The 72089-nt window shown below is 45.4% G+C and overlaps 1 protein-coding gene across 1 annotated transcript; it reads left to right on the plus strand.

Annotated features, from left to right (window-relative positions):
- Positions 1–3236: 3236 nt before the first annotated feature.
- Positions 3237–51531, plus strand: LOC119171585 (uncharacterized). The gene is made up of 3 exons (XM_037422362.2): positions 3237–3600; positions 28635–28999; positions 50339–51531. Exons 1-3 carry the CDS (start codon positions 3237–3239, stop codon positions 50525–50527), a joined length of 918 nt encoding a protein of 305 aa, XP_037278259.2. The 3' UTR covers positions 50528–51531.
- The last annotated feature ends 20558 nt before the right edge of the window (positions 51532–72089 follow it).

The following is a 72089-nucleotide window of genomic DNA, read 5'->3' on the forward strand; positions in this document are numbered from 1 at the left end:
CAAGGGCCCGCGGTGCGCTATTCTAAAACTCCCTAATAGCGCCAGAGTTCCCTCTTGCGTACTTATAGAAAACGCTATATGTCGTTCGTGGGCAAGGCGTCATTGTTGTATTCTGGCTCCTTTTCAAGGACATGACGTCATCCTGAATGTGTGTCGTCGAAAACATCATTTTCCAGATCATTGCCTCATAAGTCAGTTGTCTCCGGTAACAAAATAATTAACTAGCAAGGAAATGAAAGAACGAGAGAGAGCACGTAATCAGCTCAACTAAATGCCAGTCGTTATACACAAACGGGAAAAACGAACCAGTTTTGCAAACGCAAATAGAACGCGCGGTGGGACGCAACATTAAGCTTTTCTTACAGTGCTTTGCACTCGTATATCAGCGATATTTAGTAGTGTTACCGACGTGGGACGACGCCAATATTTAGATGCGGAGCACACTTAGCGCGACGTTCACGTGAGGGCGAGTTTATCAGATGTGACAGTGCATGGCATTGGTGGGGAAAGAATTTTCCGAGTTGATCGAGTGAGAGACTGAACGGCGATTCACCATTGTCAAACGAAACAAGAGAATAGCAAATAAAAAATACACCGTGTTTAACGGTGCCACGAGATGAGCTAAGAACGGTGTGGAATCATCCGAACGACCTCAAAATGTGCGCTGCTTCTCGCGTAGATACGAATACACGCACGCTTCATTTGCATGCCCTGCGCATTCTTTTCTTCGCTCGGGGTGCTTCCTGCTCCTAAACACTGGACAGCAGCACGGTGCTATTTTATTCGTGTTATATGATACCCGTTTGTTTTCTTGATAACGAGCCCATACATGAGGGTACCCCGGTAAACAAAACCGAAAACATGCAGTATAGTATTATTGCTCAGTTTAGACGGTTATCCTATTGTGAGTTCTCCATGTAGGCTTTTTTCATCGCATCCTGCTATCACAGCGGCGGGAGGGGGGGGGGGGGGGGCTCAGAGTCGAGGCACATCGGTCACGCGAGCATTTTAAAAACGTGGTTGTCGGGCCCCAGCTAACGGCAAACAAACAAATAGCACGTGAAATGTAACTGCTATACCCGAAAGCACCTTTTTTTTTGTCAAGCGGGTGGGGGAAGTGGATCAGTCATGTAAGCTAAACAAAACAAACAAACAAGAATTTAAGGCACACACAATTTTCGCGAGGAGTGCGATAGCGTGCTTTTTAAAGCGTTTGTGGCTTTGCGCACCATCTACTCCGTCACACTTTTTCTTTCTCCCCTTTAAAAAAAAATGTTTAAAAATAGCCGTGGCAAATATGAATTACAGAACGCGCTCACAACAAGAGTGCGTCGTTTGGAGGCGGCATTTAGGCGGGAATCGGAGCATCCAACCAGAACGGCTCGCGCCGCGCGATGAAAACTGGCCCGAGACGGTGGTAAATGAGCTTCCCCTCTTTGTGTCGGGTTCGAATACTATCGGGACTACGTGGCGTGGACAGGGCACCGCCTCCTTTCAGCCGCTGCTCATTGATGACGAATTGATACTTAATCAATAATGCATTCAAAGCGCGTGTGCTGTTCAGGCGCGACGTGCTCGGTGGACTTTGTTGATAAAACTGCCCCCCCCCCCCTCTCCCCTCTGCCCCGTCTCATCTTTATGTCGCGCTTTCCCCCAAGGCGCACCGTGAGACCTCGATTTTCGTTCCTTTTTTTTGCTCGTCCTAAAACACGGGGTAGAAAATGTTATAACCAAAATGAAATGGTCGAGCACATTGTGTGAGGGCTTGTTGTTTGTTGGGGTGTTAATGCGGGGACCTTAGTATGCACACAATCCGTGCACACCCAAGTCGTGAAGAGGAATTCCAGAACTATCCTGCAGTGCCTTCGCCTACACTTGCGAGAATAGTAAGGGGGCCGCAGTGTTTGTTGTGTGAGAAAAAGAATGGGACATTCAAGGCACCCAGAGTCCTATCACACGTTCTGGCTGCCTCTTTTCTGGTCTAAAGGTTTGGTATAACAGGTTCACTAATGTCATCGTTTAGATCGAATAACACGCGCTTGATGCGCCCGGAGTATATATATCGCTATCTTGAAAACTTCGAAAGCCCCCCACCCCCCAAACACGCACACACACACGAGTACATCCAGGCATGCCAATGTCATCATCTTGTGACACTTACGACTATTGATCTGTACGCTTCCGCGGAATCTATAGGCATTTTGGTTGCTTAAAAAAATATATATGCTCTGCCTCTTTTCAGATTTCGCGCGCATTTGGAACGATGAAAGGCTCTTCCAAAACGCGATAAATGTGGGCGGAGAGCTGTCTATAGACCGCATACATTTATCGCGGTAGTCTTTCTTACCATTTTATTTTTAAAGTGAAAAAAGAAATCTGCGTTTTCTACTTGCGTCCTTGAAATGAAGGCTTCGACTCTAGGAGAATAAACTGGCGCTGGGCGCCGCCTTTGACGACTTCGAAGGCCCTCCTTTACGCCATGCTTTCGAAGCCGAATCAAGTGAAAACATAAAGGAACCGATTTCTCCGGTGCAGCGGCATGGACTATTGAATAAAACGTTCTCCCGAACGGGAGATATGGAGCACCGGTACTCATTTCGCCTTTCTGAATGGCAAAATGACTCCCTAGTCAACGCCCCCTTCAGAGGAGGGAGTGACGGATGCTGTCCGCGAACGGGATTGGCTGGTTCTCCGGGTTTTCGACTCGTAGCCAGTTTGCGTGCCATGAGAGGCTTCCTCCTAGAAAGTTCCAGTTAAAAAAAAATATTAGTAAAGCATTCAGTAGTTGTCATTCTAAAAGCTACAGAACGAATAGAATCGGGAAAAGTACACTTTCCTCGAAGTCCTTAAATATATGCTCTCGAGTGGCGTGTTGGCTTGAGTACACATCAGTCGAGGACTGTGTAACTTGCCACGTCGGACAACGTATTGAGTAACGAAGTCTGAAGAGTGCTTGAATACCATGCCATCTAAGGACTGGTGACGAATGGGGACAAATACACTTCAGCACTTGTCAGTCTTCTTAGGGCTTGTCTGATCCTAAAATTTAACCAAAAAGTTCGCGAGGCTAGAAAACTGGCGGGTGCACTAAGTAGACACATGCTGACCAAGCATGGCTCGCGGCCGTTGCTACACTCGGTCGAACTCGACTGGTTGGACATTCGTAGCCAGCTCTCTTGCGGAGGACTCAAATATCCACGTCCGATGTGCTCCGGAGAGTCTTGAGTGACGCGATCATGTTCTCAAAGGAAGACCGGATGTACGCCTCTCCGCGGATGAACCTGATGACGCCCAGCAAGACGCCCTTCCTCATCCGCGACATACTGGGCTCGAATTCCACCGCGCCGACAACGATGGACCACAGTTCGTTTTTCGACGGCACGACGTCTACGACAGCGGGTAGCACGGACGCGGCAGCCACAGCCGCGGGAATCGCGGCTTTGGTGGCTCTGCGCGGCGCAGCAGCTGGACCTAGCTGGACGCCGGCCGCCGGACCTGCTGAGCCGCAGAGTGAGCCACCGCCTGGCTGCTGCGGAGGCTTCCTTCTGGGTTGTGTCACGGTTCCCTGCCTGGGCTGCACGACGTCTCCGTGGAACGCAGGTAACGAAAGGCCGAAGCACTGGACGTTCTCAGATGACCGTATCGCGCGGCCGTGAAAACCATCCGCGGGTCGTGGAAGTTATATGCGTAAACCAAGGGCGTGAAATGTCTGTTGTTCGGAGGCCGACATCACATATATTCTGGCACCTGATACTCCTGTGTCTATCTTGCGCTATAGTACGGCACCTCATATGTGAGATTGTACGACAGACAGACAATGAACTTTATTTTAGTCCTGCCGAAAATGTTTAAAGAAAAAAAAGAAAATATCACCAACGATTAGGATAATGCCTAATGAAAATTCAGAGCGCTGCGTCATGTTAGGGTAAGGTCTACAGCGTCTGAAGCTTTCGCTTTTCGCAAAGTATTGGCTACGCCATAAATAGTTTTCGTTCGTCTTCTACTGTGGTGCACACACACTGTAGAAGATTGGCCATAAATTGAGAGGTCCAATTCCAACTCATTTAAATTGTACGTAAAAGTCATTCTAACTGGGTTCTCAGACCTATAGTAAATCATCTACAGGTAAAAAAGGAATTATGGATAGGTTCCAGCTCGCCACAGAATGCACACAATGAAGAAGGCGCCTGATCACACCTGTAGAAATTCAGTTTCGAAACCCGACAGCACAGCCTCGTAATTGACAGTTCTAGTTTACGTGTTCACAAGATGATATCCGCCAGGGACATAATAAATGCTGATATTCAGTAGAATTTGTCACTGCTGTGATCGCAAAGCCTTCCACCATGTTACGCCTGTGAAGTCGTGCACCCACAGCGGCTGGTAGATAAGCGGATGGTGGAAAACACGGTAAAGTTCGTCCATTTATCATAACTTTTGTGAAGCCGGACAGCATCCACTACGCCATTATTCGTCTTTACGCTGATAAGTGAGCTATACCGCTACACGTCTGTAGCTTGGTTGATGCTGCATGTGGCTGATGAGAATGAATAATTAATCTTTTCTGAGCACTGCAGTGGATGGGAAGCATTAAACCACACACTATACTTGCGACGCGGTAGACTCTTTGGCGTGATTCTCGCGGATAGTGAAGTGTGACGCCACACATAGTTATGTCCGCAGAGATATTTCTTTTCCTTTCGCCTTGGCCTCTGTTCTTGGTTGGCAACGCTCGTTTTCAGTCGCCAAATTCCCAAATTGATTGCATCCAGAACCACTCATGCGAGATGAAACGGAATACACAAAGTGGTAATAGGAAGGTAGTATATGTTACTAGATAGAAAATTAACAATGAAACAGAAAATAATAAGACAGCTCACGTCTGGATAACCTGCGGTTGGGTGCTTTTGGGCTCGATATTTCTTGTTCTCAAGTAAATGCATAAGAGAGAGAGAGAGAGAGAGAGAGAGAGTACACCATAGCAACGATGAACTACACAAATAGCCGTAGCAAAACCCAGCACAATGACAGGAAAATGCAGGTGAGATAACAAGGCCTTAAATACGGTAGAAATAGACAGCCGCACGAGGAAATGACACAATGAACGTCGTGAGGACTATTCGAATCGTGCACCGTAAGTGCCGCAGGTGCGGGAGGACGGGTTATTACGTACTAAATTTGAGTCTGACGACCTTCCGAAAGGACCACGCAAGGTCGCGGCGCAGCAATTTCGTTTCAAGAGTCACGCAGACCTACCATGATGAGTACTTTCTTTTACGAGCCTTCAAAACTTTGCGTGAGCGTGTGCTGTCAGAAGGAACGAGAAAAATGATCTTGTATAGCAACGCACGATGGCGCACTTGATATACGCCACTCTATACCTTGAATAGTGAAGATAGATGATGTGGCTGCTTCTCCGCATGCTCAGGTTGCGCACCTTGTGTCCAACAATGTTTTATTTTGGGTCGCAGCTAAAATCAGCTCACACGGGAAAATTTTCGAGGCGAGACCTATTAAATTCTTGGTGACGCACGTGTATAGGTTCATATAGGTTCATATATAGGTCAACCAATGGCTCTCTCGTACTCTAAGCGCCTGTCGATTAACAAAACCTGTTAACGTGTTTGTTTTCCTGGTATGTTAGTCGTGTCACAGAATACTAAAATCTGTCATGAAATTCGTAGTCACGGAATACTAAAATCTGTCGAAGTTAGCGCACTTTTACGTGTAACGCGCAACTGCAACGACCAACAGAGGGACACACACAAACATAAAAAAGCGTACGACAGGACAAGACAACATAGCTCACGCTATCCTATAGTGTCCTCTCTTCTGCTTCTAGCTTGGTTTACTTTTGTTCTGTCATGCGCTAAACACCCCAAACGTCACGGTATTCAGTTGCGCCCAGCCTGCTCGAACTCTTTCAGTCCGGCATGTCAACGTCAAAAGGGCCAGCTACAGGTGTAAGAAGTGTTCAGTGGGCGTAAAAACTGAAATTACGTTTGCAAAACGGCTTGCAGCTCAAGAAGACCGTTGCGTCACGCCTTCTCGACCTTAACAAAGGCCCCTTGCGTATCCCAAAGCTGAATACGCGAGCCTACTCGCCCGTCTCTCTGGGAGGCTATACGCACAGAGGATGACGTAAAGACCGTGCCCATGGGTTGCTATGGCCGCGAATAGCCGGCTACTGTGATTCCCAAATGTAGTGTGGGAAATGTTCGCGCTTAAAGAGAGCTCGCACGAAACGACGCAACCGCGCCTGGAAGCACACCTTCGTGCTTCTCGCGGTTATTGTTCTACTTAATGTTACTTACCAGACAATCAGAGGTCGCATGGAACAGCCTCTCTGTCCGCTGGGACTTCCTGTTGCATTTTAGAACAAAGAAACCAGCGATGTCGCAGTGCTAAGGTGAGCATGCGTACACAAAGATGTATGAACGTGTTCTCGGCCTCCGTGTTTTCTGAAGCTGTGACAATACAGACGCTGTTATCGAGTTCGGACTGAAGAAGAGAGAGACCATACGAATAATCACTGGGGGCTGCAGCCTCCAAGTCGAGACCACGGTTTGGTGGCAACACTTTTGCGCGAAGATGCAAGCATGAAGTGTTCGAACAATTATCCAGATGTGTCACGAGTATTTCGTGTCGCTTATAATTATATATATGCTTATTTGTGTTCAGGGGTGCACGAAGTAAGATTGTTGAGAGCGAGTTAAATACGAAAGGAATGACGCCAGAAACGAATCGAAGCGAATATTTTTCTAATACTCAATGAACTTTTTAGGATGTGATAAGAAACAAGAGTCACGTCTTAGAACTCTTAACTTTAATATTGAAACCACAATGAAGAACCAGGAACAAACGAGAAAATTCTTCACATGAACAGAACTTGTCAGTGAATCTGAATGATCGCCATGTAATTGGCAACGCGCTGCTCTCTGAGTGGCGATAGTTGCGGTGCTAGTGAACCTATCACGTTGTACGCCTGTAGTATTTACAGCATATTTGTATTAGCTTTTCTGTATATTTTGGCTGATGAAGTTGACATCTCAAAATACTAAAAGAATATTTTAATTTTCAAGTAGCACCTGTGAATTGCAATCGTTCTTTTTATCGAACAGTGCATGTGTGCCTATAGGTATTAGAAACTTCGGAATATTTGGGTGCCTCTTAGTTATGTTCACGCTTCATATAAAGCGCGCATGCTCATTTGCTACACCATAAAGATGCTCGCCAGAAAAGATTCTTTAAGCTGTAAATAGTGTATGTAAATAAAATTTCAGCACTTATGGTCTGAACGAAACAGCGAACAATTTGTTTACATCTAGATGCCACCTGTAGATACGTAGCCTAATGCTCGAAGCACCCCGCAGCACTTTTTCAAGTGATCAACTAAGGACTTCCTTAAAGGAGTTTATTGCTTCATAAGTCGACTGCTACGAACATTTTTTGGAAAACGTTTAGCACGAGGGGAGTTAAGGAATCTGTCGCACGCTTTACGCTTTCTCTTTCTCTTGATGCCAGCGAGCACGCCGAAGGCTATCTTAAGAGATGACAAGTGGACGAAGAGGGAAGGAAGGAAAAGAAACTCATCAGTGGCTTAGCTCGGCTATGCTATAGGATATACGTAGCGTGAGCTATGGATGGACAGACGGACAGATGGACGGACTATCGAGCGAGCTGACACGAGCCAAGCGCCGGCCAGCCCAGTGGAGACACGTCACTCCAGGAGCTTCTGGGCCTCCTGCGGCGCTCCAGCTGTGCGCCCTGTGACGTCACTACTCCTCGGGCATGCGCAGCACGGCTCTCGAAAAGCCACACGAAACTGCTGAATTCTGAGCAGTGTAGCTCACGCTACAAAACATTTATTGTACGAAAAGAGGTTTGCGGTGCGGAGCCAGCTTGTTTCGCAAGTCTTATCCAGCAGTGCTGCATGGCTGCCCTCAGCTCAGGGCTCCACAGGCAGTTGCCGCCCTGCGTGGCCTGTCAATCATGATCTGGCTATTGGTGAACAGCCACACTCCACACTCGCTTGATCGATGGAAGGCTGGCTAGGGTTGGCCAGAATCTACGTCTATTCGTCAGCGGGCGTCATGGTATCAAGCACCTTTATTGCCATAGCAATTATATGGACACCACTCTCGGCTGATTCCTGCTGTTGCCGTCGCCGGCACCAACGCCGTCATGGACTTGATGCTCGCATCAAGGCTAGGACCAAGTTCATGAAGTTGCTGGTCCTGTCGTGCCTGTGCACTCGGTTCCCATCGAAATGCGCACCACCACCATTATCACTTTAGACGTATAAACTCAACTCGCTGCACCAGATGAGTTGTGGTGACGCTTGCGCCAATAAAACATCGCACGGCTTCGTCATCGCAACTGTACATCTCACCAGGAACCTTGCGGACTGACGTCATAAACTTCTTGCTGCACACCTTCCTTGTGGATTGCCTCCAGGATCTGCCGGTGATAGTAAAAACTTCAACGTTAATGTACTTCGACGTGAAAACCAGTGGCTTGTCGCGTTTCTCAATGCCGAACATGGACTTCGCCTCCTGTCAGACGTCATGCAGTCAACTATTCGCAACAACACCAGTTGAGATACTGTGGTAGATATATTACTGTGAATTCAAGCACAATCGACCATGCATGGTAACTACATTTCGTATGGTTCTTTAATCTTCTACCCTTACTTCGCGTACAGCCCAATGTGTTGCTATCGCATTCATTGCTTCAGTCTTGGGCCGAAACTGTGACTTTTTTTCTCTGTCTTTTTCTTCTTCTTCGAACGTACGGCATACTTTGAGTGTGTTCGCGAGCACACTGTTGCAATCCTATACAAAGCGTAAATCTAGCTCTATAACGTACCGGCTTAAAGCCGGTACGCACCGATGATCTCACCAGAGAAGGATTGGCCACCCTGGTGCAGTATCTGGCCACCCCCTCCCGTAGGCATTCGTCAATTAACTCACGGCCCTCAGTCCCCACCAGCTGCGGAGCAACTGACCACGGCGGCGGTCAGATCTGCAAAGCAGCAGAGGGTGCTAGGAATCTCTGGATACGGACAGGCCACCATTGGAACTTGAACTTAGCAACTTTTAACGTTAGAACGTTATCTAGTGAGGGAAGTCTAGCTGTATTATTCGAGGAGCTAGAAGGCATTAAATGGGATATAATAGGGCTGAGTGAGGTTAGGAGGACAGATGAGGCCTATACTGTGCTACAGAATGGGCATGTCATTTGCTATCGGGGCTTGGCAGACAGAAGAGAACTGGGAGTAGGGTTCCTAATTCACAGAAACATAGCTGGCAACATAGAGGATTACTATAGCATTAATGAAAGGGTGGTAGGCATTGTAATTAAACTGAATAAAAGATACAAAATGAAGGTAGTACAGGCTTACGCGCCTACATCCAGCCATGATGACGCTTCAGTTGAAAGCTTCTATGAAGACGTGGAATCGGCAATGAGTAAGGTGAAAACACAGTATACTATAGTAATGGGCGACTTTAATGCAAAGGTAGGGAAGAAGCAGGCTGGAGACCAGGCAGTAGGAGATTATGGCATCGGCACTAGAAACGCCAGAGGAGAGCTACTAGTAGAATTCGCAGAACGCAATAATCTGCGTATTTTGAATACCTTCTACCGAAAACGAGAAAACCGCAAGTGGACATGGAGGAGCCCTGATGGCGTAAATAAGAACGAAATAGACTTTATAATGACTGCACACCCAGGAGTCGTGCAGGATGTGGAAGTGGTTGGCAAGGTAAGATGCAGTGACCATAGAATGGTACGGGCTCGAATCCGCCTAGACTTGAAGAAGGAACGACAGAAACTGATACGCAAGAAGCAAATCAATGAGCTAGCACTGAGAGGGAAAGTACAGGAATTCAGAGTGTCACTGCAGAACAGGTACTCTGCTCTTAGCGAGGAAACCAACCTTAGCGTAGATACAATGAATGATAATCTGACGAGTATCATCACGGAGTGTGCAGTGGAAGTTGGAGGCAGGGTAGCTAGACAGGACACCGGCAAGCTTTCCCAGGAAACGAAGAACCTAATTAAGAAGCGTCAAATCATGAAAGTGTCAAGTACAACAGACAAAATAGAACTGGCAGAGCTTTCGAAGCTGATTAATAGACGTAAAGTATGCGATGTAAGAAGGTATAACATGGAGAGAATTGAGCACGCTCTGAAAAACGGAGGAAGCGTCAAAGCAGTGAAGAGGAAACTTGGGATAGGCAAAAGGCGGATGTATGCACTAAGGGACAAAGAAGGCAAATTAACTACCAATATGGATAGGATAGTTAAAATAGCGGAGGAGTTTTACAGAGATCTGTACAGTAGCCGAGACAACCACGACCTTAATACTATAAGAACTAGCAGTAACCCAGACGACACCCCACCGGTAATGATAGAAGAAGTCAGAAAAGCTTTGGAGAGCATGCACAGCGGCAAAGCTGCTGGTGAGGATCAAGTAACATCAGATCTGCTGAAAGATGGAGGACAGATTGTGTTAGAAAAACTAGCCACTCTATTTACGAGGTGTCTCCTGACGGGAAAAGTGCCAGAGTCTTGGAAGAACGCTAAAATCATCTTAATACATAAGAAAGGAGATGACAAGGACTTGAAGAATTACAGGCCGATCAGCTTGCTCTCTGTAGTATACAAGCTATTTACAAAGGTAATTGCTAGCAGAGTAAAGAAAACATTAGAATTCAATCAACCAAAGGAACAAGCAGGATTTAGAACAGGCTACTCAACAATTGACCACATTCATACTATCAATCAGGTAATAGAGAAATGCTCAGAGTATAACCAACCACTATACATAGCCTTCATAGATTACGAGAAGGCGTTTGATTCAGTAGAAATATCAGCCGTCATGCAGACACTGCGGAATCAGGGCGTAGATGAAATATATATAAACATTCTGGAAGAAATCTACAGGGGATCAACTGCTACCATAGTGCTTCATAAAAAAAGCAACAGAATACCAATAAAGAAGGGTGTAAGGCAGGGGGACACAATCTCCCCAATGCTATTCACTGCGTGCTTACAGGACGTTTTCAGAAGCCTAGAATGGGAACAGTTAGGGATAAGAGTTAATGGAGAGTACCTCAGTAACCTGCGCTTCGCCGATGACATTGCATTGCTGAGTAACTCAGGGGACGAATTGCAACTCATGATTACGGAGTTAGACAAGGAGAGCAGAAAGGTGGGTCTTAAAATTAATCTGCAGAAAACGAAAGTAATGTACAACAACCTCGGAAAGGAGCAGCGCTTTGCGATAGGTAATAGTGCACTTGAAGTTGTAAAAGACTATGTCTACTTAGGGCAGGTAATAACCGCAGAGCCTAACCACGAGATTGAAGTAACTAGAAGAATAAGAATAGGGTGGAGCACATTCGGCAGGCACTCTCAAATTATGACAAGTAGATTGCCACTGTCCCTCAAGAGGAAGGTATATAACAGCTGTATCTTGCCGGTACTTAGCTACGGAGCAGAAACCTGGAGACTCACAAAGAGGGTTCAACTTAAATTGAGGACGACGCAGCGAGCAATGGAAAGAAAAATGGTAGGTGTAACCTTAAGAGACAAGAAGAGAGCAGAGTGGATTAGGGGACAAACGGGAGTTAAGGATATCATAGCTGCAATAAAGAAGAGGAAATGGACATGGGCCGGGCATGTAGCACGTAGACAGGATAACCGCTGGTCATTAAGGGTCACCAACTGGATTCCCAGAGAAGGGAAGCGGGGTAGGGGGAGACAGAAGGTTAGGTGGGCAGGTGAGATTAAGAAGTTTGCGGGTATAAATTGGCAACAGCAAGCACAGGACCGGGTTAACTGGCGGAACATGGGAGAGGCCTTTGTCCTGCAGTGGATGTAGACAGGCTGATGATGATGATGATGATGAAAATACAGCGTCGGCACGCCAAGGCATCCTGCGACGGCTACGGCAACTGTGCAGCCTACAATACCCAAATAAGCCAATGGCCGGTCACTTTGTCTTTATAACGCGGCCATTTTGGATTATGCATCATTTGTTAAAAGCAGAGTGATTTCTAGCTGGATTTGAAAATTCACGGTGAACTCCAGGCCGCGCTATATAGTGATTGGCTAACATATTCTCAAGAGCATCGACACTACCAATCAGCAGCTTTTTCTGACCACGCTCTAGGAGGGTTTCCAGGCTTCATTATGCAGAGTGGAATATCCACGGAAGCACAACAAAATAACGACACCACAAGGACGCTGCTTATTTCGTACGTACTCATTCGTCAGAAATTCGAAGTCGTTAATAAGAAGACACAAAAAAGATAATTTCACCTGTTCTTTACACCAAGGAAACGAAATAGCGCACAGGGAAGGGTCTTTTGTGCCTCGTCGGCAGCGGACTGTGTCGGCGCCGGTCTAACGACTTACGTGCACGTGAGAGTCTTGCCTCAGGATTTCACGTAACCAGTGCTACGGTCAACGCAAAGAGTTTCGTACCACCAACGCAATAAGTATTAGTCCAACCGCAGAAAATGGCGGCACTGAAATAAAAGGCAGATGGCGGGCCTGATACGCGGGGAACACCATTGAAGCACAGCGCTGGAAGACCGAAGTTCATTATTTTTTTCCACGTAATTTACGACATCTCTCATCCGAGAAAAGCCATGTTAATTGCGGTAGACATAGAGGACGGTCAATACATTGTCGGAGTTTCGATTGCGACCTCGCACGACATCATTGTTGCTGCACATGATGGCAAGGCGAAATCACCGTTCGAGGCCTATTCAGGGTGTTGAAGATAACTTGCGCCTAATATTACACAAAGAAACACATGTTATACTCGAGTAAAATTAGTCCAGTAAAGTGTTCTAAGCCACACGCAGCTCGTCAGAACACTTCTTACAGCCCACCAAGATGGATAATTAACAAGTATTGTTTAATGAACTTATAATCCGTATCTTTACCGAAAAATCTTCAGTGGAAGGGTTGTAGCATTTGTTCGTACACTTTTGAAGATTTTCTATATACGTTAAGATAATGGCTAATTATAGAAGCTCCGTAATTAACGATATTGTTCAATTACCATTTAAATTAATAAATCTAATGAAAAACATTCACTACGAAAACTCTCACGCCAGTTCACAAACGTTGCATAATCTTACCTATGCTATCAGAATGCTGCCTTATTTAGTTTTTTTTGCAGGTTTTCTTCCGAATGAAAAAAAAATAGAAATTTCTCTGCGGAAGGTAACTGAAGCATCCTGTTGACACTCTGTATATACACTACAAGATTGATTAATATCTGGGGTTGAACGTCCCAAAACCACCATATGATTACGAGAGACGCCGTAGTGGAGGGCTTCAGAAATTTCGACCACCAGGGGTTCTTTAACGTGCGCCCAAATCTGAGCACACGGGCCTACAACATTTCCACCTACATCGTAAATGCAGCCGCCCCAGCCGGGATTCGATCCCGCGACCTGCGGGTCAGCAGCCGAGAATCTTAGCCACTAGACCACTGTGGCGGGGCCAATACAAGATAGGACGCAAAAGATGACTGCATTATTGGTTCCATTTTGTCTATGTTCGCAGCGTGCTATTTTTAGTGCCATCAGTTTCTTTTGCAATTTGTAAAAAACTTCGCAATTACGGCCGCTAGCTATGTAAAGCTTGTCATGAAGGAAAAGTGCTGCGAACATGATTTCGCGCTTCCTTCTTAAAAGCTTTTTTTTTTTCACTGCCTCCGGAAATTCAAATTATGCAGCTTACGAGACTTCACGTTTTCAAGACCTTCAAGGCTTCTTGTCAAGTAGTTGCAGAAGCGACGAAAGGCTAGTGCTTCGAAGCGCTCTAACTTACGTGTGTGCCTAAAAATTAAAAAAAAGCTAACTATCGGCGCAACGCACCAAAACGCGGAGTGTAGTTCCAAGTATATGATGAATGCGTGCTTGGGCGATAATCAGAAATTAACCAGTGTTTCCACGCAATGAACCACTGTAGTCAGCTCTCGCTTACAGGGAGGTGGTCTTTCGGAAGGTATACTTCATCCATTTACAAGCAGACTAACTCCATTGCGAAACAAACTTACCTGAATTACTGCGTTAACCGGCGCTGCGACAGTACACGTGTCGACCAAGCAGTGCTTGGCAACGTATTGTCGACAAGACGACATACTAGCCAAGTGTTGGGTGAGGAGCTTTTCGCCAAAACGCTGTCGGAGAACATTCCCGGAAGCTCTTCCACGTTGTTATATTTAACTCTAAACATAAGTGTAATCCTAAATGCATGTTGCGGCTGTTTCGTAGTTCACCGCCCGAACAAACACCACGTCCGCCTCGGTGAAATTATGATTACGGTGCTTGGCTGCTGACTAGAAGGTCCTGAGTTCGATCCCGGCAAAATGTAGAGGCAAATAGTCAAAGGCCCGTGTACTGTGCGATGTGAGTGCACGTTGAAGGAGACAAGATGGTCAAATTTTCCTGAGCACCTTCACAACGGCGCACATCATTATCTTATCGTGCTTTTCAGACCTATAAGACACTATGTATTATTATCATTTTATTAACGAATAGCACCTGGCATATATGCTTTGCCTCATTTTCGGGATATGAAATTCATTACATTACAATGGGTTACAGAAGTGGAAGATAATTTTTAGGCAGCTGTATGAGTTCTATAATTTTTCAGGCTGAATTAAGTTGCTAATACTGGCCCCACAAGTATACTGCTTTAGCTTGAACATAGAATGCCTCACTGATTAACTGGAAGGGATGATCTGGCCTGAGTACATTTAGACTTAATTTGCACATTTTATTGCAGTGTGCAACATTTGCATAAGTTTTATTTGGCATTATGTGTTTTTAACTCCCATTAATATGTTTTGTTACAGACGAATTTACACTCTAATTTTTTACAAATTGAGTAGGACCTTTTCACCGAACAAACTGATTGCCACAGAAATAAACAAAAATTTAAGAATTTCCTGTCTTTATGAATAGTAACAGTAATACGGACAAGAATAAACTAATCAAAAGAATTATGAAGTACGAAAACTGATTACGAAAAGTACGAAAATTATGAAGTACGAAAGTATGAGTACGAAAATTATGAAGTACGAATTATGAAGTACCAACGCCGATTTTCGCTCGAACACTGATTAGACACCGGTATAGGTTTCGCTTTAAAAGGTACATCTGACGTACAACGAAGCCCGAGTGAAATGTTTCAGATGTAATTACCGTCTGTATATTTGGCAGCACATCTATCTTATTAAAAAAAACAAAGCGCATATACATGTAAACACATGTAAACATTTTTCGAACGCTTGTAATCGAGGGTGTGAGCTAGTATATATGAGAATGCCAACTTGCACTTTGATTACATTTTCAGTGAAGTACGGTGCTAAAGCGATGCGCCTCGCTTGAGGCACTTCACTGGCCACCAATAAAAAAAATACCTATTTCCCTGACGTCCGGGTGGCAACGGAGGGAATTCCGCGAGTGTGCCCTTGACCACCGCCATTAGTTGCCCCTCGCTCGCCTGGGGTGCTCTTCCCGGACACAGTTCAATGGCGCGGCGAGGACTATCCCCAGGGTAACCGTGAAGCACTGTTCGTTTCCCATATACATAGTATTCAGATGCGAGATGTGAAAGAAACGCTGCATTTTCCTATCGTAGGCAACGAGGATGCCTGCGGCAGAGATGAAGCCGCGAAGGAATCGAACAAAAAGGAAATCACACTGGCCACGTAAGCCTCCAGCAGTCGCGGGGATACCCTCTCTTGCCTGCAGGCACAGCGCGACTATTGTAGTTTGCATATACGAACTACTTCAGGAACAAAACTGGACTGTCCGACTCAGCATTTTGCGCCCAATGTATCGTCGTTGAAGACATCAATCATGTACTCTGTGAGTGTACGAAATACGAATCAGAGAGACAGTCGCTGAATATGACCTTAAAAATACAACAGGACACAAACTTAGAGTTGAAAAATATTTTAGGCCCATGGCAGAACACCTCCAGTGCGTTAGACTACAAAAGAGAAAGAGAGAGATAAAGAGAGAGAGAGAGAGAGATAAAGATGCAAGGAAAGGCAGGGAGGTTAACCAGGCGCACGTCCGGTTTGCTACCCTGCACTGGGGAAGGGATAAAGGGGAGAAAAGAGGTTGCAGAAAGATGAGAAGGTACACACAATCACGAGCACACTCGGGGAGCACACACAGTCTACAGGCGGTCGCTCAGGTTTGTTGACTTAAGGTAAAGTAGCAGTGCTTTAGTTGCTTTCCGCGCAACTGAGGCCGATGCCCAAGGTCCTAGTATCTTCTGCACACAAAATGGTCCGGGGTCAAGTCGATTCAAAACCATCCGTAGCTGGCATCGCTGTGTGTCGTAGCAAGCGCAGCTGCACAGGACGTGTTCGATGGTCTCTTCAGCTCCGCAGTAGTCGCATGTAGGAGTGTCTGCCATACCAATGCGAAAGGAGTACACCTTTGTGAATGCAACACCCAACCAAAGGCGGCATAACAGTGTCGCATCGGAACGGGAAAGTTGTGATGGTAGCTTTAGCTTGAGCGAAGGATCCAGTTCATAAAATTGACACCTTTGGAAGCTGGTAGACGACCAGAACGTGCGTGTGAGATCTCGAGCCAGCAGGTAAAGTTGTCTTGCTGCATCATTCCTTGATAGAGGAATCGGGACTACATGGGTTTCTTCATGGGCTGAGCGGGCTGCATCATCGGCTAATTGATTTCCGGTAATACCGATATGTCCAGGCAGCCATTGATATATAATATCATGCCCTCGTGCTAAAGCTTCATGATGGCAATGTCTTATTTCTTGTACCAGTTGGTCATGGCTCCACCAACGCATGGCAGACTGCAAACTCTGAAGCGCTGCATTCGAATCACAGAATATGACCCATTTTCCTGGACGTTCTTGAACGAGATATTGCAAAGCAGCCCTTATAGCAGCAAGCTCTGATGCCGTAGAGGTAGTCATATGCGACAACTTAAACTTGATTGTCATTTCTGCAGCCGGAATTACAGCGGCACCTGATGAGCTGCTGGATGAGACGGACCCATCAGTGTATATCCGCGTTCGGTCTAAGTACAACTCATGTAATAATAGCAGTGTTGCTTGCTTCAATGCTACTCTGGAGTGACTGCTTTTCTTTTTGATTCCCGGAATTTCTAGACGTACTTGCGGCTGGTCGAGGCACCACAGAGGGCATGCCGTTCTCGCAGCTGGCGTATATCCTGATGGAATGCTGTTTAGGTGCTTGGCTATGACGTCTGAAAACGTAGCACGTGGTCTTCCAGAAGGTAGAAGGGCCAAGTGGTGGTCGGAGACACGGCTATCATGTCGAATGTGCGCTCTGAGGCAGTCCACAACTATATATGTCCTGACCGGATGGTCTTTGGCAAGCATGATTGTGGCATAAGTAGAAGCGCACCGGAGCAGTCCTAGGCAGATACGCAGTGCCTGACCCTGCAAACTCTCCAATGAATGAGTATTCGATTTGCAAGTGTTAGTCAGTACCGGCAAGCGGTAGCGCAATAGACCCAGAAATAGGGCCCTGTACAGCTGTAGCATGGAGGCCACAGAAGTTCCCCATGCTTTACCGCACAAGAATTTCATGATATGCACAATAGATAGCAGTCTCTTCTTCAAGTACGCACAATGTTGGCTCCACGAAAGACTTCTGTCGATTATTATGCCCAGGAAACGATGCGTCCGTGCATATTTGACACCCTGCCCATTGATGTAAACAGGGTATGGCGTCATTGGTTTGCGTGTAAACGCCATCAACGCGCACTTCACAGTTCATATATTTAGGCCTTGTTTCTGAAGGTAGGCTGTTGTGAGGGTTGCTGCCCGCTGTATTCGTGCACGCACCTGAGGGCGAGTAACTGCAGCACTCCAGAGGCAAATATCATCGGCGTATATGGATAGGCACACCGACTTTGGCAGAACCTTCACCAGACCAATGAGGGCCACATTGAACAATGTGGGGCTTAAAACACCTCCCTGAGGTACTCCGCAGTAGGTGTAATGTTGGGCAGTTGTACCCTCATATGTTTGTACAAAGAAACCCCTGCCAGTTATATAATCTCTTATCCATTGAAACATTCGTCCACCAATGCCCATTGCTGCGAGAGAAGTGAGGATGGCATCGTCAGCTACATTATCATATGCACCCTTCACGTCAAGAAAGAGTGCCACTGATATGCGCTTGCGACTTTTTTCTTGTTGAACAAATGTCGATAAGTCAAGGACACAGTCAATGGAGGAGCGCCCCGACGAAAGCCTGCCATGCAAGAAGGGTATTTGGTGTATCGTTCCAAGTACCACTCGAGACGAAATAGAACCATTCTTTCCATCACTTTTCCGAGGCAGCTTGCGAGGGCAATAGGGCGATACGCTGTCAAGTCCAACGGTGATTTTCCCGATTTCAAAAGTGGTATTAATCGACTTATTTTCCATTCTCGGGGAACAATGCCGCTGATCCAGGAGTTGTTGAAGCATGTTAAAAGTTCTTTTCTAGCTTTTTGTCCAAGGTGTCCCAACGCACTAAGTAATACCATCAGGACCTGGCGATGACATGCGCTTAGAAGCGACTAACGCACCTTCCAGTTCTTCCATGGTGAACTGAATGTCCATTTCTGGTAATCACGTCTCAGGAACGATCACGGCGTCGATGCTCTCGTTCATAATATTCCCGGCAACTCTCGTGCAAAATTCTTCAGCCACCTCGAGTTCTGTTTTTCCATGATGGAGTGCCAAAGCTCTAAAAGGGTGCCGTTGTTGTGGAGAGGAGCGAAGACCACGAACTGTTCTCCAGATATATGACAGCGGTTTATGAGGGTCTAGAGATTCACAGAATGCTTTCCAGCGTTCGCTCTCCAGTTTGTAAATGCGTCGTTGAATCTTTTTCTGGAGCCGCCTTGCTTCCCTCAGATCGTAAATTGATCTTGTGCGTCTGTATCGTCGTTCAGCATGCCTTCGTATAGCTCGTAATTTTTCCAGTTCGATGTCAAACTGTGTTACTTTAGACGAAAATGGTAATTCACATTTGGACGCTTGCATAGCTTCCACTATGGTATTTTCCAGGCTGCAGGCGAGGCCTTCTTGGCAAGCGTTCTCAACACGCGATGCAAACATCGACCAGTCAATGCCAATTGCAACACCGGAAGAGAAATTCTTTATGATACCATCGATCGTCACGTAGGTGGGTATGTGATCACTCCCATGAGTCTCAATATCGCAAAACCACTTAACTTTGTGAGAGAAGCACCGTAACACCAATGTCAGGTCAAGGCAACTGCCATACGTGAGACCCCGCAGATATGTGGGAGTACCATCGTTCCTGATGGAAAGGTCGTAATCGGAAGCGAATGTAACAATGTTCCGGCCCCTGGCATTCATCCTAGTGCTCCCCCAAAGCATGTGATGTGCGTTGAAGTCACCGGTGATGATCCAAGGCCCATCGGTTCTCATTAGGATGTCTTTTAATCTGTCGCAGTCAAATCGCGATGACGGAGATATATATCCACCAATAAGCGTGAACGAAACTGCATTCTTCTTCACACGAAGACACACGTACTGATTGTCGTCATTTGAACTTATTGGGTGCGAAAGATAAGTCAAGTCTGTGCGAATGTAAACAATTACTTTGCTTCGTTCTTCGCAAGCGGCTGAACAAAAAGCTTCATAACCGGACAATCTATAAGGCGTTGATACGTTTGGTTCACATATGACAAGTATAGGGAATTGATTGGCCCGAACAAATTGGCGAAAGTCCGAGATACGGGACTTCATGCCTCTGGCATTCCACTGAAAAGTCGACGCACTTTTAACTTCAGTGCGGAAGATGAGATTTTGTTGAGCCATTGTGCTTATACGAAGTTAGCAAGAACTGGATTCAGTGCATCCAGTATTTGCAGTGCACTCTTAGCAGACGGAGATTGTATGCTGCTCAGTAGCGTGCGAATCGTGGCAATTAATGATTGCACAATCGCAGCCCCTTGCCTGTCTTGGTTGGAAAGATCTCGAACCGGGACGATTGCAGTCACTTGCCTGTCTTGGTTGGAAAGATCTCGAACCGGGAGCGCGGACTGGCCGTCCTGAAGCTCCTTCGGTTCGCTTGATGCTGCTTCCCTTTGAAGTGCAGGGCACTCTGTCGCAGTTAGGGTATGCTCACTGGCTTTGTCCTTTACAGCCTTTCCCACGGCATGTGGTCTGGGAGGCAAAGGAGGTGGTGCTGATGAGGGATCACGCAAACGTGTCGAGGAGGTAGCAGGCGTCCTTGAAGACCGACGTCGACGTGAACGACGCCTTCTGACTTTAGCTGCGGCTTCTCGATGAGATGAGTGATCGCGCACCATCTCCTTCAAGATGACAATTTTCTTCTGAATCCGCGGGCAGTCCTTCGATGTGGCTTCATGGGATCCATTGCAATTAGAGCATTTCTTGACAGTTGCGACGCACTTATCCGCTTCTTGGTGCTCGGCGCAGCGGTGGCATACCACCGAATTCTCGCAGACGCTGCTCACATGTCCAAGTTTCATGCATTTACGGCACTGGAGAGGCTTCGGAATGAAAGGCCGCACAGCATGTCTGAAGTACCCCACCTTCACATGAGAGGGGAGTGATGTTCTCTTAAACGCAATCTTCACACAGCGAAACTTGCCTAACCGGGTGACATCAACAATTGGAGTATCAGTTGTTGACTTGACACGAAGTTGTAAGTCCTTATTGGAAATAGCGACATCAATGTCGTAGATCACGCCGGTTACTACATCACATCCCAAGGGAACATGAGAGCGCACCTGGTTGCCGTCCAAGTCAGAGAGATAAAGATGCAAGGAAAGGCAGGGAGGTTAACCAGACGCACATCCGGTTTGCTACCCTGCACTGGGGAAGGGATAAAGGGGAGAAAAAAGGCGCTACTGACATTCTTACGGGCCACAGCAATGAACGAAACGTTGTAAATAGTGCAGTGAGTGACTTTATGTGATATGTGACCGTTATGCGTGTATGTAACTGCATGTGTTGTGTGCTTATCATTGTATATATCATTGTCACCACCCGGCAACTGAAGTAGCCTGTCAGGTGAAAAACCAGGCAAGCCTCTCCAGCTTCACATTAAAATAATTCTCTCTCTATTGGTGAAGGAAGACGCATTAGAACAAGCCCGACACGCACGTTCACATCGACTCTGAAGGCGATTCCCCCGTTTTATGAAAAGTGTGACACAACTGCATCGACCGACTTGTTTGAACTCTTCCGATTACATTTTGCACTTCCCCCCCCCCCCCCCCACGATTTTCCTCGTGTTTCCGAGGATAGTCGCATCACTAGGTTCTCAGGATAAGTGCCCAATAGGAATGATTGCAGTGTAGAAAACAATTTATGGATGAATAACACTCAGCTGGTCATAAATTTCCCACTAGGCCTCCTTTATGTCTTCTCAATCACTTCTATGCTTCTGTCTTGTTAATGATTTACTTCATAGATCTAATTAATTATTCTCTTGTATTTTAACCTTTTAATTAAGAGAGCATCTTTATTGCATCTACACGTAACCTTCTGCCAAGGTTCAAGCTAAGTGTTACAAGTGCTGTTCCACTTCTACGCAGCAGCGATGCCTGTAGCCTGTCTCTTTAGCATTAAAAGGCAAACAAAAAACTGCAAGCTGGAATGCCTGAATGTGTTTTCGTCTTCTTTATTTGCTTACTTCATGTCCTTAATTACTAAGTGTCCCGTAAGTATTCAGCTTTTCTAAAGACACTTTTCGGTGCATCGCCTACGTGAGAAAGTTCAAATGCCGCTTCGTATTAAGCCCCACCACGGTGGTCTCTATAAGGTGCTCGGCCGCTGACCCGCAGGTTACGGAATCGAATACCGGATGCGGCGGCTCCATTTTTGACGGAGGCGAAAAGGCTCTAGGCCCATTTGCTCAGATATGGGTGCACATTAAAAAACCCAAGTGGTCGAAATTTCCGGAGCCCTCCCCTACGGCGTCTCTCATAATCATGTGGTGGTTTTGGGGCGCTAAAACCCATATATCAATCAATCAATCAATCAATCAATCAATCAATCAATCAATCAATCAATCAATCAATCAATCAATCAATCAATCAATCAATCAACCAATCAATCAATCAATGAACCAATCAACCAATCAAGCAATCAATCAATTAATCAATCAATCGCTTTGCAATACCTGTTTTATACGTAGGCTCTATTAACACTATTCTATACGCTCATCGTGCAAGAAAGTGTAAGTATTAAAGTGGAGGCAAGTGCCCCAAATACATTATCGAATTCTATTTTTAAGTGTTTAGAGTTCATTAGTATTCATTTATTTTTTTTTATTGTCACCGTTTATTGCACCTTGACATTTGTGCAGTATATGCTGATCGTATACATGGCGCGCCCCACTGTCAAAGCTAAGCGTGTATGCAGAAATTGAGTGAGCTCTGGCGTTGAGGGATGCCTCAAGTTGCAACCTGCATTACTTTTTTTTCCTTTTTAATAACGAATCTCTCTTAAAGTGTGAGGTAAAACTTCAGGTGTCTGGAAAAAGAAAAAAAAAACTCGACGCCGTCGCTTATCACTGTTATCAGTCAGCCTGCCCACGGAGACAGTCCGCGTAGCCACCGCGCCGAGTATGCCCGCCGCACGAGTCAAGTACTAACGACGAAAGGCCTGCTGCTTCTACCGGGGGTGCCACAGCCAGCTTTACACGTTAGTTCGGGCGGTGGAGTTTTGCGCACTCTTGCACGGTATGTGAGAAGCTGCGGTGCGACTATAGTTTGTCTACAACAAGAAAAGGCCTAGCAACAGCCAAGCTGGCCACGTTAAGCGTGCACAAGAGCAACCAACTTTGCTGTTTCTTAATTTTCACCGTGGCTAGTGCAAACTTCTCCCTTTTTAAACCATGTTCATGGGTCTTATTCACATTCCGAAACTAGGCGTTGCGCCTGTTTGCTTGTTTTAGACCCTTGCATATATGCTTCGATAGTTGGAACACACTCCGCATCATTCATCACTGTACCCACATGATCGATCCTGATAAGATGACGAGGTGGAGCGCAGTGCAAGAATTCGAAACACATTGCCACACTGCGCTTAGCCACTTGGGTCACATTTCTTGCACGCAAATGGTAATCTATATAGCAAGTGCCCAGCCTTTAATTTATAGGCCCTACTTCGCACTTAGTAGAGTTTTCTTGCGATCAGAAAGGGGCAGTTCGGCCAATTAAGCTAACACGGCCAACTATCACGTGGTTTGCTTGCGGACAGCAATAATTCATTTACAAAGATTGCCCCCTACTCAAGAGCCTGGATTTCACAGGGTCGCCAAAAGAAAGGAACTCACGGAAAAAAAAAGAGAGCCGTTTTTCCTCCGTTAAGCTCCCCTGCGCATGCACGCTTGTTCTTAAGCTTTTCTTGCATATACTTCAAGTTTAAATTGTGCGTGTAATTGTCTAATTCGTGCCAGAATAAGCGGATGGGTGGGAGATCCGGCCGCACTGCAGCCGGCCGTGTCACCACTCAGGGATTTCCTGGGAGGGGAATAAATTTCGGCCCACCTCATCTGCGAAAGGACAACGGCAAGGAAGCTGGCACAGCCCAGCTGTTGTGCCATTGCTCAACTAGGAGTGGAAATCACAGAGGACATGCGAGCAACACGGGAGTGGAAAAGCAGCGAGAAAGACGCAGCTGCGCGCTCACAACTTGCACGTATTGTTATTGGGTGGACACCACTCACCAGACACATATTTCATGCTCACATTTGTGAAATAATTTTTAAGAAAGCTGCTTTGGCCGGCGCACCACCTTGCCCTTGGAAAGTAGGTCAACTCCATACTCGACAAATAAACGACGTTGTCATGCGCTGACACTAAGCTATACCGCAACGGGTATGATCTCGATATATTCAAATGAAGATGCGAAAGAACCTCATCACGGTGGGCAGAGCTCTTATCACCAAAGCCGGTACTCTGGGATCGTCATTTCTAAGAATCCCAAGTGTCTAATAAATGGTTACGGTGGGTGCGAAAAATGTAGGGCTGGAAACTGAACGTGTTACTTAAAGGACCTTGTGGCTTAGTTTGTGAGCTCAAGAATTTTCACTGCTGCCTCTGTTCCTAGAACGGATTTTTGAAATAGAGCTCTTCTTTGTGCAAATATAAATCCGGAAGACAATAAAAAAGAGCCAAATTACACTAAAGATTAACCTGTTCTTACTCCTAATACTGAAGTTGGTGGTGAAACACTTTGACTGGCTATAAAAAAAAGGCCTTGCATTACTAATGAGAGCTTACGGAACCTTACACCACAGAATAATGCGACACAATTCACACATTATACGAATGCAACGCGTTTACGTTGTGAAAAGGAGCATACACGAAGTGTATACGCCTGTATATAGTTATGACACACCGAGGGAAAGACGGTTTATTGAAAGATTTATATTTATGTGCATTTAAACGCTTAACAGCCAAATGCAAACCACCAGCCAATACAGAAACATTATATTACATCAGCTGAGCGTGCTTCTGCGTGATTTTAGAAACGCTACGAATTGACAAAACACGCATGCATCTCCAATTCTAACGGCACGGCCAGTGGACGTCCTATCGAGCAACGCGGCTGAAATTACATCGCGTCACAAGCAGAGACGAACGTATTGAGCGTCACGTATCGTGACGTCGTTGAGTTCAGAAGAAGAGGAATGAGAAGGCTATCCTACAAGAGGAGAACCGCGCAGTGTCAACCGCCTATACCAGGAAGACACCAAACAAGCAGACCTGCACGTAGGTGTATCATCGCCAGCTGACCGGTCCTTTTCCGGCCACGGCCTTCGCATGACGTGTCCGCGCGATCGCCCTCGAAAAGAAAGCTCTATACCGGGGACTGCTTCACGGTGAACTCTTTCGGGCTCTGTGCACGTGCTTTCGCCTGGGTCCCGGGAAACAAGGACCTCGCGTTAGCTTTACACGGGGGATCCCCTTTACGCGATTGCTGCCGAAAGTGCATAAAGCGGCGTACCTGGCTGCCTCCCGTCGTCAGGCGCTTTCATAATGCCTTTATCGCCCGCTTCCTGAACGGCGCGCGAAACACGTAGCTGACCGTGACCGCAAGCCACGTTCCGAGATACAATCATCGCCCAACGGCCACGCTTCTTCGAGCCAAGCCGGACGTCCCCTTCGTCTAGAGCAGCCAAGCGACCGTCTCTGTTCTTGGCTCCTCGAATGCACACGTCGTGGCCGCTTCCCTGAGTACTTCTTTCTTCTTAAAACCCTGCGGCGTTAGATACGTATTCCCATGGTCTCTGCCACAGAGGGTCACTCGGGAGTGGTTCCTGTGGAATGGTTTCGGTCTGCATAAGCCGTCGAACCACTCGGCGTATTTAAGAAGGGAAAGGCCAGAGTACGGTATGCAGCCAGGTTCAAGAACCACGGGCGCCACTGGTATAGATCGATGACCGCCGTGAGAAAAAGAGGTGGAGGCCAAAGCCCTGAGGTCAAAGTGGAGGTCGTGCCGGCCGCCGAAAAGGTAGCCACCACTATTGCGCCTCTGCGTCGCGACATCGATATGTTGAGGAGAGAGGCATTACAGAAAACAATTGGCCTCATATTCCTAGAAGTGTTCCATGGTTGATTATTTATTTCATTAACATTGTTTTAGTTGTTTTTAACGTGATATCGTTAAAGAGCTCGTTCCGCAGGAATTACGGTGTCGACGCAGTTGGTTGTGAGTGAAAGATTGTTTTGTCCATAAACGCAAACTTGAGAAAGATGCAAACAAAAAAATCTTCGATTCCAGCGAGAATTGAACCCAGACCATCTGTACACAAAGCAGGTGTTCTAGAGCCACGCTTTATTGTTTGAAACTGCTTCAAGAACACGCGCAATATGAATGTCATGTAGGAGAAAGAGCCTCCACAACGCATGTAATGCTGCATGACAAAAGCGTGGAATCGCGTCAGGTGACAACAAATGTGAATCGCGCACCGAGTGGGTGTTTTAAAGGGCCGCCCGTTACAAAACGCTCAGTCATATTTGATCATCATCAGGGACAAAACCATCAACAAAGTGAGCGTATGCGAATGTTGCCTTATACGAACAGATACTGTTAGTTTCGCTGATTCGCAAAAGGAATAATTGTGGTGCGGTGGAACTGTACTTGCAAAATGTATTCCAGAACAGGTTGAAATGGCCAATTCTAGGTGTACAGTCGTTCATTTCTTTACGGCGTGATTGCGGCATGCACCGAGAAGCGAAGCGAGCTTAGCAGTTGAGAAGGTGGTGCACTAGGCTCGATTACGATATCACGTTCGACTCTTCAAGGTGAAGTTCAAGCATCCTCCAACTTTTTTTTTTGTCAACTGCAGCCTATTTATTATGCCTATTCTCGCTGTCACTATAGGAGCGTTCGATGTTAGTAAGAAAACCCTGGCGCATTTAAATGCCTATCATAGACGCCACGTAGAAATGCAACTTTAAAAGATGGCAGAAGTTCAGAGAAACGTGGAAGCTTAAACAGATGGAAAACCCGTGAACACGCTATGTCACCGCAGCCAGCGTTTCGACCAGCAGACTTGTTTTCTCCAAGGCTGCAGCTGTTGTTCTAAAGGACTGCCACAGTTTACGAAGTTTCAATCACCATAAGAGCGAAGTCAGATAATTGTAAATGCAATGACGAAGAAACCACAAGTATAGCGCTGCTTCTTGGCCCTTGGAACTGGAGAACACGAAAGTATCACCGATAGCTTGGGGAGTTGGCCGATAAGGGTTCGTGATTATGAAACGGCGGAACCAAGGGGATGATTAACACAGACGATGAAGAACCAGCGCCTGTCTTCGTGTATTTTTCATCGTCTGTGTTTATCGTCTCTTCGTTGTGCCGTTTCATAACCATGAAGGAAAACGGAAACAAAGGTTTCAGCTTCGCTACGCTGTAGGATCGCTCAACGCTGATCCAAATAATCTTGTGCTTTGTGCGGGTGCGCTAGTAGCTACGACTGCAGGAAGGAGGCGGCGCTGGACGGTTCGACAACGAATGCATCAAGTTTGACGTAAAGTTTTACAATGAAGCCAGGTACATTTTTAGTTTAAAGTCGGCTTACATAAATATCTGTGAAACACACGAGATTATATAGAAATAATTCACATCGTTACGCACAATAACACAAAAGTTCTCTCGTGAAGTGTGGAACACTACAACTCTGAAACGCACAGTCCAAGCAGTGCGCATATTTGTAACTGTTCTGTTTTTTCCTTCACTATATTTTACTTCTCCACTGCTTCGCGCGAAGCTACGCTACCGCTTCAATGTACAGATAAGGCCGCTCAACAGAGAGGATAACCGAACAACAAGGAAGTTAATACCTACGTTTCATATTCTTTGTCTATTATGCATATCATTTTTTTCACTGGTGGAGGCGCGCAGTGAAATTTCCATACGGTGAAACTCCGCAGCAGTTCTCCGACACTTCCGTATCAACAAACCCACACGCTTTGCCAAGTGCATTGTTTGTTACTTTATTTTTATTATTTTAAGATAAAGTTTTGCCCACACAAACGTGTCTGTCTGTCCACTTCCCCACCACGACGAGAGCTTTCGTTGGTGCGCGGAAATCGCCTTCAACTGCAAGAGCCAGGGCTTACGCGCAACTTAAAAGACATGTTCACGGGTAAGCACAGGTGCCAGAGACAACGTGGAAGATGAACGCGCCTTCGTAGGCGCATGTCGGCGCAGAGTACACAGAAAACTTCCTACCTTCTGATTTCTCAGTCTCATTTCACCCTAATCACACCTGCTGTGGTAGCTCAGCCGCGTGTAACGCTGCTAAACTCAAGTTTGGCTTTCGACCACGGTGGCCGTATTTCAATGGAGGTGAAAAGCAAGAACACCCGTGGTCCTAATACTTACTTATGTGCATGCTATAGAGAACACCAGGGAGAAGAAATCAATCTGAAGTCCATCCTGTGACGTGACTCATAATTGTAAAGGCGTTTTTGGCAGTCAGGCCCCAGCAATTATTATTATTATTATTATTATTATTATTATTATTATTATTATTATTATTATTATTATTATTATTATTATTATTATTATTATTATTATTATTATTATTATTATTATTATTACCTACAGTGCCGCATAGTCAACTGCACTCAGCCTGGCTAACCCTCTGCCTTTCTCTTACGTTTCCCTGTCTATGTATGCGAGCGTTTCGACAAACAATTGTTTAAATCCTGCCAATAATATGGACTCGCTGTCTTACGAGGATCAAGCTAATAGGAAGTTGTAAGAGATCTGAGAACATAGCAGCCTGTAGAGGCGGGTTGGCGGAGTGGTCCTCATTGAATCACGGACGATCGAGTATGGCTATATCGCGTTCACCCTCGCGAGTCTTTAATGTACATTTGTCCACTGGATACGGAAGTGTTGCCTATAGCCGTGGCACATAAGTTCTCGTGCAACCTTTTGTTCGTGTCAAGCAAGCTCTACTATATCACTGTATAGCAGAGCTTGCCACTATGTCACACTGCTTGTCACTATGTATATGTATACCTTATTACACATATAACGTTTAACCCTGTTTTTTTTTTTTTTTTCAGCCGCTTACCCAGACCTCACCAGCGCGTACTTGCAAGCCGGAGGCGGTGCCACTTCATGGCCTTCGCCTGCGTTTCCAATCAGTCCGGCCGTGGAAGCCCTGGCCGGTTCTGGTTTTCCCGCGCAGCAGCAGCCACTGAGCCCTTCGACGAGCGATGCGCTGCAGGCTGCAGGCCGCGAGCTGCGCAAGGCGCGTCGCAACCGGACCGTGTTCACCGAGGGCCAGCTGATGGGCCTCGAGCGGCGCTTCGACTCGCAGAAGTACCTGTCCACTCCCGACCGTGCCGACCTGGCGCGAGTGCTGGGACTGACGCAACTGCAGGTCAAGACCTGGTACCAGAACAGGCGCATGAAGTGGAAGAAACAGGTACGCGCGCTGCCTTTGCCGTTCCGTGAATGCTTGCTCACATCTGCGGTAATTTCGGTGGTCATTTTTCCCGGACGCTATAGAACAATGGAATTCTTTACCCCAACATGTTATTAGTAGTACCGATGTGCAAACTTTTGACAGAGAAATTGATGCTTATTTTGGTAATGGTTGAAGTACTGCCCATTCTGTTTTCCTGTGTTTATTGCTTAGTGGTGTTCTGTTTGTACTCATATTGTACTCCCTCCCTGTTATGACCCTCAAGCGAGGGTTGACAGTATTATTAAATAAAAATAAAAAAATAGATAATATCGTGCGACCAAGTTAACCGCAAAGCAACTTCATGCCAATTGCACAGAGTTTTTATGTAGACACTATAGAGGGAAATCTGACACTCCATGAGCTGCAACGCACAGCGCTTCAACCAACCTCAACCTGATGAGTGTAGACACAAATTTGTCTAATCTTCGTACTTTCGGCTCCGTTTGGCTTCGCATGGCTTGGAGCTGCTTTGTCGCAAGACGACAAACGGAAATGTTCAGCAGTTGCACTTTACCACCTTAACCTTTAAAACCTACCAATTCAAATCAGGTCACAAAGTTCACAATGGTCCGTTGTTTTCATTCAACGCAAAACCAAAACTCAACAATAAACAAAGCCTCAAGTGCGCTCGAAGCCCACAAGCACGATGATTAGGTAAATTCATATACTAACCATGATTCCCATGGCCACTGAACGATCGCACGCCAGAGTACCATTTAGTTAACTTTAGGAAGCTTTATAGCTAATTGCCCCATTCGTTCTCAAACCTAGTACTTTGGCTCAGCCGAGCGAATGCAGTAGCAAAGCTCTGAAACAATCAAACGCGCACGAACAGGACGTCGGCTTATTTCGAGGGACAGATGGAAGCAAACGTGAATTCTGTGTGGCGACGGGTATCAGTCGAACGAAGGTGTGAATATTGGAATTTGTGTCGCGCTTTGGTAGATAGTCACAAATGGTCACGCAACCAGACCGGATTGAATTGCAGCTGTGAGTGAGCCTTAAGAGCCGTACGTTATATACTTCAACAGTTATAATCCGGAAGGACGGCGGATCGGGCTATTCGGTACGTCAGGATGATTGCCATGTAGCGAACTCAAGTTATGGACAAAGAGACTCTAGGACTATAGCGCTAACTTTCAACTTCCAGCTGCCTACAGGCGGATTCACTATAGTCCACAGCGTGTGGCCAACAGCAAAGAAAAACAGTCAATCAACAAGCGAAAAATGATTAGTGTATCATCTGTCTTGTTTGCCTCTTTCCGCCAGATGCACCTTAAATGCGACCACTTTAGTCAGTCCGCCGCGGTGGAGCAGCTATGCTTATAGTGCTCGGTTGCAGACCTGAAGGTTGAGGGTTCGATACAGGCCACAGCGGTCACATTTAGATGAAAGTGAAATGATTGATGGCCGTGTACTTTGCAATGCCAGTGCACCTTAATAAACATCAGATGGTCGAAATTTCCAGAGCCGTCCACTATGGCGTCTCTCATAAGCATATCGTGGTTTTAGGACGTAAAACCCGAGATATTATTATTATTAATACTTCTTAATTCACAATCATTTCAGTTAATTATGGCGTCAATATATGCATCGGGGAAGATAGTGCTCTACCCCTCTCGTTGGCTATCAGCGTTTTGATAATTTCAAAAATATTTTATTAATAATGTTCGCAGGAATAGTATTCTTGTGGCTTTCTTTTGACATTGCATACGCGGGGCGGATGGGATAGCTTCTTAATTCACAATCATTTCAGTTAATTATGGCGTCAATAGATGCATTGGGGAAGATAGTGCCCTACTCCTCTCGTTGGCTATCAGCGTTTTGACCATTACAACAATATTTTATTAATAATGTTCGCAGGAATAGTAATCTTGTAGCTTTCTTTTGACATTGCTTACGTGGGCGGATGGGATAGTGTCGTTTCGAGAGCAGGCGAATGATCGGGATTGCCGCACAGGCTCGACGTGGGGTGACTGGGTTTTTCCCGAAGCCTGCGATACGGTTGGCCGACGGAAGCCGGACGCGTTTGCAGGGATGTCGATTGGAATGCTCGGAGGAAGTGACCTGAAAGGCAGCAGCAACGGGGGGCTTTTCCTTCGCCATCAGAATCCATGTCAGCGGGGTTCAGTAACTCCTAACCAGTGTAGTTCATATGTTCTACCGGCATCTCATTCTTTCCATATTCGGCATTGTTCGCCGGTAAAATGGCTGAACATAGCTACAAAAGAAAGACAAAATGAACAAAAAAATGACGACCTTAAGCCTTGCTTTTAAGAGTTAAACACGAAAGCGATATCCTATCCCTTGTGTGAACCGAGTTCAAGATGGCTTGTGTCGGTGAAACTTTCGCGTATGACTGCATTCTGCGTAATGGGTAGCGTGTTTTAAACCAAGGGCAGTCGTGCACGTGAAGTCTTTTCGAGCTTGCTATGCACTCACTACGTGGCCCTAACGGAAAAGGCGCAGTAACGTTTTTTTGTTTTTTTGTAGTGGGCGACCGCTTTAAACCATGAAGTCATGATAATAACATGTTGAATTGAATTGAATTGAAACTGACACGAGCAGGAGCAGAAACTAAATGCTATACAGCTGAGAAGAATGCCTTTGCTTGTAAATACAGTTCGGAACGCAGGCCACTGAGCATCTTCATACCTAACCGATATATTGCACAAAAATGCAAAAAACAACAACATTAGAATGTTCTTATTACGCAGTGTGAATTAAACAGAAAAAAAAACTCATCGCAACGAAAAAAAAACAATTCAACAGAAACTTCATTGTTACACAACGTGAAAATGCATCATGAGACGCCCATGTTGTGACGCCCGATCGCAATGTATGCTTCTACCACGAATTATAACTGCGATAGTGCATGTTGCATTATGAAGCATGTATGCAGGACACGTGCATTCGTAAAGCATGCAAGTTACTTTCACTGCACTTCCAAGCAGAGGAACTTATCTTCACTGTATTTCCAAGCACACGCGTGTCTCTGCATGTGGCCGCTCGAACACCTGCTTGCCACCCAAACGGTCCGGGTTCAATCCTTACTCAGGCCCAGAATTGTTTACTGTTTAATTTATTTGCACTTTTCTTGTTTTTTTTGGTCACGCACACGATAATTCTTCGCTCACAACCAACAATGGCGGCGCCGGCACTGGAATTTCTGCGAAACTAGCTCTTTAGCGATATCGCGTTAATATCATACGTGGCAGGCGCTGACTTCGAATCGAAGGCTTTAGCCTGCCTTTTTGCATAGCGCGTAAATAAAAAAAAGACAAAGGAAACTTACAGGGCGAACTGCTTTGTCTGTCTTAGTTTTTGCACTACGCTACGAGCCAGTTTACGATAAACCTACGAGCCCATATTGGTACCCTTGTCGAAGGTTATAGGTTCGATCCCAACGTAAATATCTCTACAGTTACGTCACCAGTACTAAACAACGCTTAAAACATGCCAGTAATGTCCCCTATACATTCCTTAGCTTCACTATTTGTTGGTTTCAAAAGGTTGTGTCTAACAAAAGAAAAGAGCCGTCAATCAGTCCTCCCTCTTTCGTTCATTTATCAAGACAGCTTATACACGTAGTATATAGCTCTATAAACCCAGTAAAGTCCCATGGTAAGTAATAGGCTTTAAAGAAAACTTTTTTTCGTGCTTTAGGACGCATGTGGTCCTTCCGCGGCAGCTGTAGTAGTCCCACAGTTGCTGTAGAAGGCCCACAGCTGTAGTTTTGGTGCCCACAAACACCTGCGGCCAAACCTAGAAAGTAATTCGCTTGTTACTAATGTCTGTATTTAGCTGCCAACTTTTTTAGGGGCGAAGCTCCTTATGGCGTGGCTTGGGCGTCCCTCGTATGTAACCACCAGTGGCACATACCCGAAATAGGTATAACACTTGACCTCCAAGGTGGTGCCAGTGAGAGATTTCTTCTGTGCGTTGTTTAACAATAAAAAATAGTGCTCAATGTACATGCCAATGGCTGATAATGGGGAATGAGAGACAGGAGCATTCGGCTTTTAGTCAACGCGCACGCTGCGATCCCCATTAGCAGCCATTGGCATGTACATTGAGCACTATCGGACAAGAAAGGGATGCTACATTATACTCGCTGGGTGTAACCTCCTTAGCTTTAGAAAGGTTTAGCGAGCGTTGAGCCGCAGTGCCATGAATACAATGAACTTGTATACACCATGAATGAACTCAAGGTGGTTAAAAATGAGAAGTACATACGAAGCGCAAGCCGTAAGAAAGTAAAAGCCGAATTATCCTGTCTCTCATTTCTCATTAGCAGCCATTGGCATGTAAATTGAGCCCTATCTGACAGGGAAAGGTTGCTACGTTATACTCGCTGGGCGTAACCTCCTTGGTTTTCGAAAGGTTTAGCGAGCGTTTGGTCGCAGTGCCATGAATACAGTGAACTAGAATATACCATGAACTCGAGGTGGTTAAAGGTGGGAAGTGGACCCAAAGCGCAGGCCGTAAGAAAGTGTGCGTGTGCCACCTCTCGTTTAGTCCTTGGAATGTCCGCTGGATGGCGGTGCTTCTATATGGGGAATATATGATAAAAAGATGCGAGATGGTGGGACTTGGAGTGTTGAATAGATGAACGAACGGACACACAAACAGATGCATTGATGGACGCATGAACGGACGCAGGGGCGGATGCATGAAAGAACGCAGGGACGGGCGCACAAACAGACGCATGGACGGTCACACAGACGGACGCATGGACGGACGAATGCTTCGCCCCACTCTCCATCATTCACTCCGTGGATATGCTGCCATTTTTTTAATAGCACGTCTGGATCCATAGTCTGCTCACGGGCGCATTTTTCATTTTATCTCTTTCTCTCCTTTTCTGTCCTCCTCCCAGTTCATATTTTGCTACCCCTGTGCAGGGTATGAAACAGGTTACTGCATGGTACAATGTTAAATTCTCTGAGTGTCCTTTTCTTCTATAATAAACATAGTTTTATAAAGCAAGATTTTTTTTCAATTTATTTTTGGTGAGCGGAGAGGACATTATTAGCAAGCGCGAATAAAGATAATATGTACCCTTGTTCCGAAAGCAGCGTATAGGCTACATATGTTTTGGTCATCAACTGTTTTCACCATATTTCAAAATAAGCAATATGTGCTCATCAAATCGTACAGTTTTTGATTAACTCCATTCTCGGATGCTTACTTGTACAACTTCAATTGTGTCATAAACGAAGCATTGAAGGGAACACCAGTATAGGGTTCGCGCGCAGTGACATAAAAAAAATTAACATCAGAGTTTATCTTAAGCATTCGCTATCAAGTCAATATATATAGCACACGCTTTGTGCCCCCCTTCCTCCTAAGTGACAGGGGGGGGGGGGGCGCCTCCGCCTCTCCTGTGCGCACGCCTATCATGATGACGTTACAAATTTCGGCGATATGTGAAGTGATCATGACGTCGCAATACAATCTTAGATTAATCCTGGGACCATGCAGTGACTTGCTTACATCTGGTACAATTCATGCCGTTGGTTGATTTGTATGTGGGGTTTAACGTCCCAAAACCACCATATGAATATGAGAGACGCCGTAGTGGAGGGCTCCGGAAATTTCGACCACCTGGAGTTCTTTAACGTGCGCCCTCATCTGAGCACACGGGCCTTCAACATTTCCGCCTCCATTGAGAATGCAGCCGCCGCAGCCGGGATTCGAGCCCGCGACCTGCGGGTCAGCAGCCGAGTACCTTAGCCACTAGACCACCGCGGCGGGGCACGATTCATGTCGTAGTATTGTATCATGCCATCCAAGTTTTCACACTATTCGTCACCTTTCCTGATGAGGGGGTTAAATGGGGGTTAAATGTTTATAAATCTCATTGCATCTGCATAACTTCCTTACCATCCAACAGTCTGACCTTTTTGTGGAGTGATACTTGTCAAGGAAACATTAGTGGCTTGAAAAGCGGCGGAGGCCACTCTTCATTGTAATTCAGCATGAACAAACAGGTGCAAGAAATCACGCGTGCTGAAGTTTCCAGGACATCGTGAGGGCCTGAACTGCGCACCTATAGGACAAAGCCTCTGCATACGCCGACAAGCGCAAGTTCAATAAAATCCGGCTTGCTTCCGCTTGCAAGGCGCGCATCGGCGAATATAACAAAAAACGTAAAGACGACAAAATAAGAAAAAAAAAGACATAGCCGTTCCGAGGGTCGAAGGAGAAAAACATGCCTGTAGTTATCGCCGCGATTGTGACCATAAAAATAAGCCACAGATAAAGCAAGAAAGCACACCCATTTTATGCTTCTCCGAACCATTTCACCCGGATTTAATTCAGTTCTGGTTCGACATTTTCAGTACATGTGTGTGAGTGTGTGTGGCTGGGGGGAGTGGCGCCAACATTCACGCATGACTTAAATGTAGTCCTTACGCCAGTTTGTTTAGTCTATGCTAAGGAATCAAGAGGTCGAGAAATTATTCAGAGTTTTGTGTTTACTTTGTCTACATAGTTTTGGTATTTGCGCAACGCAAAATAAACTCTATTCATTTATACAAAGTATGAATGTCACTGTTTTGGTTCTTGCTGCATGGCTTGAATACTGATGAGGTGACAGCGTCTACCCTCCTTTCTCACTACACTCGTTTGACCGGGGCTGTTCCCCCATAAAGATACCCCAGAAAATAACCCGAGGTGGGTGATAGAGGGAGAGATAAGTGAAAGATAAGGTGCGGCAATATAGTCATGTATCTCGGAGTTACGTATAAAAACTCTGAAGGAAAGTGGCATTGATGAACCGGAACCCTCGAACAGAGAGAAGGCGGAGCAGATGAAAAACGGTGAATATAGCGGACCAAGATTATTGACCGCGCGCACCTTATGACGCAAACAAGAATCATCTATTCGCAAACATGAGAACCTAATCAATGGTACGATACGCTGCTCTCTCCTATTCGTTACTAATGCTCAATGAAATCATGAAATCGCTTCTCGCACGTGTGGTCGTGTGGTTTATGCAGTTTTGCTATTTGTGATGAGGATGCAAATCAAGCTCAGCAATAATAACCATCTGAGTATGTTTATTAAGTGTAAAACAGGTTTTTATGAGTGTTACCAGTTAAGTGCGGTCTATCTGCCTTTATCCGTGTCAAACCTTAACATGTAACATGTTGAAAATAAACCATATTATATTATAATATATTATTTTATATTATGTTATATACTATATTATATCAAGTGAGGAGCACGTAAGGGAGCCGTCATTTTGTATGCTGTAGTATTCTGTCGCCTTCGCTAGGTGTAGCGCTCCGTGCGCAGTATGTTGAGTGCTCGCTCGCCCACTCCAAGTCTTTCTCTCCTTGAGGATGATCACTTATTCCTCTTGTTCTTCGAGTGCCTCGACCATGATCGACGTATCATTAGCACTAAAAGAAAAACAACAACTAGCGCACTTGGCGTAACGCAGGCAGAGCCATGTATAAAAAAACAGGGGAAGAGGAAGCAAGCGCCTAATAGAGAAAGAGAGAAAGGGAGCACTAATGAAAGAAGATGCACAGAGGAAGTAAGAGAAAAAAAATTAAAGAAAAAAGAAAACGAAAAGAAACAAAAAAGGCTCCCCAACTCCACAACTTTCCTCTGGCTTGAAACGACCAGGGCGAAGCTGCCTTAATTTTTCATTAATCTATCATCATGACCGTCTCCTGTTCAGTTATGTAGGCTTGCATAACGGCCTTGTCCTTCTGGTTAACCTACACTGCATTTCTCTGTGACGCGAATAAAAGACGAAAACCACATATATATATTTTCTAATCTTTATTGAGAACATTTAAAACGCGAATCACTAGGTAGACTAGAGTATGCCTGTGTTGAGAACTATTTACCAATTCACATTGTAAATGCAGTAAAAGTAATAAGTTCAGAAAATAGTTTTAAAGAGGAACGACCTAACCACGCTAGCTACTCCGCTTTAGTCGGAGAACGAGAAAACGGCGCTTCGTATCAAATAATCTCCGCAAGTCGGTTTTCCTTGTTTTCGGAGTCTTGCGAGCTTTCCTCGAATCGAACACGTGCGTCTAATTTATGCTTTTTTTTCTTCTTTTTCTAACATACAGCGCTAAGCTGCTTCAAGACCAACGTAACACGGAAGTCCTTGACCCTTCGTAGTACGTGCTGCGTAATTGCAACCATACAGAGTTCGTAATATTTGACTCTTTCATGGCGACCCCTTGCAAATAACACTGACAATCTGACAATCGGTACTGCAGTTCAAGCCTGCGGGGAACAGCACACAGGGTACACCGTCACCGCTTACGCAGATTTTTATAACAGGATTCATGACAGCGCAAAAGAGTTACTGGCGGCTCCCAGGAACCCCTTGTCGGAATTATGTTATTTATTTACATTCAGTAGCCTAGACTGAGACCATTGTGGTGGTGCTCGTGATATTTCTGATGCCTTTTAGCTTCAATGATAAAATAGAAAAAAAAATGATGGTATATTTTTCTTTTTTTATCGTATACCCAGTTACTCGTATGTACAATAACGCCAATCAACGTTTTCATTATTGATACACTTTCCGACTGTGCGTAATTTCAACTTCTCCAATAAGACTGATAAATACACCGCACATTTCTTTCTACATCAGATAATCAACCTCTGTCTAAGCAAGGAATTCTACAATATCGACAAGGTGCAACTTCACAGAAGAAGGCCCTGAAAGCGCTACTACACTTTTTTGCGATCGACCGGCCTTACTGAACGGTTGCAGCTAGGACGCCCTTCCTGTGTGTGTTTTCGTTTTCACATAAGTGCGCGTGCGTGTTTTTTTTTTCTCTCTATCTACCCCCTCTTTCTTGCCCCTATTTCCCCGCCACCAGCGCTGGGTAGCAAACCTATCTGGTTTGCTACCAGATATGCCAATGCGAGAGGTTAACCAGATATGCCAATATCTGGTTAACCTCTCGGCCTTTCCTCTCTCTCTCTCTACAATTTACAACGCGTGCAAACGAACACCCGCTGCTTCTGTCAAACGACTGGCGTAGATTTATAATGCACACCTAAATTTCGCGGTGAATCAGCTCGTAATAACAATACTGTGTTCGCTCTAGTAGACAGCCTCTCATGAACCTACGGTTTCATCGCTACGTATAAACCACAGAGGGCTGTTATTATATTTTCTTCTTTCTGAACAATTTTACGACGTGTCGAAAATTTCGCCCATCCAAAGGCGCCAACGTGTTTACTTGGCAGCCGCCAGTAAACGCAAGGTGCTATACAGGAATCCCCAGAGATTTGCGTCTACGTTACAACTACATGCCTTGACGTTGCACGCAAGCTGACAAAAAAAGAAAAAAGCGAGGAATATGAAGGGAATAGTGCCTCTTTATTTCTTTTTCGGCGTCTGTTCTCGCGTGTGTGCTCATCGCCTTTCTTTTTTTTTAATATAATTTCCACTCCTTATCCACGCACGGGCGCTAAGCCGAAACCACGTTTAAAAACACCCTTTACATTTGCCTCTACGCCGCTTCCTTCTTCGTGTCGTCCTCGTCCCCCGACGCTGTGGGCGGCCGGAGCGACCTGTGGAGGCTGTGCTTTTCAAAAGACGGTTTGAGCTGTGCCTCGCGCACAGCGTATGCAGAGCCTGTCTCGATCGTTGCGTTGGCCGCTATCACTGGCGACGCTCGGCTTTCCGAGAAACCGAGCGTTCGTGTAGGAGAGAAAAAACAGGCTGTTATTCGCGTGTACGCCCACATTGCGCGGTGGTAGTGTCCCGATGTTGACGACAAATTATGGGCAGTTCACCGCCAGGCCGTTGAAGGAATGCGACTTTACTCTTGCGCAGAAGAAGAAGAAGAAGAAAAAGACGCGAATAGCAAAAGCCATAAATCCAGCCTGTAGGGAGTCGGCTCGATCCGTGCTTCCAAACTTAATGATAACAAGGAGGCTGCGCTGTACGGCCTAACAGTCAGAGGGTTTTTTACAACTCTATGCACGTACGAGAAAAAAAAATACAACGAGTGAATGATTTATGTGAGGTGGATTAAAGTGAAAGAAGTGCACTCAGTCGCGTGGAATGGAATGAAAAAACGTTTACTACGGAGAAAAAAAAATGAAATAAGGCTTAGAAGCAGGTAGGTGGGTGGGGCCCCTAGTCCAGGCCTCCAGTGGCCTCAGGACTATAATTTTCCAGAAGCATGCACGCTCGAGGAGGCTTCCAAAGAACAAACAAAATAGCTACGCTAGCATGCACCACCTCACTGCAAGCATACGATGAATGCAGGCCATCAAGAAACCTCTATAGTATCACGAGTGAAATAAAAGACCAATCGTTAAAATAATGACAACGTAAATCGCTTTTTGTTTCTGCTATACCCAGTGTTTATTTTTATCAAGAAGTGGAACCGAGCCTTTGCCACTGAGAGGTGTTCGCATTTCTATGCCAACACTGCATTCACGACTTGTTAAATGTTCTTTTAGCTGCGACCACTTCTGCCCGAAAACGCCGTTTCATTTCATGGTCATGACGGCCCCCATTAGATGGGGGCAAAGTGCAGTAACCCTGTACTGGAGCTTATGCGCACATTAAAGAACACCAAATAGTCAAAATACATCTGGTCACCTCCACTATGGCATGCATGCATTCTCATGAGCCTATTGAGGTTTCGATCGGCACGTAAAACACCGGTGTTTCTCGAAACCTGCATCGAATCTCTGACAGGTATGATGCATATGTTAGTTATCAAAAAGAAATTCATTCACATGTCAACGTTAAGTGACGTTTTCTTCAAACACTTCCCCCTCCCTCCGCACCGACTTTTTTCACTGTCCCAGCCCATGTCGAACTAAATTTCTAGAATGTGACCCGTTAGTTGATATTAGAGCTGAGGCCCCTGCTTTGTAGTATAAGACGAAATTGGTAAATAAATAAATAAATAAATAAATAAATAAAAATTGGTTCCAAATCTGCATGTTACACCGCAAATGTCGTCGAAAGACGATAGTCTTCGCCTGGAGAGAGTGAACAAAACGTTTACTTGATGTTCTGCGCAAGAAAATCGGTGAAGGGTTTTCTGGAGACGCTGCGTTAGAGTGCCTCGAGCGTGTAGCGGAGGCGAACGAGTGCATCGAGGCACGTTAGACACAAGCGCCATCTGACAGCTATCTTCGAAAACGAAGGCGTGCAGTCCGCGGAGAAAGTTGCGCGCCAGTCTCGGAGGTGATAAGGCGTAGAACGCAAAGCGCCGGGCAGGTACCACCACCATGACGTCGTAGCAAAGCGTTGGAAACACCTTTTTGAGCATCACGTTGCACTGTCAGCGCAGCGCGATTAAACCACAGAACACATATACACTACCATTTGATTAAACGCTACATTCCTCAGAGTTACTTGTGTGTGCCTCCTCTAGTATAAAGGCAGACATAGAAAACATCGAAGCGTTTTGTGGCACCTCAGATATGCGCAATAATTGCTTTTTAATTGACAATCCCACAGCTATGAACGCTAAACCTTGAGCAATATTGGTGGGCGCTGCGGATGGGGTTGGCCGTTTGGTGCCGTTTGAAGTATCGTTATGGCGGACAAACAGACAAATGTACAAGCAGACCAAAAATATTTCCGTCGAAGGTCTCCAAGAAAGATTATCGTGTTTAATAAATAAAAAGCTTCTTAGCCGAAGACGCTCAAGATAACCTGTAAAAAACGTTTCCTACGGAATAACCAACGACATCAACACTAGACCTGAAACGACACGCGATTCGGCGACGAATAAGCCTCTGCAAGCGGCTGACCCAATTCGACAAAGAATTTCTGAAAACGTAATGGAAAGGCGACCTACATTGTTATAGGGAATCGGGAGTTGCATGTCTGTACGAATTACCGCATACACTCCTGGGTATACCTCCTCGGTTACTTGCGGAAAACACATTCGTTTTACTCTGATGTGTCGTATCTAAGCATGGTCCAACTGGCGGCATTAAAAAAAAAACACCTGCGCACGCGAGCTCACATCGAAACACGTAAATCTACAGCACTTGATTTGGGATGAATCCATGATTTCGCACATGACATAGGATCGAAGCTCACTCCATAATGAGCTATTTCTTCATTGTGTATATGTTATGTGACTATAGAACCCCCTTTTCTCTATTTTATTTACGTACTTACTGTGAGCCTTGTAATAACTCCAGAAAAAAAATGCACCTTGCATAAGTAGAAATAAATAAATAAATAAATAAATAAATAAATAAATAAATAAATAAATAAATAAATAAATAAATAAATAAATATTGTGGATGGCCTTCTCGTTTCTCATGCAAACCCTTTTAGGTTCAAAGCGCGTGTGATGATGTTGTCATGTCTGTGCCCGATGCAAAATAAATGAAACTCGGACCTCACTTCTGCGTGTCCAGACGGGCTATCCCGTCGCATAAATAAATACCCGCAGACGTGACATGAATGCATCCCCAAGTTCGCGCACCAAAGGAAAAAAAAAAGACGAGTGTTTATTAAAAAACGCGATGAACGCAGTGCCGTCATCGTCACGGGACTGTACATGGCGTAACGAGCGCTTTTCCAGCAATCATCACTCAGCGCACGTATTGTTCAGTCCGCTCCTATCGGCGAACCGTGCTATTTATTACCGGCACATTCTTATTGCAAAGCTCCGAGTGATGGCGCCTTACGCGCACTCAAACCAAACCCATGTAGTGCGGTTCGTAAACACAAGGGTTACGCCTCCCTTCTTGTTTGTTTTGTCCCTGCGTTTTCTCTCTTCGAACGAGCTGGATTGACGAATTATTAGAAGGCTTCATTTTCTTTACCCGCTGTGGATGTAAAACTTGCTTAATGTTTCGACGATTTAGGGTCGCTTTACATATCCCATACATATTATTGTCACTATACCTCAAGAGGAAGGTATATAACAGCTGCATCTTGCCGGTACTTAGCTACGGAGCAGAAACCTGGAGACTTACAAAGAGGGTTCAGCTTAAATTGAGGACGACGCAGCGAGCAATGGAATAGCTGAAATCAAGAAGAAGAAATGGACATGGGCCGGGCATGTAGCACGTAGACAGGATAAGCGCTGGTCATTAAGGGTAACTAACTGGATTCCCAGAGAAGGCAAGCGGGTTAAGGGGATACAGAAGGTTAGGTGGGCAGATGAGATTAAGAAGTTTGAGGGTATAAATTGGCAGCAGCAAGCACAGGACCGGGTTAACTGGCGGAACATGGGAGGGGCCTTTGTCCTGCAGTGGACGTAGTCAGTCTGATGATGATGATGATGATGATGATGATGATGATACATATCCCACAAGAAAAGAAAAATACGCCTGGCTCCTTTTGGTGAGCCATGACCTGCAAGGCGCCCCGCCGCGGTGGTCTAGTGGCTAAGGCACTCGGCTGCTGACCCGCAGGGCGCGGGTTCGAATCCCGGCTGCGGCGGCTGCATTTCCGATGGAGGCGGAAATGTTGTAGGCCCGTGTGCTCAGATTTGGGTGCACGTTAAAGAACCCCAGGTGGTCTAAATTTCCGGAGCCCTCCACTACGGCGTCTCTCATAATCATAGAGTGGTTTTGGGACGTTAAACCCCACATATCAATCAATCAATCAATGACCTGCAAGGCTGCAACTTATATAGGAAGGACTATATTTAAGGGGAGCATGTTAACTGTCTTGTGGGTTACAATACTCCAAGAAGAGAGTATCCTGATCCCCAGAGAGAGTTAACGTGTATCTTTAAAGATATTCCTATTCTTGACCAGTCATGACTAACCAAGAAAAGTCACACATACTTTTTTTTTTGAGTGTGTGCTACGGGGCATTGTACAGTGAAAGGAGCACGGCTACGTTCGATCGCGTTGTGAGTACGAAATTGTCTTTGGAGCAGACGTTATAGAGTTTCAACTTCGGCAGCATTCCAGAATTGCACAGTTTACAGAGAGGTACCACCTCCTTAAAGAAAAGGAAAAAAGTCAAATTGAAGATGAAGAGGCAGAAATCTTGGAACGGCCATTTACACAAGCTATATATGACAATGAAGCAGTGTCACCACCTTAATACAACAACTGTGTTTATGGCCGCCATTAGGTGCGCCTACAGCGGACGAGTGTTCTGTCATCACAGTATCTTAGCGCAGATGAGAGTGCGTTTGTCATTGCACCGTAGTACCTAATTCTTTGACACGTATATATGGTTCCGCGTGCATCCGTGCATCCTTTTGTGGCTTAACTTTTCTTTGAATGGCTGAAACATTTCTACTTCTACACGGATAATTGTCATTTCACAATTCTCTACAGGTGCCTCAAGACTTGCTAAATTCAGCAAGGACTGATTTCTGGGCTTGTTGGCACTACATACCTTAAGTGTTAAGCGCAGACTTATCAAGACTGGACACTTAGAAGAAGGACATCATAGGTGCTAACTTTCAACATGCTTTATTTAAACCGGACGTTCATACATTGAAAAATTCAATACTCAGGCAAGCGCAGGTGCAGCTGAATCAAGGGAAACTAGTTCTTTGTTTGTCCAAGGTAATGGCGAGGCACTAAAGAAATCTCGATCAAGCCTATGAATAGTTGCTCATTCAATGATTTATCGAGGAGGTTCGTCAAAGTGCCCACCAACCATAAATCCCCCCCCCCCAATAAACGCTATACTTTGGAGCTCACTCAGACTAACTAAATAAACATATCTACGCGCTCGGACACACTCAGACTCAGACTCCCCAAAACGCCCTTTAACAGGACTCGCTCGCACTCAGACTCATCAAAACATTACTCACTCAAACTCAATCCAGACTCAGAATCGCAGCTCGATCTGAGTCTAAGTGAGTGCAAGTGAATCGACTCACGATGGAATTTACCGACGCATGCGGCTTCGCGTGCTACAATGTGCCCATTGCTACGTTTCCTTACATTGTTTCAATGTTGCCTGGGCCTGTCTATAAGTCATCGCCCCGTTTGTCTGAAGTAACGTTTACAACACGATAGGGGGATCACGGTCAACAAGATGTGGGAGCAGGCTAAGGGTGTTTATTAATAGTAAAGATTCAACGCAATTAATAAATAAACCCACAAATATAGTACCTGACGCACGCGACCTGTCTAAGCACGAAAGCGATCGAACAAACCAAATCCAAAAAAAAAGCAGCAAACAACGCCGCAACACAACGGTGAGGTGAATTTATGTAAGCTAGTTAATTTTTGTAAGTTCGATAAATGATTTGGTCACGCAGCTTCCATTGGCGATGGCCGCCGCTTCAATTATGATCCTATTACTTCAATTATAGGGTGCGTGGGGAGCATGCACTGTTGCTTTGACGAATAAAGGCACGCATTTGCATTCTTAGAAGTGCGCAGCTGGGTAATCACTGCCTTTTACTGCGAACGCTGGGCATGTATAGGCGAAATGAAAAACTGTTCACCACGAGCAACGATAACGGTCTCTATTGGCTGCGCCATCAATTACGTCCTTCTTTATGTCGCACCCAAGCGCTCGTCACAGGAAGCGCCGTTAGTGACGCCATTCTCTGCGTCGTACCCAAGCACGCGTGCCATTGGCTGCTCCGTCGGTGACGTGTTTCATCCCTTCGCAGCCGTGCCGCCGAGCGTATACGAGCAGCTATTTCAACTCAAAACTTCCACTTAAGAAGGGCACGGATCGTACAAACGCCCGAACAGCTGACACCTTTCCAAGAACAACGTTGGCAGCTGATCCGAGAGAGAATTCATGTTCGCCAGGCTGATGCAGCAGTCCAGGCGCGATAACAAGCCCTGGCGGCGAAGCGTAAGCAGCAAATGCGCAGCGAGGATCCGACAGCCTTCCGAGCAGAATGCAAGCGACAACGAATAGCCGAATAAGCGGCGTTACGGGCAGATCAGCGTCGACGTGGCAATGGCGGGATCGCGTTCGCGGGGCCGACGCTCGCTTTCAGTAGGGGTTTCTTGAGCGGAACTTTGAAATTTGAAATTAAAATTGAAATTTCATTCCACAACAAAGACATGTTACGAGAAGGGCAAGTAAAAGCTGTGAGAACAGCTTGAGTAGCCCTGACTCCCTAGTACACAAGGTAGCACAGAACACGAGATAGCACAGAAGTCGTGCGGCTAAGAACAACCAAAATAAAAGTGTTGGCTTCGGCTGCGACGTCTGCAACCGCCTCTGGCCCTACGTTTAAACTTCACCGGTTAGCCATCAGAACAGAGGACTTAGATCGTGATTTTTTCCCACTTTTTTTATTGTGCCCAATAAATCGCATAATCAAGCACCCGCCTATCTGCCCGACGTAACTTTGAATACAAGACAATAGTACGTTGTATAGGACACCCCTCGCACATTCAATTTTTTTCTGCTCTTAATTACACAACTGTTCAAGGTGCTTCCTACAGGACTGGTTCTGGCACATAACTGCGATAACTTATTGGGTGCCCCCCAAAGAGAAATAAAACAAAAACAAAACAAAAGTAACTGCTTGAACTGTTGCTTTTTAAACAAGCGTGTTGAAATCGTTTGATATACCACGTAAACGACCACTCATCGCAGGGTTCGAGACGTGTCCTGCGGTGAATGCGCACAGGACACGGAAGGCTTGCCCCTCAACGATACATTCCTCGGAACCGAAGCAGGCTGCGATAGGAATTCATTGTTAGCAGTAACGACAAATGAGCAGGCCGTAATTATGTAAAAAACGAACCATGCTCGCCAACAGTAATCATGCTTGAAGGATCCTCAATAAGATTGCATAATGACGTCAGACTAAGCAGAAACATGGTTCAGAACTACAGCGCACTTCTGCAACTGCCCATTTCTCACAGCCCAATTATCGGTATAGTGCGCACAGCGGCGCGTCCGGCTGCGAACGTGTTTGTCTATTCATTCGTAACTTCCCTTCATTTTTTTTTCGTCGGCGTACTCTTCGACAGGAAAGCGCCTGAGAATTTCGCAATCAAACGCAGTCGGTGGTGGTCTGATCAAACGGCCTATTTGTTTCTGACACATCCCGAAAGACCAATGTTGATAGAGCGACATTAGATGTGGATCTAATGACAGCCCCTATACACTTGAATTTGCCGACGCCTTTCGCCAATCACGCGAGAGGAACGTTTCTTATTAACTAGAGAGTAACAGTCCAACAAATGTATAAGCAGCGATTACGTCAATCTTTCGCGAGAAAAGCAACCAGAAATAAAAAAGTATATGCAAGAAGCCTAGTAGGTGAAGTACAAGAAAATAATCCTTAATACAACCGAACTACCAATCGCCTATCTAAACGAGAGTGCAACCGCAAATGATAGTTGTCATAGCACGTCATGTGTCAATGAAGAAAATGTCTGTGCGTGATTAGCGCTAAGAAAGCGAAAGACGCTGCGTAACGTATACGGACGGGTACTTATCTTGATCTAAAATTTAGTCCGGGCTACTAATTCTGATAAATGGACTCCTGCACAGTAGGAGTACACTTTTAGCTACAGAACGACCGCAAACTGCGAGTTTCAACATCATACCATCCGTCGAATATGTTTGCATGGCTTTCAGGGTAACAGTAAACATTGTACCATTTATTTCTAACAGCACTTCATTGCAGCACATTTCCCGCACGTTTTTCGTCGGTAACATAACATAAAAATGTGCTCCCGTCAGCTCCCTCACTCGGTTCTGCGTAGCTTTCTTCCTGGCTACAATTACATTGCAGCGTCTGTAAAAACACAAATTTTCTGAGAACTCTGACGTACAGCAGTAAGAAAATACCGCGCGGTTTGTTGGTTGGCTTACGAGGCTTAATTTCCAAATTCGAAACCATCGAAATGTGAGAGTGTGCACGGACATGCGCCCACTTGTTTACACACACACACACACACACACACACACACACACGCACGCGCGCACGCACGCACACGCATACACACACACACGCACACACACACATACACACACACACACACACACACCCGCTCGCCCACTTACTCTCTCCCTTCCTCATGCACGTACAGACACACGCACGGAGTATAGTATTCGCGTGGTGGGGTGTTGAGCCTGCCAACGAAATCCCCCCGCCGCATCCCTGGCCATGTCAGCGTACACACACATTTTTGTCAGTTTAGTTTAACTGAGCTCGCACAGGAATACGACTGCACACTGAGGAACCGTGACAGAGTTCTGTGTGCAAATAGTGTCGCTTTATCGAAATTCATTTGTTGAAAGTGCCACCTTTTGTGCTTCTCTGATGTGTGCGATCGTATCGCACTCTTCTCCCAACAACATCCTTATATATCAACGCACTGAGTTTGGTGTCCTAATGTCGTAGTTTATTAAGGCCAAGCTACAGGGAAAATGTGGCTTAAAGCCCCCACACAAACATGCACGTCAGCATGCCTCTAACGACGAGGTTTATACATTGTTAGTAATACGCTTTACTTATTTTTTCAAGTCATTTTAATTTGAAGAGTGCTCCGTTTCCCCGCGAGAGAATGTCAGCTCGCCGTTCATGAATGTTGCGTAATGAATCTTCTGATGGTAGTACGCCAATTGGCCACGTGAGTTCACCATTGCAAAACGAGGAAGATGGCACTATTCCAAGTGTCATGATTCACGAAGGCGCTCCTTTCGTCACGCCAAGAGAAGAACGGCGTAAAATAATGAAAGACTACAGTCAACAGAACTAATATAGTACAAAAGCGTAAAGGTAAGCACTTGGCAACATGAAGGGATATCTCACAGCACGGCCAGTTCAGGTAACGATATAAGGTAAAACAGTGCATGTCGTATCCCACCCGCATGAGTCACTTGTCCTCAAGCTCATTTGCATACGCCTACTTGACCACGTAATGCCATTATGCACACCGCGATGACCACGCCACTCGAGAGGCCACGCACGCGCAGAACAGCGGAATCTGTAGAGGTGAGGACAAGTTTCCGCGTTTTCCCGCGGTTCTGTTTACAAACGAGGATCCGACTCTCGAGCGGCTATATAGTGCCACGACCGTGCATGGCACGACCGCTCTATTAGCCAAGCTCTAGCGAGTATAGGGACCATGGTTTTTTCAACCAAGGTCACGTGTGAGAACAGGCGTGCGCACGTGCGTGCGGTCTGGTCACGTGGTCAACACATCGGAGATGAGAAATTAACGCCGACGTCGCGTAATTGCCTTGTCCCCCTCCTCCTCCCGGTTCAAGCACGCAAAAGCAGGTTCAGGAGACGCGTCAACAGGGTTGTTTTCTGGACGAGCGACCTCTAAGCCGCCTCTGCGATCAAAGACGCGCAAGTGACCCTGACGGCCACGTACTAAGGACGTGTCAAAGGACGCGCGTGGATCGGTCTGAAAAATTTTAGTGTGGACGAGGAAAAGCATACATAAATGTGTCTCTATCCATACCCCCCCCCCCCCCCGCTGTATCCCTGTCCTAGGTCACACTGCGTTGCTAATTTGACACGTTGAGTGCTCCTCGCGGCACATAATATACGATCAAAGCCGGCGGAGTTTGCCGCTACGTACGCGCTATCAAAACTTGGTAACATTTTGCACACCTTTTCCACAGAGGAAAGGATCGCACCGTGTCAGATTCTCTTTTCCTCCGAAAAACCCAAAATTCAATTAGCGATTGTATGCAGCCCTTCTTGTAAAAAACCCCAGGCAGCCTTGTTCGTATAATATTACTCGTGCACGCCCGTCCAGCAAGGAATGAGGGACAATGCAGTGACGTCACGATATGACGTCAGTTACGCTGCATATATGAAGACTGAATGAGCGAGAACTTACTTTTTTTCGCCATCAAATGCAACTAGTATAAAGTATTGAACAAGCACTTTTTCTTTTAATCTCGTTGTACACACATCGGATGTTACTAGACCGGTCACTGTCAAAGCTGTGGGTGGCGCGTAGGCCAGCCGCTTTAGAGCACGAGCAGCGCATGCGCAGTATTTGGTCTACAATGTCTTAACCACACTGCGCCATTTAACAGTGACTTGTGTTTAAAAGCCTTGCAGATGCATTTGCCACTATACACCATTGTTGCAGGTCAAAGCCAACTAAGTGAATTCTAGCGTTTTCCTGTTGCAATCATCATGTTTCCGTGTTAACAGCAATAATAAAATGTGCATCTAAGTACAATGCAAAGAAGGATTGGCAAAATAATTTATATAGTAAAATAAAACTTATAATTAACACCGGATCGCGCTCACGCGTTGTGAGCGCAAGACATAAAGCAAGGATATTCGAGGTTACAGCAAATATAAATAGCACTGCAAGCAGTGACAGTTGAACAAGTCTGAGCGAAATCATAATTTAATAGAAGCGCGGCCCCTATAGTTTACGTTCAGTTCGGGCAAGCACCATCTTGGCGGGGCCACACGCACGTAAATTATTGCAAGCAGAGCGCACTAATATGTCCCTAGTAATTATAATCAATAGCCAGACAAGGTAATTTTCAGCATGTTTTCACAAGCGATGAGATAAGGAGGTTACTATTGCGCGCTAGGATTGCGAGTACGCTATACAAGCATGTACAAGAAACTTCAGCACTCACTAAAGAGTTGGTTGCTATTGTGTGCGAAGAACGGGTGCGAGCGTGAATACCCATTGTATATCTATAGTGTATTTCTATGTTTCTTACTCTTACCTTTCTCGACCAACAAACAGCAGGTTTTCTTCTGGTAAACCTCAGTCAGTCTCCCTCTTTTTCTTTTCCTCTCATAGCATTTCTCGTAAGAAATGAAAAATCAGGCGGAACAGATAAAAGACCCGTTTCTTGACTGTATAGTGTGCCCAGTATAGCAGGCGGAGAAATACGATATCTAATGCAGCGGGCGGTGGTACCACCACAGTCGAAACTCAATGAGTAGCGCATTGAACGCGTTATTCCCATCGACGCAAAGTTGCCTTTCTGCGAAGTTTAGTTCCTTTGCAATTATGACATTATCAGTACATCACAGTTAAGAAATACTAATGATTTCCCGTACGCCTTCCTCGGCATAATCGTCTGTTTGAATTAGGGTTGAAAACTGGGATAGCTGGGGACCGTACTTGAGCATTTCTGAAACAGTGTAACGACGAAGCGCACGAAAGAAAGAAAATAGAAGAGGGGGGGGGGGGGATCACAGCACTAACTGGTTTTGGGACAAGCACTGTGGTTTATTCCTTTTTTTTTTCATATCTGCGTCGTCGTTGCGCTGTTTCACAAATGTTCAAGTCGTCTGTTGGCTTCATTGGGTTAGCAATTCTCTGCTTTTCGAGGAAACGATTCAAGACACAGCGTGGCAGTTGTTGTGGATTGTTGCATGCATATTCACGGAGTTGAAGCCCTTTTCACGCGCGCAGGTGATGCAGGGCGGGTGCGCAGTGCCGCCGACGAAGCCCAAAGGCCGCCCCAAGAAGAACTCCATCCCGAGCCTCGCGCAGTGCCAGCAAGCGCAAAGGCAGCTCGCCCTGGCCGCCACCTCTGCGCGGCCGCCTGCCGTCACGGACAGCATGGCCTCCTTCGACACACGAACTGGCTATCCCAGATGAGGCGGCGCAACATAATGCTGACACGTACAGAACAGTGACTATTCTCATCATCCTCAAACGCATATAGGCGAACGAGACAAGGGGAATAACTTTCCCGATGGACTCGGTTTCTCTTTTGGTCTCAATCTAATGAATACAACAGACAATTAAGCTATGTAAACTGCAGGAACTATTAATGGTTTTCTTTTACTGCGGTGTAGTGAGTATGGCGTCAATTGAATTGAAATAACGTGGACAATGAAAAAAAATCACACGTTTCATTCGTGAGATCCGAACCTACAACCTTCGCATTACGCGTCCGAATTCGAAGGCTGTGGATACGGATTCCTCCGGCGGAAAGGGCGATTTCTCGTCCGATTTGGTTGGTTTTAATTATAATTTCCATGGCTTAGTTGTCTGTTGCAATCATTTGGCTGTGTCTAATGTACAAACGTCACGAAAAAAAAAACTTTACGCGTGCACGAGTCAAATGTCAGTGAGCAAGCCTACTGTTCTTGTGAACACAGAGTCATATTCAAACACACATACACCCAAACATCAAACTTGGCGCTTGACGGCCACGAACGCGTCGTATTGATGAGTTCCACGACGTTTGTGGCCTGATATGCGATTACTAAATCTAGAAATGGCGGCGTATACGATGGCAACGCGTATTCGCCACGCGCTTCGAACGTTTTTCCTAGATATCCTCGACAAAAGCTGTTACGTATAACAACGCGTAATCAACCACGAAACGGGTATTCAAGATGCGTGGTGTATAAAATACAATTCTTGGCCAGTTTTACGTTAGCAATCTTCTGAAGTCAAATGTAACATATACGTAGCGACTGAATTCGTCAATGTGACAGACGAGTGCTACACTTCGCGTTGTGCTATATGGCACTGTGTTTTGCAGTACTGTGGGAAAAGGGTCAGTAACATCATTGTCGAAGCCATAATCATGTCAGCTGCAGAAAACATGAAACGAGAACCGGTCTGAATAAAACAAGTCTTTTCCTGCGTCACAGTGAATGGTTCAGGCTCAAGCACAATATGCATAATATCAGTTTATTTATTTATTTATTTATTTACTTATTTACTTATTTATTACTTAGTTTCGCACAATACGAAACAGTAATTCAGAACACCAACATAATAAATAAACCCAAAGTGCAATGCAGACACAAGAAGAAAATAAAAGAACAGTCGTACGACAGTATGACTGGGAGAATTGTGTCGTCAAGACTGGCAAGACGATAGAATGATTCCACCCATGTCACTGTAACTTCTGCGCTGAAATGCAAATATTAACAAAGGCTGTTTCCGTTCCTCTATAACAGTGTCTTTAATAGGTTCCGTGCTGCTTTGAGACGTTCGACATCCTTATTGAATCAATGTCGACTATAAGGTGCGACGAATCATCCATCCTGTGAATATGTTTATAAGCTGCTGAGGCACACGTGACTCACTTGAGGTACGCCACTTTGTTATGCTTAATGACTCGTTAATTGATGAATTGTAACGTTCTAGATAATAATATAGATTGTAACACGATGGTTTCAAATTATAGTCTGCAGTACTTCCTTTTAAACTTAATGTCATATGCTACAACTCCTCTGTTCATGTTTTTAGATATAGTGCTCCTTAGCCACATATGACTTGTTGCACTGAGTGCTGTCATTCGATAATTCTACTCTATGACAATATTATCAGCGGTTTCAAACCATCAACAGTATTTATAGACGCGGATTTATTACAATCTACTGTGACCAAACGCGAGCGGCTCAAACGTCATCATCAACCACTGCACAGTCACTCGATATAAGCACGTTTTCAGCGAACGGGCACTGTCGAATGCTTCGGTGCTCTCATGGTGAGCAAGTCGTACCAAAGGCACAATGTTGCCAAAGTAAGTTCATGTATAGCTGGCAACTTCTCGCGTAAGATGCACAGCTGCGTACGTAGAGGCTATCTCATCTCGAGTCACGAGAAATTATGCATCATCGTCATCATGATCATCATCATCATCGTCGTTTTCTTCTTCTTCTTCTTCTTCTTCTTCTTCTTCTTCTTCTTCTTCTTCTTCTTCTTCTTCTTCTTCTTCTTCTTCTTCTTCTTCTTCTTCTTCTTCTTCTTCTTCTTCTTCTTCTTCTTCTTCTTCTTCTTCTTCTTCTTCTTCTTCTTCTTCTTCTTCTTCTTCTTCTTTCTTCATCATCATCATCATCATCATCATCATCATCATCATCATCATCATCATCATCATCATCATCATCATCATCATCATCATCAACAACAACAACAACAACAACAACAACAACAACAACAACAACGACGACGACGACGACGACAACAACGACAACAACAACAACAACAACAAAGGCAAGCGTTCATTCTCTCAAAATAGATCGCGGCACTTCTATCGCTGCCCCGGTCGCCTGCCGTGTTCGCTCTCGCAACTTGCTCCGATGCTTGTTGTTAGCCGCGCGCTATCGCGGCATCAAAGTAAGACAATGCACACTTTAGATAAAGCGTCATTAATTTCTACAAACGTGCCGACCATCCCGTAATCTCGTGCGTCAGAACAGCAAAGAGGTCGGAGAAGAACACCGTGAAACTCGAAACACGCGCTTACAGCATCAACGATTGCTACAGCAGCGAAACAGATGCAAAGAGTCAAATGTCAAACGACGCAAGTGATACTATGGTTAGTGTCTTAGACGTAAACCCTTTACGTACAAGGTATATATCACCTAAGCCCCCCCCCCCCTAAAAAAAAGGCTTTCTATAAAATGCTTCGCAATGCATACAGGGGAATTTGCGTTTTTATTTGTCAGTTATACTATATGTGCTGACTCAATATGAGTTTTGTTACGCAGCTCGTCAATTCAATAAATGCTTATTGTTATATGTGCTGCTTCTTTATCCGAACCCAGTATTCGACAGCACCTCGACAATGTAGTCTTCTCGTGAAATGCGAACAGGTTCTCCCACTAAAATTCTTCATGTTTACAGGCGTCCAGAATTTAAATTTATGGATGTCTACGTTACTTCCATCTTGGCACACTGTTCTGAAACTTAGCGTTGACACAAAAGAAAACTCGAGAAACCAAATAGATTTATACGAGCCATGTGAATACAGCCTCACAGGAGGCCTCATTTTTCAGCCAATGGCTTTGAATACGTGAAGCTGTAGGGGTGGCTCACTTATCGTCACTACAGCCTTGTCCGTAAAAAACCTATCCTCCTAATCTTAGCTGAAAAATACTCTGGACTCGTGGAGCGATTTGAGTTCGCAAACGTTACTAACGTGCGTCAGAATATCGCCAGAAAACTCGCGTTGATCTCACAAATACCTCAACGTTACCGCATTTTCAGTGTAGGTATAGTCTATTCGCGACTTTTCAGCATATGTAACAAGATAAACACTATAGTGGCTTTGAAGCTACCATATTTGCCGTATTGGTAACTGGCATTCCAGTCGACTTCGTTATGAGAAATGTTAAAATCACTATAACACGTGAACAGCCGGGCTCCAATGCATAGTGGCTATTATTCAATACAGGTAGTCAGAAACTTGCGAAGAAGTTCATAGAACGTGAAGCACGGGTGTTGAGATCTCCATTGCTTCGGCAAGTTTTTGTTGCTGCGTGTACAGACGTGTACGATTTAGAGCAGCACAGAATACAAAGTGAACAGTGACAAGACCAAGATAGTTTTTAATCGATATGAAACAAAAAGAATTAATAAAGAAAATGAAATGGCTTGGTGTGCTTTTTCTTCTGCAGCGCACCTCTTTGCGTGCCTTTGGAAACACCAGAGGGCGTCTATGCAGCGAGGGCCTAAGAAAAGAAATCAGTCTCCATCATTTCTTCGTCAAGTACACAAACCAGAGTACCGCTCTACGTTCAGTGAGCAATGCAGAGTGACATACATTGGCATAATCATGAAAAGTAATAAAAACTGACTCATGCATGGTGCTAACCAAATGCCTCACACATCGCACTAAATAGTGTGGCTGCTTACAATACGTGAACTGCCGCAATTCTCATTTTGTTCAATATTCAGCTTATCCTCTCTGTGAGCGTCTTGCTGTCAGCGCACGGAATATTTTATTTACTATGTGAAAACGTTGTCACGAAATGAATCGTGCGCACTCACAGCGAACAGGTATATCTAGCGAAAGTTTTCATAGGGACCTTATGTCCGTCGCCCATGGCTTCTTCGCATCAATTGACAACTGCCCCGCTGCTGCTGAGAGTACGCCATCTTATGATGGATGCTCTACATTTCATGTGTGTGCACGTGATATATCACCCATATAAGTGCAAGACATGCATTACATTTTTGTCAGATATATTGATAAGTTATACCAAAGAGACGTTTTTGTTCACCCAAATGACACAAAAAGTGATGGGCTTATGTTCGGGCCAATACAGTAGTGCGCGGGTTGTTAACGAGGACAGAAGAAAGGCTTCGCAGCATCTTAGGGCAGCTGAAAGAGCAGCCCGTGGAAAGTTTCCGTAATTATTACACCATCTTCTTATCGGTTCACATGTAAAGTCGACTTTTAAGAAGGCCAGCGGCAACTTTTTAGGCTTTTGTAAGTTTGTCACAAGAAGCGGCAACACGGGATACACACACACAAACAGGAAGAGAGTACGGCAAGGGCCGAAGAATAGCCCGTAAATACTGAGTAATCGTGCGCGCTCACATGAACGTCACACCGTGGTGCAATTCCTACGAGGCACGGCTATAGGAAGCGAAAAAAAGAAAAAAAAAAACACTATGAGGACATGCCGTCTAAGTCGTGTGCGTGTGTGTTCAATTCACCTCCCGAGTTGTGCGGTTGGCAACCTTCCCGGTGCGACGTCTCCGTTCTGTTTACGAGAGCGCGAGAAAAAGTAGCCCTCAACCTCTTGTTTGGAAACAAGCCGTGAGTCAGAGCATAAAGACGACGCAGAAGGCGGCACTCGGCATTTGCACGCCGACTAATTTTACGAATACTATTTCTTTTAGACGCGAAATTATTTCGTTATATAGGCTTGCTTCTTTGCTTGGTTTAAGCACGCGTGCTGAACGCGACCGCGCCTTTATTGTGGGCGCAATCAGGCTGGCTGCTTGAACTAACAAACAGCTTTTCAAACGAGCATTCGCAAGAGTTTCAATAGAAAAAAAAAGAGCCATGCTTCGTATGGCTCCGAAATAAACTTGAACGACATTATTTTTTCGACGCATACTTTGCGGGAGCATGTGTAGGAGTGTATTTAATTAGCGAACTAACTAATTAATTGATTGCGCATTGAAGTGTCATGCCAATATCATCTCGATACTTTACGAAGAAACGATCAGATTGCATTTTTAGCGGCGCAAGGAGGAGGAGGAAGGGAAGAAATGGAAGGCAGGGAGGTCAACCAGACGCACGTCCGGTTTGCTACCCTGCACTGGGGGAAGGAATGAGGGGATTAAATTTTTCTTAAGTGCGTAGCGTGAACTGAATAGCCAACACTTTTAAATGACTGTTTCGTTCACCTGGCACAAGTCAATGAAAAAAAAAAGGAGGCGTGTCTTCAATCTTCCGGCCACTCGATGACACTATATAGCGACGCGTTTTTCCCCTGCTTCGTGGGCTCACATGCAACGGTCCTACGCGCTGTCGAAATATTCAGTGAAGCGCAGTGTCCGCCCATGATGCATCGACATTGCCTTTTTCGTCTCTGATTTACTTGTCTTTATTTTGTTCTTAACCGTTCTTAATCGAGCCTCTCATGTCTGGAGGCCGTCGTAGATCGTAAAGGCGTATATGTGCCACAGAAATTGGGTAAATCCCACTGGCGATAAGTGCCACACGCCTCCCACCCACTCACTACTCCCACAACTCACCACTACCGCTCCAACAATTAACTCCTCCCACTCCATAAACACACTTCATTCAAGCCTACTGCATTCAAGTCCTACTTTGTATATGGTAATGATATGCAGCGTTTATTGGCGCAAGAGCCATACGATGGCCAAAGCTCGCCAGGACACGACAGCGAATGTGGACAGCTGGTGATGTAAGCGGCTGCAAAGGGGCTTAAAAATTTTTCGCGATTGATTGAGATACTCGTATATATCTGATAATCACTTTCGCACAGTGGCAGAGTAATTCCGTTTTTTCACGTTGCCTACCCCTTGCTTTTCGGTGGCACCTAGCTTCCACTTAAAGACGTGGATCACGGATACGGAAAATTGTGAACGGCAACGCAACAACCCAAGTTTGCACGTAACAATTCTCGCAAATTTTGGGTAACATATGTGGCTGTGACGAGTGGAGCGCGTTGGAATTGTGCGCGTTTTTCTGTTTCCTGCGTTAAACATTGCTTGCACATTGTTTATTTCATTTCTTGTAAAAATTATGGTTACTATGTGTATTGTTCTTAATTTTAGATGATAACATGTCCACCCGTGCTTATTTGTTCTGTGCATTTCTTGCGGTGAGTTATGTCGCTAGTTGCAGAAATCGCTTGGTCTGCCCTTCTTCATGTCACGGTAAGGAGATGAACAGACAGGGCGAATCAATATTTATATTCGTAATTTGTTGTATATTTTTCAGCTTTATGTTTTTTTGCGCTGTTTGCCTCAGTGCTGAACAATAAAACTTGTGCTGACTACAGCTGTCCACACTGCATTTCTAATTACGCTGCTTTAGACTTACGGTCATCATCTTTTTGTTTACCAGATTAAGCTACATGCTGAGTATCTTAGCAGACATTTCTAAGATAGTGATTGGCCTGCACGTTTGCCTAGGTTGCACCTTCGTCACTACACAACACTTAGGAGCACCTTTAGCCGTTAGGGCCTATAGTAAAGGTATGTAAATATATTTTGTACACTCGCATACAAGCGAAGTTCAGTAAATAAACCAACTATTCTCCCGCGCGCTCGCGCGACAGAATAGTTGTGTGTGTGTGTGTGTGTGTGTTTGTGTGTGTGTGTTTGTGTGTGTGTGTGTTTGTTTGTGTGTTTGTTTGTGTGTGTGTGTGTGTGTGTGTGTGTGCGTGTGAGTGTGCGTGTGTGTGTGTGTGTGTGTGTGTGTGTGTGTGTGTGTGTGTGTGTGTGTGTCGTTTAGATGGTAACACAACGTGCGAAGCCTCGAAAATTCAATATATATATGTATAGTATATCTTGGCACACGTACGAAGAGTGACACTAATATGCTCGACCGTGGCATATCAGACCTTAATTTTCAACTGTGTTTGGCTTTTACCATTAAAACGAACCTCTCCCTATAGTGAAAATCATCGTAGCGATCGACTCCGGCGAGATCTGTTCTGGTGAGTACATGTATGACCACCGTTGCAGCATTAATCACGCGTCGCCGAGGCAATTTGAAACGCTCGCGGCCGAGATTCTTGCTTATAGACCCGCAGGTCGTGGGTTGGAATCCCGGCTGCGGCGGCTGCATTTCCGATGGAGGCGGAAATGGGTGTACGTTAAAGAGCCCCAGGTGGTCGAAATTTCCGGAGCCCTCCACTACGGCGTCTCTCATAATCATATGGTGGTTTTGGGACGTTAAACCCCACATATCAATCAATCAATTCCTGCCTATTATCTCAAAGTGTGTCAAAGCATTGATAAACACCACGACACGTACGTTTTTCCGTACGCAGATATTTTTCACTGTAAAAGCGCACAGGAATGATACTGTGATAGTATAGCACCGTTTAGTGCATAGCAACGAAAAACACAAAAAGGCGGTAAGTGGCGGGGGGTGGGGGCGCGAAAAATTTTAGAGGTGGGGGTTGAAACCCCCCAATTCCTCTTGGCTACGCCACTGTTTCTAACCTTGACGAAAAATAAACTACCTATTAGTATCATTATTCTCAGTACTGCGAAATATTCGATGAAATATCTTAACACGACACATGCAAACGCCCTATATACATGCCGATAGTTATAGCGCGAGAACAAAATGACGACACAGAGACAAAGAGGACACGAAAGTTTGTGTCCTTCTTGTCTTTGTGCCGTCGTTTTGTTCTCACGCTATAACTATCGTCATAGCATACCAACTAGCCCAAGCTGCCACACGCCCTGCATGCATTTCACATGTCTCGAAAGTTTGAACGCGCACGCATATATGTACAGAAGCACAAATACTTCAATACAAACGCCTAGTTTTGCTAGTGCTTTTATACTTTAAAGGTTGTTTTAACTTCGTCGTAAACGACGATCACTCTTCGCTTAATATTGAAAGCTTCGTATTTTACAGCCCACGTGCGTTATTATGTTTGACGGCACGCACTGCGGTTTCATTTTAATATCTCGAATTTCAAATAATTCGGTTAGGTCACGAAAGGTGGCGTGTTCTTTCCTACTTCACACATCTTTTTTTCTCACCACACAATGACTGCTGACGATATTCTAAAACCTCAACGTTGCAGGATCTCTTGAAATTCATATCAAGTGCTGATTCATAAACCGAAGCGGCGCCATCCATCATAGCTTTCCTTTCTGATGCTGATGCTGATGACCTCTGATGGATGGCGCTTACCCACAAGGGGGGATGGGCCAAGAACCGGGCGGCAGGATAATTAAATGAAACTAAACTGAAAATGAAGGCAATCTGAAAAAGTAGCTTAAAATAATACTACCAAAAAACAAAAATGTGTGCTGAGCAAGCGGTCAAACCATCTTTTGTTTTTGAAAGACATAACTACGAATTATAAACTAAAGCCCGGCCTGTTCCTGCTTCTTCTTCTTCATTCGTCGCGCGGAATCTCGAGACAAAGGAAGCGCCGCTCGTTTCGGCCATTCGTGGACACGAGTCGTTTGGGGAAGACACCGCGGGCGTAGTGCGCATGGACACAGCGGCCGTGAATTCCTGGTGTGTAAAACACGCACTTCTCTGCACCATTACAATATGCAGTTTCCGCTGCTGCTGTTGCTACGGCTGGCTGCATGGACAGGTGGACTGCGTCGCTATGCGGGCCATCGGGGTACAGCCCCGGAGAAGACGAGATTATTTTACTTACTGGGTTCCCCTCGGAGCTGTCCCGGCGAGAAAAGAAATAAAAAGAAGAAGAAACAGAAAGACGAGTTCCATTCTTGTGAGCAAGCATCATGGTAGTCAACGAGTGTCTTTAGGAAATCATTTCGTGCGGATATATCTCTACTGTAGCTGTTATTGCTCGCGCGCATGTTATATACGAGGCATATCCCTTGTCTCCCAGAAATAAGTTTTAAAGAAGGGAACTTCCTGTTGTTTCAGAAAACCATTTTTTTCTAGTTGTTACCCATTAGCATATTTTTTTAGCCATTCATCGTGAAACATGGTCGGGTGAACCTCCACCAAACCATGCGCATAACTGTGCACAAAATATTGTCTCCATTCATGCATGGCAGCCCCCTGTTTGTCATACATATAAAACAGTCAATGTCGTAAACTGCTTGTAGTGCGTAGTTTCGAACTTCGTAGGACTACTGGTAACAATAAAGACCACTAACATCGTAACCCATAGAGCATTTGCCAAATATAATCTTCAATTTGGCCACCAAATTCAGCACGCGGGATCATATACACAGATGATCTACATAGAACTTCACATGCTAATCGTGGTGAACATTGTATCCTAGCAGATAAAAATTGTTTTCATAGTGACTTCCTATTTTACAGTTCGCTTAATTTGTTGTTGTTGTTGTTGTTGTTGTTGTTGTTGTTGTTGTTGTTGATTGATTGATTGATATGTTGGGTTTAACGTCCCAAAACCACTATATGATTATGAGAGACGCTTGTTGTTGTTGTTGTTGTTGTTGTTGTTGTTGTTGTTGTTGTTGTTGTAGTTGTTTATAATGGCATGAATTTAAATTCGCATCAGCTTTCCACTAGCATCAGGTAGTTTTTTTTTAGAAATTGCTGGAAAAACCAAAAAGAAACAATACGCATGTATCAGAACACTGAATAAGCTTCGGAACAAAGGCGTGTGACAAATTCCGCACAGAAGGAACGGATGAACGACCAGTTTTTAGAAATACAGACAAACATCAAATATGAAAAAATAAGAATAAGAACGTTATAACTGAACTTTAACTGTGTGAAATTAAAATGCTAATGAAAAAAATAGGCCGTTTATAAATCATTGTGCCACTAATGCACGTAGAAACTTATGTTGTATGTATGAAACTCCGCATGTGATACAACCGCTCTTGACGCCTATTGCGTTTGCACACGTCTGACAGCTTTATATCTTATACGCTGAAATGAGCCACATATTTCGAGTGGTATTCGCACAACCAAATGGCGCTACATATCTGATAATAAAAAGAAATAAAAATAAACACAGCATCCCCCCCCCCTTCTGCTTGTCGAAAGAAATGCAATATTCTCGGAGAGCGAGTGATTATGTCGACAGCCTTACATACCTTTTTGTAGCGCTAAGGTACAATCCCACACACACAAAAAGAAACAAATGACGAGAGCCTGACCCATCGTCATGTGTTCGTTCGTGATTGTGCTTAAGCGTCACAAAAACGCCTGCTGGCGAGTATACCCACTCACCCAGCAACACGCTTTTCTTCACTGTCTTGCCTGCGAGATCACTCAGTGAACCTAGACGGATCCTTCGTATAAAGGACGCTGTATAAAGGACGCCGTATAAAGGACGAAGCAAGCGGAGAGTCGGCACCATAATGGTCGCACCCCTGTCCTGTTGCGCAGACACGTGCGATAAAAAATAGCCTCAGCATACCGATTCATCAACAACACCATCAGTTTATGAAAACGACCCATGGCGTTTGGCCCTAAACGGAGGTATAACGAGCCACCCAGTAAAACCAGACCAAGCACCACGTAGACTCGCAAGCAATCAGCCTTTTTTTTTTTTGATCATCGAAAGCCTTTCAACGCCGACCCCAGTATTTGTCGTTCGCCAGATTTTGTGCACATTAGGTACTGACCCGTTCGATTCGTGGCCTCCGAGACTAGTTCCGGCAACTAGATTATGACCGCGAAGGCCCCGCCCGAGTAAAATTTGTTCCGTCATTGCCGCTGGAATGCAGGTTGTTTCGAAGGCTGCACTCGAGGCCGCTGACATCGCGGCAAATCTTAGCGCGGATATGTACGCTCCAGCTGTATCGATCATTTCCTTCTTCGCGCACGGAAAGCGCGACTAATGAAGGAATATAAATGGCGGGTGGGAGAGTCCTGGCATGTTCGTGGCGTTTGAACAGAACCGAGAATAATTGCCGTGAAAGTGGATCGTATAACGTCAATGTCATTCGTGCGCAAAAAGTGGTCGAGTTCGCGAAGACAATCTTGCTGTCAAGTGGGCTGCTGCGCAAGCAGTGTTTGCGAGCCCTGATAGCGTATCTGCTCTCGAAACATCGAGATAACTTGCTGTTGTTATTTGGCAAGGCAGCGACTTTAAGTGTCGTCAACCGCACCCCTGAAGTCAGCTAATGTAGAGCAGCATTCCAAAGCTGAGAGATGGCAGACTTTCTTTCTTTCAGACTCAAAAATAAATAAATAAATAAATAAATAAAGCAATAAATAAATTAATAAATAGATAAAAAATAAAAAAATAAATAAATCACAACTGGATCGAATTATTCATGTTGGACAGCGTCAAGACATGCATAATTTTATGAGCACCACATTCAGAATTAAGATATACTTAATCTGACATACGTGTTTTGTGGCTGAGACAATGTAAGTATATAAAACGTTAATGAGTCAACAGAAAATTAGAATTTCAAGACGGCCAAAACCAACGCAAAGAAACGTAAGACGAAGGAGTTTACAAAATAAAATTATGACTCGCTACAGTTGCCCGAAGCTACCTGCATATTTCCGTTCATTCTGACACTGGGCATACAATCTATTGGTGGCATACTTGCACAAAAAGCAACATTCGTATATCTCCTTCGTCTTCTTCAGCTCCATGCACTGGCACGTAGCAATATATTGCAGCCTTAATTCTCACTTTCAATCATGAGCGATATAAGAGAGAACAGCGAATTCGTTTTTAATTCACGATTACTTGTAATGCAGCGATATATGAACGTGACATATTGAATTACAAGACCTACCTATTCGCCTGCACCGTTGCTCTTATGAACACTTTTGCACTTACCCCCTGCGATTTAGCCACTATACCATTTAAAAGGTAATTTCAGAGTTCCTGATCATACTCCTCACTATTGTTCCATTGACCCCCTCCCACCTCCCAATTGGTGGCGAAGCCCGGAGGTAACACGCCGAGCCTCATGCGCCTGTCCCCACCGAAATCGTTTTCTGCCATGACATTGATATCACAACATGACCATACGCCTTTCCGGCCTTCGCATCAAATCAAAAAAGTGCCCCCCACCTACCCCCTCACCCCCCACCCAAAAAAAAATCTGCACACACCCGGGCCTGTGAGGCAGCGTCGAGGCAAGCCCTTGACGTCCCCTCATGGGAGGCTTAGGCCCGGCCACCTAAACCTGCTGGTTTCTTATAAAAAAAGTTTATTCCTCCTCCTCCTACACCCCAGCTCGAAATTAATAGGAAGTTCTCTAATAGAGTATACACTAAGTTAGCGGGTGTAGCGTTTGCGTATGGGCGTCATATGAGTTTTCGAATAGCGTGTGTCTCCCGCGACGCGTAATCGCGAAATCACCGCAAAGGATCTTTGCGGGCCTTGCGGGCCTCTCGCCATTTCAGATTGTCTGCGACCGGATTGTCTGAACCGCCGTTAACGCAAACGTTAACGGCGGTTAGCGTGATAACGAATGCGCCATGGCAGCGACCGCAACGGATAGCGTACGCCATTCGAAAGCTCCCTAATCCCATACACCACGTGACGAAACAGAACCAGATCCATGACAGACTGTTGCTCCACCCGTTGTCATTCGCGGCGCACAACACCGGAGTCGCAGGCAACAACTGTCGGATAACCTGCTTGTTTGCTCGTGGGAGGCCCGTCGATCCTCTTCCGACACGTGAGAAAACCCAAGGCTGTTTTCGACACGTTTGACACACATTCTGCGGCGAAGGCAGTGGTACAAACGCGTCAACGAGGCGCCCTTCCGGAATGCATAAGTGATGCGACTCGTGTCGTTGCTCGCTTAAGTGGCTTCTTTTCTGATACACGTATACACAGCTGGTGAGGTGACACGACGGAGTGGAAGTGATGCATTCGAGCGGCGCATTATCCGTATACCTGCAAACCGTTTGGTGCCTGAAGCCGACGCAGTGGTATACAACCGCAGACATGTTTTGAAAGCAGCGCACCTGCGAATCGCGGACTTTACCTAACCGAAGATTGCGGATTCGATAGCGTTGTTGAGTATCCGCGTGGAGAGACTAATCTGACAGTCTCGCCTTTTTGACAGGTCTCCTGAGGCATCCACTGCGCCAGTCTCACTGGATATATTTAGAGCGAGCTAGAAAGCTTCGCATCTGTTTGCTTACTTCACGTGTTTTCGTTCTAGTTGACCTAATAATATTTGGGGTTTTACGGCCCAAAACCACGATAGGATTATGAGAGACGCCGTAGTAGAGGGCTCCGGAAATTTTGACCGTTTGGTGTACTTTAACGTGCTCTGAGTTCTAGTTGACATGAAGCAAAAAATCAGGGTCCGCGCTCACAATAACGTTCCGTACGGTAGAATTGTTAGTAAAGTAAACTTTCAGTCATAGGAATGCTATAGGCACATAATTTGGGGACCGGTGTGGTTAACGGCAATGAGGATAAGCGAATTCAAGAATTTTGTGAATTCGGCAGGGCCCCTTAGCGCGCCATAAAAAGGTCGGCAAAAACTATAACATTCATATCCTATAGAAAAGCTCCTTCCTGCGAACCGCATATATATTGTCCGTTGAAGAAGAAGAAAAGGAAGGGCAGTGAGGTTGACCAGAGGCACGTCCGGTTTGCTACCCTGTTACACACGAAAATTATTAAGATATAAAAAAGGAAAAAGACAGGCGAAGATGGCAATACCGAGGTGGTACTTGCATGTCTGCATGTGCATTGCTTACAGGACAACATTTATTGATCACTTAGCAAGACCGGTTTTAATAAGAGTATATCAATGTCCGCGTCGCTTAGTTGGTGGTATGTTTAACGTACACTCCTCAGTTTAATTTTCCTCTGTCACTATATTTTTATCTCTCTTTCTCTTTCACTCTCTCTTTGCAACATTTATTTCTATAATCTTTTATTTCCCTCACCCCTTTCCCCACTACAGCGTAGCCAACCAGCTATAATAAATGGCTAACCTCCCTGTCCTTGCACTTAGCCTTTCCTCCTCCTTCTTAACGTACACTATTAGCACTTGTGGGCGCTTCACTTGATAACTCAGATAAAATGAACTCATGAAATGGTTGTGCTTATGAGGTTGGATTTCAGCTCTCCTAAGGAGCCTTGCAGCTGTAAATAGAAATTTCGGTAAAGAACCGGATCATTTTGTGCGCTAGTACGAGTTGTGAAACATGCATGTAATATTTGTAGGAATTTTACGTCTCAGAACCAACATATGATTATGAAAGACGCCGTAGCGTAGGGCTCCGCAAATTTTGACCACCTGGTGTTCTTTAACGCGCGCCTAAAACTACGTACACGGGCCTTCAGCCTTTCGTCTCCATCGACATGCGGGCGGTTAAAGGTGCAATTTAAGCGGCCTGCAACACGCGCTAACCACGCAGCCATAATTTTGTAGGACACGCGAAGCTTCTTCTGCGGTTCTCGGAATCCCCGTGGAAAGCCCGTGGCGCCTCGCTTCCCTCGGTGTACGAGTGGCCGTTGCCGAACAGAAGACGAGACCTCGGTGTAACGTGCTCGCGGGGAAACACATGCTGATGAGAGCGCATGTGGCTCGCCCGGCTGCGCGTTTGTGCCGCGCACGCGAGAATACGTGCATGATCCAGTATCGCGTTTTCGCAAACTCGGACTTTTCGCGTTCAGTCATCGCGCTCTTTGTAGGCTGGAAATGGGCGTCCTAGCAGTTCAGTGCGAGTTCCCGCTTTGGCAGAGAACGTGAAATAAATAAATACTATCAAATATTGCCACGGGCACGGTAGATCGGTGTTTTGCGAAACACGTGCACGATGTTGACTGCGACGCAATAACTCCCGATATCATTGGTCAAACAGGAGCGTGGAGTGCGTGACATAGCGATGAAGACGCGAATACAAGTACGCGGAGGTGGTGATAAAAATCTGACGCGGTGCCCAGTGTGATATGTACACAGCGAGCTTACGCAGGAGTTATCAGGAGGATGTCAGCGCCTTGACGTGTTATGGGTGCGTGCTTCCGTCGAGAAAACCCCCTTGTCCTGAAGCCGGAAAATCGCGAACGTCATTCGACGTCGGTCTTCGACAGAGTCGAACTCCTAATATACCAACTAGATGCCCTCTGTTTTTCGTGCTGCCCCCAGTGGCTGTCGCGGATGTGTCTGCACCGGTGTTTTTTACGTGTTGTATGAACTATAAGCGATTGTAGCGCCTTGCCGTCTTCAGTTTTGCAGTGCACTTCAGTAGACGCCTTCGAAAATTGCATAATAGCGACATTGTGAACATCAGTGCTAATGTTTATGTTTGCTTATTCTTCTGCACAGTATACATGCTTTATTTTTTGTCGTCTCTTTTGCCCGTAGCAGTAATTTGCGCATCATGAACAACATGTTGCTCGTAAAGTAGTGATTTGTTGTTTCTTTAGATTGACGAAATGACTTGCCTTTGTAACAGCCCCGCCGTGGTGGTCTAATGGCTAAGGTAGTCGGCTGCAGACCCACAGGTCGCGGGATCATATCCCGGCTGCGGTGACTGCATTTTCGATGGAAGCATTGCTGTACGCTCGTGTGTTCAGATTTCGGTGCACGTTGAAGAACCCCCCCGGTGGTCAAAATTTCCGGAGTCCTCCACTACGGCGTTTCTCATAAGCACATGGTGGTTTCGCGACGTTAAACCCCCCATATCCATTCATTGCCTTTGTAACATTCGCTTCGTATTTTGAAAACCACTATTCTCAATATGAGTATGCCTGTATTTTCACGTTTGACATACTATTGACGCATTTTTTTTCTATTAACACTCACTTGCAATGTTATGTTGCCTTATAACCCGAAATGTAACCACAGCATGGCAAACAACATTCTAAGAAAAAAAGGAAAGACCATGACTTTTTCACTCCTATATCAGTGGTGAAGCATCTTTTTGAGAAGATATTTGCCGCGCATACAGGACAAAAAATATTTATTTTCGTTATTTTCTCACTCTGCGTAGCGTTATAAGCCCTCGTAATGTATGCATTTAAACTTTAACCTGGTAATAATCTACAATTGTCGATGCAAGAAAAAATGGTGCCGAACGGCCGGTGTTGGAAGGTTGTAGTCCACCAAGCTGTGAAATATGCGGGTGAGCTATAAATCCACGAAACCACCTCTCAACATGTGGCACAATCAGATTGCTAGGACTCGTGAAGTGACTGGAAATTCGTGGAGAGAAAGTGACACACCGCTCAGTTCCCCCTTCTCGTTCACTTAGAGTTGGTAACGTGCAACTGACGTAAGCTATAACGTCCCCTAATCAGAACGTGTAATTAGCGACTCCTCTCTTCGCGCCAAAAGGAGACCGTATTTTCGCGTTTACGATAATGCTTATTTATAAACAGGCGTCATTATTTCCTTCCCGGGTGATTAAGAACCCTGCCGAATTTATTTCGTAATCATAAATCATGTATGCATACATGATGAATAAGTTGATAGCAATAAGCTCAACAAGCTAGCAGGTATAGCACGCTTGAAAGATCAAATTTCTACCAGCGACAGCTGCCGGCTGTAGCCAAGGACGACTCCTATGAATGCACGTTACAAATAGCGAAATCAATTACCGGTTCGAAATGTTTCCTCGTGCCTTAATGACTGAGGCAGTCAAATCGCGAACCATCAAGTAATTATACTCATTAGCTCCAACCGGGAAGTTATTTTTTTCTTCTATAGCACTATTTCTAGGATCGGTCCCCTTCAGAACCACTTAGGTTAGAAAACGAGGACATGTGCGTCGCCACGCCCGTCGCTGCAGCAGCTTCTGGAGCGGTGACATTTCTAGCGCTCAAAATAACGGCGCGTGTTATAAGAGAGCCTGGCTTCGTAGCATCTCAACAGCTGACCCCAGCAATATTACGACAAAAAAAAAAGCAAGTGCGCCGCAACATAGGCGATATTCAGGCGGGCGCTGTCATGTTTTTTTTTTCACTTTTTAATTGTCCATCCCGAGACAACTAAGGTAACGGGACACCAACAAGCTTTGACAATCCAGAGTAGAATTGTTTTGCCTCTTTAAATATACTTTTTAGAATATTGTAAGCCCATACGAGCTGTTACCGGCGCTTAGCGGGTGGTGTTGTTTTCAATCTGGCAACCTTCTGTCTTGCACAAATGCGCAAATACTCGCTTTTGCATGGCCATGAGTACTCCGAGCCATTTTCGCACACCAAAAAGGACGTAAATATGAATTAAGATAGATTTACCAGCTAGCCGAAGCAGCAGTTTTAGTGAAATATGAATTGCAGACCACGTACTCGCCCCGTGAAAACAATTTTACAAATGGGCTTCAGTGCCGTCATATCGGGCTGTCAACCTTTGTTTTTTGCAACAACTAAGCGAACACTGTCGCGGTAGACGCATACGCATGAAAACGGTTGAGTTGATGCGTACTATGTTTCATGGCCTTTTTCAATTTCGTCGTCATATACGGAAACAAGAAAACATCGTCTTGACAGTCCAAGTTGGTGGCGCTAGATGTGTTACGGAATAATTCATAAGTCATAAATTCTATTCACTATACAGAAACGCAAGCTACTCATTTATAAACACGAGAAACATGATTTATAAATACAAGTTACTCCACCAAAATTGTCTCAAAGCAATGCTTCAAATTTATTACTCCTATTTTAGACTGTTAAACGCTATATGTGCCTTACAAAACGCGAAAGGTGACCCTCGCTGTGCTGTGTTGTCGGCTCAAATGCGAGTGATGCAAAAATTTGTCATCACGCGATGACGTCACCGCACGACGCCGTTAAGACGTCACCAGTCGTTAAATTTCGTCACATGACATCGTCGTTTGACCAGAGGTGCGCCGATTGTAGAGGCAGTGCTAAACTTGACGAGGTACGCAAACGATTCCTCCGATTCTAGAGGGGCAGTGCGAACCCACGGTAGCTACAGAAAGCATTTGGAAGGCAGCGGTAGAGTATCAATACGTTGATTGAGAAAAACAAACGTGGCTGATTCTTCTTCCTAAAAAAATGACAATATACGAAAGTGAAACGTTATCTCGCAGCGCTGGTTGAGCGTTCATTGTGCTCGTTCATTGTGCACGTTTCGTCCACAAGGACGAAAGAATGAATGCTACAGCAACAAATGGCAATGTGAAGCGAGGAATGGCAAGCAGCTGGAAACTCGCAGCGCACACCTCAAGCAGAAAGCACGCACGAAATAAGCATATACAGGACGAGCGCGGACAAACAACGGTCACAGCTCGAAACTTAAAACATCCTGCTCAAACAGAAAGACGTACGAAATGAACCCAGAAGCATACAAGGGACGAGCGAGATCAACTGTCACAATTCTCACTTCGTGTGTGAGCACCGCGCTCCTTACGTAAACGCGGCCACGGCAGCGGGCGAAGTGACGTTCGTGCTCTCATTAGCTAGTGTAACTTCACAGCGAAGTTGCGGTGGAAGCACAAAAGGTACAAAGCGTCCGAATCCCGGGTTGTTTTTTTTAATATAACGTCTATACGCACTTTGACCATGTCATAAGAAGGCAAGCACGCATAGCACCGCGTGTGTTGACGCGGCCCGACGACCTTTGGAGCGCGTGCACCAAACTCGCACCCGTCGTGCTATCTTGCTACGGATGACGAAAACGCGCTGAAGTTGCTGAGCTCCGAGGACCACAAACGGTACGCGTGATGTATATAAATGACTTGCCGTTAGCAGCTTGAAGGTTTGCTCTGTGGCGTCGTGATTAGTGTCGCGCGCTGAGGAGCGCGAGGTCGCTGGTTCGATGCCCCACTGCGGAACCTTTCGTGTTCGTTTGCTTCTTTGCAATCAACTAGTGTATATGTTTTACAACGTCATATCCGTGACGAAAGTACGTCAGCACAGCCACGGTTGGCCCCGGCATAAAACACTTTTATAAAAAAGAAGATGATGACTTTTGTCTTCGATTTCATTTTATTCTTTCTTTGTGCATTTTAGTAATACGATCGCAATCATTGTGTACTTGTCATACATAGGCTACAACAAGTTTTCTTGGCCACTCCCCAAGAGCTGGTAATGCCTGATTTGCAGGCCACAAACGAACTAACTGTCTTCGAGTGTTTTTTGGTTGAATGCATAAAAGACCCCGCCATTTTTCCAAAAAAGTACAGCTCGCGGTCACGCGCGCACTGTATGCTGCTTATGCAGAGTAACGCTTCGTGGTTCAAGCGATATTCCAGCCACTCCAGTGACAGCGTGGGGCTGCGCCGTGGTGGTCTAGTGGCTAAGGTACTCGGCTGCTGACCCGCATGTCGCGAGTTCGATTCCCGGCTGCGGCGGCTGCATTTCCGATGGAGGCGGAAATGTTGTAGGCCCGTGTGCTCAGATTCGGGTGCACGTTAAAGAACCCCAGGTGGTCGAAATTTCCGAAGCCCTCCACTACGGCGTCTCTCATAATCATATGGTGGATCTTGGGACGTTAAACCCCACATATCAATCAATCAACAGCGTGGGGCTGTAACGTAGGCGCAGCGGAACTGAATGGGGTGCGGGTGCTAATCGGCAGGGAGCGGCAAAATACCGAACCCAATCCCCCAGCGGGATTTTGCCATGCAGCGACGAGCTTGCGTACCGGTGATAAAGGTAAGTGCGCAGCGCTGTTTCGAAAACGTGCGCTCAGCATTTCCGCTGCACTAAATATCACGCGTGAGCTGCTTCATTCGATTGCATCATTCATTCAATCGTTGGATCTAAAATTGGCTCTAACACCTAATCCTCCCACATTCATTCCAATACACCCTTGTGCGTTTGGAACGATCATTACGGTACGGTTATGTGTGATTACACGAAATGTGCATAAAACTCGTATATTTTACGTAAGAAACTTACGCAGTTATTGGAATGAGGTTTCAATGGGGATGTAACAAATGAGATATGATTCATTCATTCACGAGCTGAATGTGCCAAGGAAGCTCAAGCGTCATGACAGACACAGTGTAGTACGGAGTTCTGACTTCACCATAACGGTCATACGTATTTGTTCAACGCAATACACAAAAAAATCTAAAAACGCAAACGTCTCTCAATTCAAATCCCACTGAAATCCGGCTGCAGGGGCCGATGATGAAATATGCCTCCACGTGGTAGACATGACAAGCTCAACTTGTACCACTTGCTCTGTTGTAGCACTCGTCCTGCGTGTTCATGTCCTACCTATCTACGCCTATTCACGCTGCTTGAGCGACGCAGAACCAACTATCCCAAATTTCTATCCCGTTGCACATGTTAAATCTTCATTTGGACTCCAAGTTTAAAAGCAAATTAAAAAAAATGATTATAATTTTGGTGGTCTAAAAATTGGGGGCCTTCAAAATATTCTTCTTTACTTTTGTGCTTGAGTGCTCATTTATACTATGTTGACCTCATGCACAAAACGTTGTGTTCATGTACTCACTGACTCTATCGTGCTATACATATGCAAGTTTCACACTCGTCGGAATGTGTCGTTTCGTTGCGAAGGTTTTCTTGTGTCAAGTGTTCCTTCTAAAGTCGCCAATCTCTCTTACAATATTAGGTCAGAAAAAAAGTAGAGGAATAAGTATGCCAAACAGCACAAAACTATAAAGCCTTTCCTATGAATGGTTGCGAAAATTAAACTATATCCAGCTGAGATGTTTTGCTTTAGTCAAAGAAGTCCACAGCAGATCTCAAAGAAGAAGAAAAAATACAGGAGACCGAGAGCGCCACTATACGATTTCTTCTCAATTTATACATGACAAGAGAATCATGTGTATGGTTGACTTGCCAAGAGAAGGATAAAACCAAAGAGAAACACAAAGAAGGCTACCTAGCTTCAGGCTTGACACCACTGGTGCAAAGTGGGCTTAACTTGTTCATTGGAGCATTTGCGTTTTACTCTGAACATTGGTAACAGCTTATACGAAGTGAAAAGGATTTCCAGCCACCGTATACACGCAGTCAATCCTCCTCCTTCTCTTTTGGGACGTTAAACCCCTCTTATCTATCAATCAATCCTCGTCCTTCTTCCAGGGATACAAAGCCGAGATCTCGTAACGGGCCCTTCATAACTCGTCCTTATCTCGGGGTGTACAACCCAACGGTCCACCGTGTGCGACGGGCGCAGTTACAGGGGATGCCCGGCCTGCTCCGGTGACCCACTAACATTGGCCCAGACAGTCGGCCGGCCTTGCAAAGCGACCGGGAATCCCCCACTTCAGCCGTGAGCGAAGCCCTGCATGGCTGCCCGTTCGGCAGATTTATCAGTCGCGCTTTTGCTTCCGATCTTCCCTTCGCCATTCGTAGAAATGAACCGTTGCCATGCCTCTGCCCACAAC

Source organism: Rhipicephalus microplus, chromosome 4 (genome assembly GCF_043290135.1).
Source record: "Rhipicephalus microplus isolate Deutch F79 chromosome 4, USDA_Rmic, whole genome shotgun sequence".
NCBI lineage: Eukaryota > Metazoa > Arthropoda > Arachnida > Ixodida > Ixodidae > Rhipicephalus > Rhipicephalus microplus.

Bases quoted from the DNA above. Each gene is read 5' to 3' on its own strand.
- LOC119171585 (XM_037422362.2), top strand. From the start codon at position 3,237: ATGTTCTCAAAGGAAGACCGGATGTACGCCTCTCCGCGGATGAACCTG. The intron at 3,601-28,634 runs GTAACGAAAGGC...TTTTTTTTTCAG, and splicing joins GACGTCTCCGTGGAACGCAG to CCGCTTACCCAGACCTCACC. The intron at 29,000-50,338 runs GTACGCGCGCTG...TCACGCGCGCAG, and splicing joins GCATGAAGTGGAAGAAACAG to GTGATGCAGGGCGGGTGCGC.